The sequence below is a fragment of the Ammospiza nelsoni genome, chromosome 3 (genome assembly GCF_027579445.1).
Source record: "Ammospiza nelsoni isolate bAmmNel1 chromosome 3, bAmmNel1.pri, whole genome shotgun sequence".
Lineage (NCBI taxonomy): Eukaryota > Metazoa > Chordata > Aves > Passeriformes > Passerellidae > Ammospiza > Ammospiza nelsoni.
The window spans coordinates 107846368-107918456 of NC_080635.1; the positions used below are offsets into that span (position 1 = coordinate 107846368).

At 37.4% G+C, this 72089-nt stretch overlaps 1 long non-coding RNA gene across 1 annotated transcript; it reads right to left on the reverse strand.

Annotated features, from left to right (window-relative positions):
• Positions 1-49291: 49291 nt before the first annotated feature.
• Positions 49292-55161, reverse strand: LOC132071838 (uncharacterized). The gene is made up of 3 exons (XR_009418211.1): positions 55101-55161; positions 53404-53505; positions 49292-50057 (listed from the first exon to the last, which is right to left on the reverse strand). It is a non-coding gene; the product is annotated as an uncharacterized LOC132071838 (long non-coding RNA).
• Between the last annotated feature and the right edge of the window lie 16928 nt (positions 55162-72089).

The following is a 72089-nucleotide window of genomic DNA, read 5'->3' on the forward strand; positions in this document are numbered from 1 at the left end:
AGTGAGGTCAGACCCCAGCCATGCTGTTAGCACTGGAAGGTGAGGCACAGCGTACTGGCAGGGCTCAGTAAGACACCTTCATCCTGGAGGAGGATGTACTTCAGTAAACATCTCTAAAAATTCACACCCAGCATGCAAAATGGTGAGGAGATGTGTGCATGTGCACAAGCTGTTGCCATAATCTACCTGTTCTCCTCATTCAATAGGCTGTTTAGGAGTCAGTAGTCATCTCTGGGATACACTGTTCATCTCGGGACTGTGGACTTCAGCTGGCCACACATATGAATTTTAATGGTACCATTTGATACTGCATTAGCTAAGTTATTTTCACATTCTGACAATTTACATTTCTGACTTGCATTAGAGAATCTCGTCGGAAACCTGTCATAAATGCAGAGGGGAGTTTCATGTCCTTCAATCTCAGGTCAGGAGCTTGCCATTGAAATTCCAAGTATCTGGGCATGTGCAAGCTCAGAGTAATGAGCTTTCTCTCTCCTTATTTCTCTGCCAACTTTCAAAGTTAAGAAAACTAGTTTCTCACATGCAGATTTATAGACTAAGCCTTCCATAGTCAAAAAAAAAAAAAAACCCAAACAACCCCCAAAAATATAAAAAGACTGTTTTTTTTTTTTTTAAATGGGTAAACGTTTAAGAAATTTTAAGTTCAAGCAGAATCAAGAATTCATATCCTTTTTCTGTCCTCAAGAAAAAAAATTTCAAGTACTGTGGACAGGTGGGAATTTTCATGTGAATGTAAGTGAAACAAAAATTCAGAAACCAAAGTTCAGTGGTGAAATATTAGCATCATACATGGGAAAACTACCAAAGAGTTCATGTCCTCCTCCAGTTTATATTGTATTCATGTCAGCTGAACATAAAATTTTCACATTTGGGACTGAAAGAAAAGTTTTTTGGTATTATGATGACATTATAATTCTTGATTTACATCCATGGAACCAGTTCTTGGAGCATTTTCAAACAGCAAAATGTCTCAACAGCACATATTTCCAAGCTGTAGTTTTAGCAGATAACAAAAATAGCTCTCACTGGATAGTGTGTGCTAGACAGCAGTCAGCATGTTCCCTGCCAAAACATTCACTGCCATTTGAGCACATCCAGGGTGGAGGGAGGCCAGGGAACAGCCTGTATATAACACAACATGCAAGATAATAGAGAGATATAACTTTCTGCTTCCTTTCGCTGCACACTGGCTGCAGGCTATAATGCTGTCCACTTTCTGGCAGTTGCAATAGCCCATGCATAAAGTGGTGGCCTACATTCTGGAAAGGCAAGTTTTTCCCACTGTCTAGAGGGTTCCTGCACATTTTTGATGATTCTCTTGTGCTCTTGAGCTGGTGAACCTGGTTTATTAGTATGTATGTTTGTTAGTGCAGTTTCTCAAATTGTCAAAACTTTCCTCCCTTAAGTACATAAAATGTGACTTGTACAGTGTATCAGAGTACTTCTCCATGCTACCAGGTGAGATTTATGTTTGCAGTGTTTTTTTTTTCTCTTTTCAAGTGACAGCTTGAGGATTCTTCCCTTCTCTTAAGGGTGGGACCCCACCTGCCCAGACTCCCTGACTAAAGGTCTGTTTTCCAGCTCTGTGGAAAACAAGACAACAAGCAGAGCTGAGACTCTCCAGGAGCCAAAGACTCTGGCTGATTAATGACTCAGAAAATGGATCCTCCAGGACAGAAGGATACCTCTTCACATGGAGAGTATAAAACACACAGCAGAGTGTCAAAACAACAAATTGTTAAAGTGCATGTTTCCTATAAGAACACAGGAACCTTTCCTTGGAATATGTGTGATGCTTTCTCATCATAGCCAGACTAGGAGTTGATCTGATTACAGCAGTTACCCTACATCTCTCTTAAAACAATCCATATGAATTCCAGACTAATCTTCTGCAATTTACTCATATCAATTATTCTGGCATGCCTAATTTAATATTATCTGTAATTCTGCATATTTGGCATGGAAAGACTACATACTAAAAGACCAGCTCTAGAACTGTCAAGTATAAAGTATTCTACAATAGTTCCTCCACTGTTTTTCTGATACTTTCCAGGTGTTTCCATCTTTAAGAACTCCTATCTTCCTCTTAGAATTGTTTTGATTTCACTGTGTATTTCTAGTAGATTATTATTACACAGGCAGTTAGAAAAATCCATTCTATTTATTAAAAGATTATTAAGAATCTTCTTATTCAGTGCCTACCATAATTTGATTCTCGTTGCGAAATTACGCCTCAAAATTTCTCTTCGACCCTCTCTCATCTGCTTTTCCTGACTCTGCCCACTCACCCACAGTGCTTTATCCATCCTTCCTGAGAAATGCCATGTACCATGAGAGTAATCCAGGTGAATCTTTCCTTTCCCAAGTTCTCCCCAGAGCTTCAGTCCCAGCTTTAGTTCCCTCATTGGCTTCTCCACTGTTGGCAGCAGGGGATTAAGGACAAGTCCCTGATGTGGCTGAAGCTGCTTTTTTGGTGGGAGTGCTGGTTTGTACCAGTTAGACATACACAATACCCTTAGATTATGGTAAGAAAAGATATCCAGATCAGCAGTATTGTAATACCCTTAGTTTGTGACTATAACAGTGCAGAAAAGATAAAGACATGAAAAGTGAAGAGTAGACAGCTGCTGTCCTGAATATTTATGAATAGAAACCATTACCAGAAGATTTCATTAATTCCTGCAAAATTTGGACATTATTTGACATTTCCTTTAAACACCAAAATATTATATTTAATTTTCATTAGAGAGATATCTCCCTTTTGTTGTACTCTAATCTGATAAATTTGGGTAAAATCCTTCAGACAAAGAAAGAACATTTTAAAATCTGCTGTTTTTTCTTTTTCCATGCCAAGCAGCAAAGTAAATGGATTTCACTCTAGCTGGAATATAATATGTTTAAACTTCACATTTTATACATGCATTGACTATAAAGATTATTGTGTTTTCAGGGTCATTTGAAAACAAGTGCTCACAAAGATAAAATTTATGAGGACTTTAAAACACACCATGTCCCTTGAGCTGTAGTAGTCTTAATTAATAAGTGGCAGTCTCAAACACATACATACAGCTAAGAAATCCTGTGTTATGAAATCCTGTGTTAAATTCCTAGCTAGCTGAGTTAAGGTGCAGGGATTTGGGAAGCACACTGCTTTCTTCATACTACAGGACAGAGACATGGATTTATACCAGCTGCACATACTAATAATTCTGCACTATAGATTTCAATTTCAAGTGGAATAACTTCATCCCCTTTCTTTATATATCCCTTCTTCAACAAAGGGAAGTGAGGGTAAGAAATCTCATGCAAAAAACCCAGCATGGAGTACTGAAGCTAAAGCAGCAGATACACAAAAAAAAATGTAAAATGCAGAAATTAAAAAAAAAATCACATCTGGCCTATTTATAGCCATATGTAATGAATACAGTGTCCATATCATAATAATGACTTAATTACTAGTACAGTACAAATCTGTTTGATTTCTGCTAATACACCCAGTCCTGCACAGTTACCCCTTACTGTATTTCAGTATTTCAGGGAGAGGAGGAAGCTTCAGTGCTTCCTGCAGCACAGGAGGTGTCTGACAACATTACAGCCCCACTTGTAGATAACAGCCTGCTCTGAAAGCATGGTGAGTATGAGAGTGTGATGTAACAGAGTCAGCCTGGCTGCACAGTTACTGCATTTTATGTTCCTGTCCACATGTTTAGATCCAATCTGCATATCTCTTAACTCTCAACAGCTTTAAAGTAAGAGTATGAATATCTACTTATTTTAGTGCTTATTTTAGTGCTTTCATGCAAATCAATAGAGGGGAGTGGAACAATTCCAAGAAACCAGAAGAAAAATGGCAGATTGAGTACTCTGTCTAGGTTTTCATTGATGAGACCCAGCACTTTCTTCCTTCTTTCCAGTAAGTTTGCCCGAGGGCTGAGCACCTTTGATGGCTCTGTGCTTCAGCAGCTTGAAATTGCTTAGGCAAAACAGAACTCACCAGCTTTCATTGAAAAGGGAAAAATAAATTATGTCTTCCCTAGCAGTGTTTTATCTTAGGAAACTTGAGATCATATTTTATTTATTTGTTTTTATCTTCTTTTTTAACTTTAAGCTTCTTCAAACTGTCCCTACTTTACTGTCTTTTTTTCTGTCTCCCACAATAGAGAAGTGGAGAAACAAAATAAAATACAATTAGTAATAGAGAAGGATAAAGGGTAAGAAACAAATGAAAAACAAATTTGAAATCATATAATTACAAATGGAAACATAAAAATTTTTCACATAGACTTTAGAAGAATCTGAAGTTTGTTTGACTTTCCCTCCAAAAAAAAAAAAATCAGCTCAGTTAAACTGATTTATACTGTCCCCTTTCTGTTATGCAATGTACAGTTGTGTCATATTTGTGGCATAATGAAAGAACATGCTTCAAGTTTCTTATTCAGGGAACCAGAGGCACACAACTTCTGCAAAACTCTTAGACAAGATTTATTTGAGTATTTATTACAAACCACAGAAAACTTTGGAAACATCCTGGAATTCACTTTGCTACAAGCTGTGTGTGTGTTACTGAAAATCAGGGCATTTAGGGGATTTGTTTCTTTCTTATTTAATTGTTAAGAGCAAACTTATTGCTATTTCAAAAATAATTAATTGTTCTTCATTAGAAAAAAAAAATTAGGTCAAAGGTAATGTAAAATAATTTAGCAAAAATGTAGATTCCTGTGAATTTTGTACCAATGGGGTCCAACTCACTGTGAGTAGCTTAATAGCTTTGCTGTCTGTGTACAGCAATTATTGTAAACAGATGTCTGTTTTCTACATCTATGAAGCCAGAATAAATCTAGCATCCAGTGACAAATTAATGTTGGTTTTAGCATCACCACCTGGAAAGCCTAATATGGAGCACCATAAATGTGTTAGTGACCTTGTACAATATTAGATCATTTTGTGTTAGTTCTTTCCGTATTTTTATATGATACAAAATACAATTCTATATAACAATTTGACAAATTCCCACTACAGCCTATTATTTTATTTCGATAGTTATTATCCATCCATAATATTAAGCAAAGGGTTAATATTAGTATTAATATTTTTCTTCCAAAATCCTGTCAACAGTTCTTATCCAAATATAGCATTACATTTGACTAAGACTGAATAGTTTTGAGACTTCTGTAGGCAATATGAGGATTAAACAGCTGTAGAAGCAAATGTGAGATTTTTCAGATAATTCATTCTGATCGTAGGTTAATTCTTTCCCTTCACTAAACCAGCTAACTTTTCTTAGATATTTTTCAATAGTTCTTTTTCCCTCCTCTCCACAAAAAAAGCCAAAGAAATTGCAGTATTTGATTTCATCTCATCACAACCCACACACAGTAGGAGAGGACTGACATTCTCCTGCTAGATATGCCTAAGCAAATTGCCTGTCTCCCTTTTCTCTGGGTGTAAACCTTTCCTTTTTACTGAAGTCACCCTCTTGAGAAGTGTTACAGGTACTGTGCAGTCTTTGCCACAGACCACACAACTCCTGCTGTGTCCAAACCTACCGCCTGCCTGGGGCCTCTCCAACATTCCCTACCTGCACCAACATCTCTCTCTCTTAGAGAGCCTTGGTACAGTGGCATTAAATTAACAATTTTTGATCTCCTACATGTCATATAAGAATCTATCAGATATTGATTCTATGGGGGTGTAATGTGGTACCAGTAATTTTTGAAGGATTTTCCTCAGTCCTGGTGTCTGGGGGGGTTATCTGGTCAGACATTCCCCCTGCCAGCAGCAATGGGCTGGATGGAGACATTAAACAGGTCAGGTGTGATCTTCAGGCTATCATTTTGACCTTATAAGTTAATGTCGCATTGTGAGAAGGCACAGTTATAAAACCTGGATTCAGGTTTTATAATTGCATTTTCTGCTTATGAAGACTCCAAGAGTACCTTTGAGATCATAAACTTTTCCTGCCTATGGTTTGCTTGGACTTTTTCAAATCCTCATAGGGGATTTGTGTGTGTGTTATGAAATACCTAGAGAAAAAGTTTTGAACACTTAACCATGAAACTTTGCTGATGAAGGAAGTACATACAGCAAAAGCAGAGTTCAGTATGCCAGAACACCTTATATAAAGGAACAGGGTGTCTGGAGAATTCCTTGGCCACAGAGGATTCACAAACTAACTGGCTACAGGCAATTCTCACACCTGTTTTTCAACAGTGCTGCTGTGAACACAACCGCAGTTCAAATTGCTTTGGCACCAGAACAACAAGCAGAAATGAACAGACAAGAATAGTAATGATGCAAACTGTTTCACAGAATCCTATCCCAGATTTCCCAGCAGATAAAAATTGCACTTTCTCATTTTCATTGTCCATTGATGGAGTCTAAATTAGCAATGCCAACACTGCAAAGTGAGAGGGAGTAGCACCCTAGTCAATATGGATGAAAAATCATTGTGCTGATTAAGGGACAGAGTATTGGGTGTGAGCACCCATCAAAAACTGTTCTGAGCTGACTGAATTTTCCTATAGTTGAATAGCACAGGTTCAGTCAGCAAGCACTAGGCATGTCCATTTCCAGCTTTGTTGGATGGATTTCCCAAATAGGTCAATGCAGATCATCCTTTGCCTGAATTTCCCAAATATCAGACTCCATACATACTCCATGTTTAGGGGGTGGCACCTTGGGCACTTCCTATGGGTGTTTCTTGGTTGCATTGATACTTCCAGCTTGATACTGAGATTTTATTTGTTTGCTTGGTAACCATGATTGCATTCTTTATAGATCTGTCAAGCCCATTGCTTACAATATCTGCTTTATTCCATTCTTATGTAGAAATAGCTATACAACATTATACAGCCTCTTGCCACCCAGTAAATAAATTCAAACCACAATTTATGATTGATTTTAAGGAGATAAATGGAACAGATCACTTAATATCAAAAATAAAAACAATGAATCAACTAAAAAAACCCTAAAAAGCAGCTTTGAAAAAGATATTATGGACTATACAAATACAGGGACAATACCGGAAAGACATGGGAAAATACTGTCAAGTGCCATGCACAATATTACACAAATCATGAACTTTTAGAGAAATATCAGATACATAGCTGTAGGTATTAAATTATTTTTAAAGCATCTACTTTTTTGGGATTTTTAATAACAGGCTTTACTGATGGAACCTGAAGACAGGGCCCAGAGCTTCCCACGTTACCCTATTAAACAGGGAGGCTCCAGGGGCAACTGCCCTGATATTCTACCACTTTTAACCTTTTAACCATCAGTGCACTGATGGGATGAAGCCAGTGCCACTGCATCTGGTTATCTGATACCAGCCTCAGCCTGCAAGGACTCCCAATGGTTTTATCTCAGTTCCCTGAGTGTATGCTCTTTCAAGTGTTAGAGAGCAACAGTGGTATAATTTAGCCCAAATAAAATCATCAGCCTTCTTGACTGTCATCAACAGCTTAATAGAAAATTTAATTTGCTGAAGTAAATTTTAGAGGGATTTTGTTTTGCTGTCTGTTTTGGTTTTTATTTTCTCCAGAGGAGCCTCACAGACTGGGAAATCATTGATTTGCAGCTCCAGCCACAAACAGAACCTGTTAAGATCAGAGTTACCATAATATTATTAGTTTCAGTTGTGTGAAGTTGGCATGGGATTTACTTTTCTGTAAAGGGACACTAATTATCTCATGTTATCTGGAGTTTTAAAAGCCTTTTCAAATATGATGCTAAATAATTACATATGTCAACAGTCCTACAGCAGATAATATAAGAATTAAAAATATCTATCTACTATCAGTCCATTTTGCTCACTGCAAAAGAGCTGTGTAGCTGTACTCAGCTCATAATTTGATAAACCTAACCCAGAGGAAAGGAAGGAAACAGATGCTTTATTTCATCATGAGAAACATTTTTTTTCTCCCACATTATGTTATTAGTATAGATTCAAAGGCACAGAGATGATAATTCTGGCCTGGAAAATGAAATTCTTCTCCGGGGACCCTTTCCAAACTGTTTTGCTCAATCAGAACTGTCTCCTGCTACCTGATCCTGGCTGTGGTGCTTCAGTGTCTAATCAAGAGATGATTACAGATGATGACATTAAGGAGGTTCAGGTTTAGTGCCATCATGGTGGTCAATCAATAATGTGATTGTGCAACTCAGTACACAGGAGATCTGTGTGTAAATCTTGTTATTTACTAACTCCTCACGTCTTGCTATGAAAACAAAATTGATGTGCTTTACAGCGTAGAAATGCTCATTCTAAGAATATTTTGTCTGGCATAAGCATTAATATTTCCAAGAAAATCCATTCAGTCTCCTTTTGGCTTTATTCAGTTTACAGCTGTTCCCATACTTCTAGTGACTTTTCACTTTATCCGTGATCCATATGTTTCAAACCCAAAATCAAACCTGGCTGTCAGTATCAAGACCTCTAGTAAAAAAACCCTTGACAACATTCCAGATCCCTTTGATACTGGTTTTGGAAAGGGAGTCTTATCAAGGAGATTCAAATTTCTAAAAGTTACTTAAAAATAAAAACTAAAAAGCCTCCAAGAAAGCAAAAAGCTCATTGTGGAATAACAAAGGGTTCCCCTTCTTGCACTGTAAGAGTAAATTGATTTGTTTCTTGTGATCCAAAACTAATAAAGTTATGACTTTGTTCAAACATAATTTTACCTGGAAAATCACAAGGTATGTAAGCATTCTCCTGATTTCTGTATCTATGCATCAGATGTTCCACTTCAACTGAGGAGTAGCAGAACCCAAAATTTCTTTCAAAGTCCTCTTTGACAGAAGGAGCTAGAAAAAATTTATGTTGATTAATTAATGAAGATTCAGACTTATCCAACTTTTTTTTGTCTGCTGTACTGTACATTTTTGTTTTAGAACTAAGTACAGTGTTTTTATAGCTTCCTCAGGATTCATCTGTAAGGAGACAGTTTGCCATCCACATTTCTGGGAGTCTACATTTCTGGTCACAGTCTCTATGCCATCAGTGTAAGTCCGAGGATTTTTATGTTTTGGCCAAAGTGACTCAAGTATGGATGTGGTAGAAGATTTACCAAATTTTGACTGAGATAGTTTGATTTCCATTCTGCAGTGTTCCAGAAAAAAAAAAAAATAGGTAATACTGCAGCCATATAAGAAAATGTCTGTGGCTGACATCAAATTTCTCTTGAGGAATAAGTATACAACTGTGCTGTATACTGACCCTCTCAGCAAGAATCCCCAAACTACTCCACTTCTGAATTCACCAGGGCAGAACAAGATTATGAGGTGCTGTAGGTCAAAGCACTTTAAACAGAAGCACACTGGGCACAATATTTTTATGATTTAATGAGAGAATACATAAATATTCAGTTATTACCTTTGTCTTAGTATCACGGGCAAGGTTTGTTGCCTTGGTCTAGCCTTACTGTTTGCAATTTGATCATCAGGTTAGATCAACTACTTCTTATTCATAGATTTTGCCAAAGGATTTTTTTTACATGAGGAGTCAGACTTAAATATTTATTGATGTATAACATCTATGTGAAAGCCAAAAAAGCTTCAAAAGGTGAAACTAGAAATGAGAGTTGAAATTTTAAGCTACCAGATTTAAGATGCTTCAAAGATTTCAACCTGTTATATGTAATGGTTTGCAAAAGTGCCTTTTGAAAGCAGTTTTCCCTAACACTTTTGAGCTATGAGTGAAATCTCTTCTGTTTATTATTTTCATGATGTTCAGACACTTATCTGATATAGTGTGAAGGATTTGATCCTGAAAAAACACCTGCAAATGTAAATAAAAATCAACTTACTGTGACCAGGGTTAGCTAAGAGGAGCAAGAAAGAAAGTAGTCAGCTCTTAAGTTCTGGACTACAAACATAACATATTCAAGAAATGAATGAAAAGGAAAAAGAGACAGAGAAAAGAAAAAAAAATCAGAGATATGATTTTGAAATTAAGTGTAAATGAAAAGCACACATTTAATATGAAGAACTAAACCATGTTAAAAAAATTATACTACCCTAAAAATAAGAAAGAATTGAGGCAGCAAATCTAGAACTTGATAATAATCCAATTAAATTTTAAAAATAACAGAAGGAAAAGGCAAGAAATAAATAATCCTTTACAACTAGAGACAAATAAGTTGAATAAAAATAAAAGGCACATATTGCTTGGTAAAACCAAAGATGTTTAATTTGTCATAAAAACACAGTATAGTATAATAAAGCTATACTGACAACAAAAAGAATAGTAGAGTTATCTGTGTTTGAAACAAGGACACAAGCCTCAGATGTTTGCAGGAATGGCTGCAACAAGATTTTAAAGGGTTTTCAAACAACTAATAGTTTTATTTTCTTGCTTTACTTATTTTTACACAAGCACTTGCAAAGTGATAAACTACAGGATAAGCACAAAGTGATAATAGAATTTGATAAGACAGAATGTGTCCAGTGCAGTATAATTCATGCCAGATGGTGAAACAAGCAGAAGTTACAAACAAATAAATTATGTTGTTTGTTGAAGTCCAAAGCTGACCTCCCAGAATTCACAGGGGGAATGTCAGATAAAAGAAAATATCTTTGCCCCAAAGCACAATTTGATGGCAGCTACAGTACAAGAAAGCTCGTGGCTAAGCAATTACCTGACTTCTCCCACATTTACTACTTGACCATATTTTGGCCCAACATCAAACCTATTCCAGTTCTAGAACCTCAATACAGTTGCTAAATTCTCTCATTCAAGATATGCATTTCCCCTCTCTTCCACCACTGCTTACGGCTCCTTTTCCTAGCAGGGAGGCATTCCTAGTTCAGTCCTAATCCAAGACTTATTGCCGACTTCTGTTGGGCTCTCAGGGGATGAAAAGGGCAGAAACAGCAAGACCATCAGAAGCATTCATTCTTGACAGTCACAAAGGTTACCCATGCCCCAGGCCTGATTTGTTAAAATGCAAGTAATTCTGTTGCTAAAGGGGAATTTCATGAGACCGACTCCTGCTAACAAATAAATACTTCAAGACTATTGATTGCCATCAGAGAGACCATCATCTGGCACAGTTTTTCCATTTCTAGTCTGAGCAGCCTTCAAACTAGCAGCTAAAAGAAAAGAATCTTTATTATTCCATGTCAGCCACCCACTTCCCTACAGGCAGGATAAGATTTGCCAATACTTCTGTAACACATTCACAGGCACAACAAGAAAGAGTATTGCTATTAACTGGCCACAGCACTGGCTTCACGCTTATTAACTTCTCTGATCTCCTCTTCCTCTGCTCCCAATTAGCAGAGGATGCTGTTTGTAGGCTCCAGGCTGGGACCCCTCACCCTCACATGCAGCTGGATGTGTGGCAGTAATTGCTCCAGCTGCAAAGCCGCCTTTAGGATCAGAGGTCCCTCCAGCCCCAGAGGCTTCCTGCAGCTGGATGCCCTCCTGTCAGCCTGGCTGCTGCAGTGGAGTCTCAGCCTTGCTGGGGTGGCTGCTGTGCTCCCACAACTCCTTGGTAAAGTGTAAGCGCCTGACTCCCCAGTGCCTCGGGCAGCGTGCTGTCATTTACCACTATGCAAACTGGGTGTAACAAACTGCTGGAGCAGGGCATTAGACAGAAGAAAACTACCAAGATCAAGCTAACAACATGAAAAGCTTTCTTCTCAGCACGAGACTTCACTAAGTTTCTTTAAATTTAAGTGGAAAGTTCTCTTTCTTTTTCTGTTCTGTAAGTTCAGCAGGGGCTGATTCTTTCACAAGCAAGCTTCTAAGTCAGTTGTTTGTTTTTTTTACACTTCTTGTTTTTCTCACAGCTCAGCAAACACAATCAAGGCTGCTCTGTAAAGGTATCTTACCAGGCTTACCTGATTCACACAGCAGGTTGCAATGACAGGAACAAGATATCTGATGTGAAAGCAGACTGATCTAGAGGAAAGGAATAGTAATCAAAGATAAAATTGTTAATGGAAAGGAGAAAAAAAATTTAAAGAGCTATGCAAGCAAAAAATGCTGGTAAGGAACAACTGAATTATTAGCCTTAATTACAGAAGAACAAGTAGAAAAAAAAACAAAGGGGGAAAAAACCCCATTACTGTCTCCTAAAGATGAAAGCAACACTTCCCTCTCTCCCTTACACAGTGAAAGGAAATAACTACTTAATGTAGGTGGTGGGATGGATTTGGAAAAAATGCAGGAAAAGAAGGCAGGACCATGAAAGTAGTAAAAATGAATGATGCAATGCAGTACACAACAGTGACCTACAACCTTTAATGGCCCAGAAGAGAGAAGACATTCCTATTTGCTTACTTTGAGGTTTGTTTCTGTGGTTACTAATTGTCCAGTCCATTTCATTTCTTCTTAATTTCACAAAATATACCCTAATTACTATTATTATAACTGAGTGGTTTGGGGTTTGGCTGATTTTGTTTATTGGGGGGGGAGTGCTGTTTGGCTTTTTTTTTTTTTTTTTTGTCAGATGGAGCATCTTGTGGAATAAGAATGAATAGCTTGGAAGAAAGTGTGGCTCTACAGCAGCTTTCTCTCTATAGGGATAGGGGCTGTCATAACAAAATGTTTGGAAAGCCAGTAGTGCCTAAGTAGCTCAAACATCAACAGTGTAATGTATGCAAGCATGTCTGAATTGCAAAGGCAGAACTGCACAAGCAAGCTCTGAATTAGACAGCTTGTGTGCCAACAGCAATGTATCTCACATCACCACAGTGCTTCCTTCACTATTTCAAATTAATTTCCTGATGTGATCTATATGAAGAGAATTATAGAGTCCAGCACATCTGCCACTTCAGCCTGGGTAATATCAGTAACAATAGCATTTCTTTTTTAGTAGAATTACAGTGATGTATAAGGGAAATAGGTTGCATTAAAAAAAAAAAAAAAAAAAAAAAAAAAAAAGAACCAAAAAACTCTTAATTAAGCCTCATGTTTTTGTTTTCATAAGGGAACATCATTTGTCCTTCTCTAAACATCAGAAAAATCTATTCATTGCATTTGAGAAGTACTCCATCCATCCATCCATCCATCCATCCATCCATCCATCCATCCATCCATCCACCTGTAGACAAGAATATCTCACAGTGTGATGCATTTCCATCTCTCTCCATGGAATTCCAATATTTGCAGTCAAATAAAACAAAGAGAGGGTCCAGTCTCTGGGCAAATGGTTTGGCTTAGCTGTGTCCACACTACAAAGCATTTAGTATTCATCTTTCCCTGAACTTCAGTCGCCTTAAGTCATGCTTATCATCTCTATATGTTTGTTTTTTTTCATTTGAACCTGTCTACATTACAGAGAAATCTGTGTTGCGGTCTGACAGTGTTTCACCACCTGATAGTGGGGGATTTTGGGGGGCTCTGGGTGTACCCTGTGTGTGGGCACATGGCAGTGCTTGAGGATGCCAGTCTTGCTGGGTACTGTTGGAGGACTGTACAGGGCAAAATTGCTACACTGCATATTCCACAGGAGAGCTTCCTCACACATCCTATGGCCCAAATTTTTTCCAGAAAATTCTGGTGCCAAAACTGTGGCTAGGAACATGATAACATTTAAATAACAGGCATGATGACAGAGCACATCCTCAAACCCATCCCTGCATCTGGTTATTTAGCACTGTAGATAAAGCTTTTGATGCACACATTCCTAAATAATTTTTCCACTTCTTTTGTATTTTCTTTTCCTAGAATACCCCTAGAATCCCTGACAAAGGGATTGTGCAATGCAATTGAATCACTGAAATCTTTTAACAGGACCTAGCAGACATCAAAGAAAAGAATAAAGTCAGGAAGCAACTGTAAAGGAACAAAAAACTGATTACAGCAGGACATTACATGTAATTAATTATAATCCAAAGGAAAAAGAGGATTGGATAGCCATGTCAGCATTATTTCCATTGATGTGGTGACCTACTCAAACATGTAAAATATTTTGTCCCCCAGGTCACAGATCCCATACAGAAAAGCTAAAAAAGGTGTCTCAGGGTCTGGGGGCTTGGTTTTTCTTATTCCCTTAAAAAAAAAAAAAAAGAAAAAAAACACCAAAAAACGCCTCCAAAAAAAAACCAAGCTCAGAAATCCAAGCGCAGAAAGAGACAATAACAGCTGCCTTTTAGTGACAAGCTGCTCTAACAGTTTAGCTGCTTTTCTTGCTACTTTACAATTAGTTATGAATTTTTGAAGCCTTTTTCTCATTTCAGAGGAGGCACAGTGGAGATGATGAGGGCTAATTGTGGTGTGTGAGCCAACAGTCCCATTAGCAGGAGCTCTGAGGCAGTCACAACTGTGCTAACTGCATCTGAGCACTGACCAGTCTCTGGCACAGAAAACCTGAAGTATGAATCAATGTAGACTGCAATCACATTTATAAAAACACCTACATAGAAAGAGAATGAATATGTGCAAAAAGGATGTGCCCTGTTTTTCCAGGGACATTCACATTACAACTTACTTTGCTGCAGTTAATCTTCAAGTAAATGAAGGCAAAATCATTATCTGCTGACCAGTGTAATTAAAAAAGTGATTACTTTAACAAGTAATTGGCAAAAAAGTGCATAACCAGTAATCAGAAACACAGACCATATGTTCTTAAATATGACCAAATCATTTGAGTAGTGTTTATGTGCAATAAATAAAAACCAGATGAAAAATTTGCTGACAGGGAATAAGTAGCAATAAGGGTAGAGAGATATGTTAAATCCTTCATTCTGGATCATTTGGGTAATGTTCCATTCATTTTAGATTCATGAGTAGAAGCCTTTACAGATTGGGCCTGCATACCATAAATCTCAGGTTATCCATTATTAGGTGGCATTCTGCTGTTTGCAATTGTACATGTTTACTTTGTGCATAATTAACTGCATAATAGCTGTCTGTGTTCTGCATAGAATTTACACTCAGGCTCTCATCAAAACAAATGGCTCTAAAAAGTAGGCCAGTTCCATTAAGCTATCCACAATCTGAATTTTCTAATACTGCTTCTCAGAAAGTGGAGTTGGAGCTCTGATTTTCCAGCTGCAATTAGAGCAAAATCCAGGCATTCAGAAGGCCCAATGTTTGTGTTTTCTGGGTATTTTATTAAGTCTTACAGAAATAGTTGGAACATCAAGGGGTGGAGGCAGAGCAAATCTTGGGTATACATAACAGAAGCTGTGATGATACATTTCCATAAAAATAATAAGTACGGAGCAGATTTGGACAGGCAATTGATCATTGCACAGCTCCATGCTATGGATCAAAAAGTTCAGCCTGCAGTTCTTCCATTTCTGTGCATGATTACCACTACGAGATCAACTACCTCTGCCATCTGGTTTCTTTATTCACTGTATGTCAGCAAAAAGCTTCCAGACTTCTTTCTCCATAATGCAAAATTGGATGGAAAAGAGAAAAAATAAAGTAAAATAAAATCATGCTGACAGAAAGGAGGGAAAGCTACTAATAAAATAAAATAGCCAAAGAAAGAGGGAAAAGCTGCTAATAGGAAGGCCTGCAGCTACAGATTAAAATAAGAGAAAATATAGAGAAGTGGTGAATTTGACTGCCTCATGGAACTGCAAGATGATGTCTCTATATTTTTAAATTATCTAAATGCTACATTAAGAACATTTAGTACACATGAAGAAATGCAGGACTATTATTTTACAGCTTATATTCCACATAAAGAAAGTGTTTTATAACAGGAGTTGTTTGAAAACAGATTACTGAAAATGTGTGGGGAAAAAATCTTATAATCTACCCTTTTGTTTGAACGATGTACTGTGATAAAATGTGGTTATCATGGTGCTGAAGAATAGAAATATTCATATTAAATGAAATCTCTGAGACTGGGCAGCTTTAAGCTAAAAACATGAAGTATGCAAATGGGCCACTAATGCTAATGAGCTTTCTTTTTTCCCATATGAAACGTTGAAGGTATACATGTGAAGAAAACAAATTATATGCAAAATTAATTTCAAAGAGAATAGCATCTGTTTTACATAAATTCTTTTGTTTCTGTTGTCTTACAGCTAAGCCTATGGAAATTTGCATTTTTTTCTTACAAACAACTATACACTACATTCATTTGGAGAGGAGGAGGGGAGGGAATTGTTTTTTATCTGGTTTTCATTTTTTCCTTTAAAAGAAGCTGCAGTTTTCTTTCAGACAGTGCTGAGAGGTAGCTTTTTAAAACTATTTTTCTGATTACTTTCTTTGGAAGGGATACCCCTCAGTCCACACCTTGCATCCTCCAGAGAATTTTGGTATATCTGATTTGTGTAATGTCAAAATGTAAGACTTTTCATTTGAGAAAATTCCTAGACCTCATGAAGCAATAGACAGTGCCCAAATTCCAAAAATTCACATTGAAACAGATATATATTTCTACAGCCTGGCATGGTTTGCTTTATTTTTTTTTCCAAACTCTTCACTATTGAAAATTAAATATCAAAATATATCAAAATCAAAACCAAAACCTGCCACATTCTGCAAGATGATGTCTATATATTTTCAAATTATCTAAATGGTATGTAAACAATAATTAGTACCAGCTCAGGTAGGCAGTGAGTATTATTTTACACTGATCTGCTGCATGAATAAAGTGTTTTAGAACAGGAATTGCACTCAATCCTCATACGGATTATTGGATTATTCCCAATGTATTTTTCTCTTCCCTTTTGTTTTTGAAATACAAGAGATAAGAAGCTAGGGAAAAAAAAAAAAAAAGGTCCCTACTGGAGGACTTTCCAGGCTTGGATTTATTTATTTCTTTGCAACTCAAACATTGTAAAATTGCTGCTTTATACCCTTCTTTTTGCTAAACACCTCATTATAAACAGCTCCTTCTGTAGATTGCAGGTTTGTATTCTTTTTATAGATGATTTACTAACATATGCAGCTACCTAAATTTAAGAAAGCAGGTCAACAAAGGCTCTTCAGAACCCAATGGAAGGCAATAAAACTTTCTGCTTATTTCCCATTTATGCCTTTGAGAATCCCTACCCTCACCCCTGCGAGCACCATTGTTCAAGTTGAAATAAAAGCCTGCATTCATCAAACAGCTACTCTGGTAGAGTCATCCTTTTCATTCACAAGACCTCATCATCCTCCTTACAAAAATAAAAAAAAAAAAATAAAAAAGGAGCAAGAAAAGAGATGGAACTCTTCAAAGAGAAGAAAAATAAAGCTTTGGACATTAAATGTCACCAGAACCCATGCATGTTCAAGGGGTCCATGTTTAAAAACATGCACGGGTGAGTCTTGAGCAAACATTCCATCTTAGCTACAATCAAACTCAGCACTTCACTTTGAACACCTGATGCTCCTGGCTTTCAGGTGGCTTGTTGATTTTTATTAACTGAGCACTTGGTTCTTTTCATTTTGTGCTTTCTCTTGTTATATTTAGGTAGTATAAACATATTATCTATGTAAAAATTCATATATATGTGTACCTTCTCTACACAATTTAGAAACACAAAAATACATACACATGCTATGCTGTGAAAGATTATTCTTCTCATTACTTCAATATATTTTGCAAAAAGAAATATACATAAAAGCAAGAGTTTTGCTCTAAAACCTATCTGTTTGTGATTCTAAGAACCTCTTGGGGATATTTTGTGCTGTAAGAAAGGTAAAAGAATAAGAGAATGAGAAAAAGATACCTCTGGACTTGTATTAGATTTTTAATGCTATTGATTTATAGTACAGTACTGAGAAGCATGCTTGAACAAGATGAGAGTATTTACTAATGAGGTAAATTCTCATTAAATACTAAATATGCATACTAGATATACTTAATTTATATTATAAATATAACATATTTATGTAAACATATTCTATTAATATAATTTTAGAAAATTAATTCAATTATATTAATATATGTCATTATACTTTAAATAGATAAATATATGCAAATATATAAATATAAGTATGATACACATACTAAATGTGCATAGCAAGAACAAAAAAGTGTTCTGTATTTAGCAATCTTCTTTTTAAACAACATCTGAGGATTTTAGAGTAAAAATTGTTCCCTTTCTTAATAATACTCAATGATGCATAAACTGCTCCCTTGTTAGGGCTCCAGAGATCTGGAAGAGTAAAATTGCCCACTTTGGCACTTTCTTCTGCCTGGAAGCAAGCAGTGAACCAGGGATTTGAGTAAAGATGTATGTCTACAGTTTATAATTAGTTGAAATTTAGGTAGATGGAGTGGCCAGAGAGGGGAAAGTTAAGTCTGAGTAGCTTCAAAGAGCTATGTCAGACTTGGGCCATGGTTTGTTTTACTTGCAGCAACTCAGGACAAAGAGGGAGTAAGGACTTCTCTGCTCATTTTCGACTGTTGGGTTACATTCCTCTAGTCTGACCAACCACAGTCATTGACAACAAAGGCCTCTACATATGAACAGGTAATTCTTGCTTTCCCTGCCAGGTGACAGAAAGAATGAGGCGCCTCTGAGCTTCAGTGGCCTATTTCTGATTGTTCCTGTGTGATGCACCCTACAAAGCCTTTCTCTGACAAGGAACAGAACTGACATGCAGTTTGGCAGTGAGCATACCTATTGCAGATGTCTAATTTGGTCAGACAAATCCAGCCTTTTTTGCCTACTCTAGTTTCAGCATCTCTGTTAGTGCTCCTTAACACCTGTCTTGAAGAGTTTAGTTCTCTGACACAAATGTTTAAAAAGATGAGGGTTTTTTTCTGAAAACTTGGGGAGGTAGAAATTCTGAAGCACCAGGATTTAATCTGGTCTGGTGATCTTAATCATTCTAGAAAAAATCTGTGACAAAGCTCAGAATCTGAGTACGCAAGCAGGTAATATCTGAATCCTGGCTCCATTTTTTGATTACACTTCTACCTTGATAACATCTGTCAGATGTGATCTTCACTTTCAACTCTTCCCATTCTGTTGAAAGAACTCTAATTTATTTCTTTCTCCAGAAGTGCTTTGTGGTGGGATAGAAAACTGTCCTACTCTGCCTCACCGGATAGTCTGTATAACTGGGAAAGCCAAGCTCTGGGACAACAGGCTCTACCCGAGCTGCCAGTGGTGAAATATTGTACATTGCCCTATGTGAGGTGTTACTGCAAAGGGTTCCAGTGATTCTTTTACTTCAGCAAGCAGGCAGCAAATTTTAGTCCTGTTGCAAACTTATCCTGACAACTGCATTCACTTCCAGGCTGGTCTTAAAAAATTTGTAGAAGAAATTCTACTAGAAGATTTGGATTCAATAAAAAATAGCTTTAGTCACTTTCATCTATGCAAATTTACATTTTTTAGACAAAAGAAATGAGGTGTGAATCCCTATTCACTGGGTAAGTCCTATTCCCCCTGCAAGCCAGCATATTTTTCAGGAACAAAGAGAATCATCAATGTTTAACATTTAAAAGCACAAAAACATAGGAAAAAATTGAATAAATTTATTTCACCCCAAACATCCATTACAACAGCAGACATTTTTTAATTAACTGATTTTACATCATGCATGTCTGAACCATCCTATTTCTCTCCACTGTCTACACAGGAAGATCCCAGTGAGAAAACAGGGTGAAGATACCTAATCAAAAGCTAAACAAAAAATATGCCAACATTCCTGTTTCTGATCAGGTCTTCCTTCTTGCAAGTTGTATGTGTAAGTTTAGAGCTCAAAGCCAACCTCTCTAGTGAGCTGTAAATATTTGCAGTTATTATCTGGGATATCATCCTGGGTCACTGCTACATTTACCCTGCTGATTTTGCTTATTCGAGGATTTTGATCAAAGACTCTATAAGAAAAGTCATCTTCCAACCTGCTAGTTTCTCTTATTCAAGGCAGCAGAATTTTTCCTAATGGTAAGATGTGTTCTCATCTCTAAACTGTGCTGTGTTCAGAATACAATCCCAAGGCTGGTTTTCTCAACAAGAACAGTAAGCTGACATGCATGAAAGTGATGACTGCTTAGGTCTGCATTCCAGCATGTATATACAGAGGCAAGTAAAACAATGTATATTTAAACTTCATGTTACTGACTTCATTTTTCATATGAAGACGAATTATAATGCCCTGGGAATTTATAACTGTTCTGCAAAGGATTAGATTATTTAAAAATCTACTAGCATTGACAATAGAACCTTTTCACAATCTGTCTTTCCACTGTATTATACAGAATTTACTTAATGTTTGCTGCTTCTATGTGATCTCTCCATACTTTGCAGAAGTAGAAGCCATAGAAAGCCATAGAAAATGAGCACTCTAAAAATTATCTGATACAAAGAACCTATGAATGCTTTTTGCTATTAAGAAAGGTCCCTACTTGAAGTCATGACTGCTTTTTACAGGGCTATACTTGAGCCCATACTTAGATCTGTTAAAGTTGCTTTCAGAACACGGTCATTGTTAATACAAGAGGATGATATTTATAGCATCAGGAACTGTTGCAAAGTGAGCTGGAGCCCCTTCTTCAACTGTTTTCTATAAATACCAAATCATGGAAATGGAAGTGCATACTCAGTTCCGCAGTAAACACAAATGCTTCTCAAATATGCTGCCTCACAGTCAGATTCACTGACGTTGAAAGTGCTTTTCACAGCCACAATCTCCTAATTGTTACACAATGGCAACACTCTGATGTCCAACAAGCATTTTCTCGCACACTTGAAAAATCAGCCAAAACAGACCCTATATTAATCATATAAGTAGTATCAACTGTTTCATTTATTTTCTCATCTAAGTCTCTCAGACGTACTTGAATAAGAAGCATGTTAACCCATAATTCCCGGTTTCTGTTTAGTAATGGGAATGACAAATGTATAGTCTGCAGCAATTTGTGTCAAACAAGTGTCATGTTATTTTTTAACTGTATTTGGTAGGGAGTTTGAAGTGTTGTGAATAGGGCTATCAGTCTCTCTACCACCTACAGCATCTTTGGAGACAATTTTCATCACATTTGAATAATGTTTTGGCACAGGAACACTCTATCTCTAAGATTTGGAAGCACATTCATACACCATTTTCTTACACTTATCATGTCTCATACACTCTGAAAAAAGTAAGAAAGAAATGTGCCATTTTCTTTTCCATCCCACTGGCAATTCTGTCAGTTCTTGTCATCAGTAGGGCATAGAGGCCACCAGAAACAAAGCCAGGCATTCTGCAATGGCTTATCCAAACACTAAATCAGAAATAGCATGATCCCTTCCCTAAAAAAGACTATCACTTTCTAACATTGGTGCCTGCCAGGTCTTTAAGAGTCAGAAAAGGAGGCTAACTTTATGTCCCCCATGGTCTAGTAATGCATGATCAATATTATATACAAGGAAAGATGGACATACTAGAGAGGACATTTAATTAACAAAGGAGAGTTCTTATCAAAGCTCAGTGAAGACATCTCCCTAAATTTTGAGAGACCCTTTTATACACAACAGTGTGAATTATTGTTGCCTGTACTCTGGTCTGCAGAGCAGTCAGGGGCTTAGCTGCAAAGAGTGGCTGATCACCATGACAACTTACATCAGTCTGGATGTTTCTGATTAGCTGTTTGTGGTAGAAGTTTGAATTCTGTTCCTTCCTTAACACAGGAACACTGAACTAAGAGAGTATGCATTTATCTTTATTTTCTGTTTACTATTATTTGTCATTGCTGATAGCTCTTATTGGTGACACTTCCTGTCTCTGTTGCTTGCATTGTCTTAGCTTGCATTAATTCTCTACTAACAATAATGTGAATTAGGCATTGTAAAAGGAACCATGAAAATGAGAACAAAAAAGTTGCCTTTAACACAGAAACTACTATAAGTAGTACTACTTGATAAGACATCAATTATATATATATGGGAGAAACACAGAAAGCATGTTAAGACCAGAGATAACAAATTTGTCCTATAGTAATCACAGTTCGTGTGCTGTTTCCTCCTAATGAAACACAAATGAGCCACCAGTTGCACAAGCCAAACAACAAAAGCTGCAAGTTTGAAAAAAAAGGTGAGAATTATTCTGTTTTAATTGTTGAATAATTTCAATTTCTTTTACTGTGCATCAGTTGGTGTTATACACAAACTATCTTTCTTTCAGATTATGAGGGTTTTTTCGTAATTCATCAGGAGACCTTTCCAATTTTATTCTTTAATACAGAACACAGTCTGTTAGAATTAATGGGATGAGATTGGATCAAAGGAATTCGAGGCTCCTACTGTGCATGCCATTCTTCTCTCCTTACTAGAAGCAGAATTTGTGCTATTTTGAATAAAGAGGATAATGCTTCACCACATTAATCACCATTATTTAACAGAAGAGTCAGATCCCATCCTTCACTTCTGTCCTGAAACATCTCTGAATGCACCTTTGAAATTTGCATGCTCAAAATTAAAATTTAGTAAAGAAATATTTAAAGTAATATTTAAACTAACAGTTACCTGATCAAACATGTTTGTTTTAACTGGAAACAGAAAGGAAACAGGAAATATGTAAAGGCTAAGTACCACAGTGATGTTCCACCACACCCAGGCTCTTTTTGAACAGTCAGTGTTGATGTGAAAGGGAACAAGAGATCCAAAGGTCCCTCTAGATCAGGATACCATCCCTGACTATAATCATAACACGTGGCCAGCAGGACTAGGGAAGTGACAATTTCCTGTTCCTTGGCACTGGTGAGACTGAGTCTGGAGTACTGTGTTCAGTTTTGGGCCCCCCACTACAAGAAGGACATGGGGCATGTCCAGAGAAGGTGAATGATCTGGGGTACAAGTCCTATGAGGACTTACAGAGGGAGCTGGGATTGCTTACCCTGGACAAAAGGAGACTGTGGAGAGACCTTACCACTCTCTACAACTACCTGAAAGGAGGTGGTAGCCAGGTGGGCATTGGCCTCTTGTCCCAAGTAACAGGTGACAGACAAGAGGACATGGCCTGAAGTTGCACCAGAACAAGGTTAGTTCACATATTAGGAAAACATTTCTTCACAAACCATTGGAATAGGCTACCCAGAGAAGTGGTAGAGTGACCATTCCTGGAAGGGCTCAAAAAACATGTGACTTGAGGACATGGTTTAAGGGTGGTGGGGCTAAGGTGATGGTTGGAATTGATGATTTTAAAGGTCGTTTCCAACAGGGGTCATTGATTCTAAGAGTGAAAATGTGGTAAGCACATCTAATGCTTTCCCCTATTTTCAGCTGTTTTCAGTTCAGCTCCTAATTTAAAGATTAGATGTTTTCTGTGATAAATATAGACATTAAGAACTATACAAAAGGCTATAGTATTCTCTAGAGATAACAAATGACCTACCAATAAGCCAATTCAATTATCAAAAGTGATTTAGTCTATGTTTTGCATAGGTTAATTTAGCTTAATTATGACTGAATTATATGTGTTTGGGTCAGTTGGAGAACTAAATGTGGACATTTTGGCACAGAGATATAACATTTTATTCCCAGAAATTTCAGTATTTAATGCAAGGGCAAGCCTAAGAGTTTACCATAAACTCAGTCAAAGATATTGAAATATAAAACATATTGCTGCCATCATACGCAACATCACCTCAAATTTTGACAAACCAAGAACCTAGGAAATTAGTTGTAATATTGCTATCATGAATATTTGCTGCCCCATTACTACAGCTGTGTTAGAAACATAGACACAGGTCATTTCTGTGATAGATCAAGACATTGTCATTGCTAGTATTTAGCCTTTTCAAATCCATTTAAAAGAGATATAATTAGAAATCCCCTCAGCAACCTTTTCTGGTTCATAGCCTGGGCATGGGGCAAGTAATTACTGACTTAATTTTACTGTGTTCTCTGAAACCACTTATTTAAATGAACATAGATAATCTCTTCTCTAAGGACACCAATTTTGTAGATATCGTATGGCTGATCAGGTTCACTAACTTGTTGCTGAAGGTACAAAATTATTTCTGTGAAACCAAACAAGCAAATCAGTAACCATGGTCTTTGGCAAGGTACTGTGCTGTAAGGGTTGTTATCCTTTCAATGAGGTGTTGCAGGGAAGCCACATCTGCTTGCCTTTCTTGACAGATGGAAGTCAAAAGACCCCCAGTAGCACTATATTCATGCTTATCCTGGTGTCCTTGCCAGTGTTTTTAGCCAACAGTCTAAGAAGTCCTGATCCTGGGTCCTGCAAGCTTGAGTCATTGCTGAACGCAATGTATATTGTAATAGTCTACATTGTCATTGTACAACACTTTTATAATGTTATTTAATGAAATATTGTCAATACTGCACATGTGAAATTGACTTTGCAGAAACAAACCTTTCCACTTAGAGGAACTTCTATTTCCACTCTTTACAATAACCTTTCCCGGACCAGTCTTCAGAAACAACTTTCACATAAGTAATTTAGGGAAAATAATAATTTACTTGCTACTTTGTGAAATGGGTGTGAAATGATAAGCAGTGCCCCTGAATCATCTGCCCTTGATAGATGACCCAGAATCCAGTCTCCAGAGAGCTGCATCCTGATCTGAATTCTATGACTGAAGATTGGTTTCTAATGTAAGTCAGACTATGCTGTAACCCAGCATGCATAAAATGAGTAAAGGACTTTATTTACTCTTATCTCTAAGTAAAGCTCCAGCTCTTCCCTCTTTTCTAATATACATTTAAATGACTTCCAGTCCTCTTTACTTTCCTGTCTTAGAATGATACTTGATATATTTCTGTATTGTATGGTTTATGCTCAAGGAGAAAAAAAAGAAGCTTCATTAGATATTCACTTTGACATTCTGGCCCCAGAAGAAATGACATTAGTTTCATACTTATCCATCTGCTTTTCTGTTTCAGCTGGAAAATTTCTGCTTATAATTTTCTAGGGACATGTGGGCGATTTTCCAGTTGTGCCATTAAAATCCTCTACATCCTAAAAACATGCTAATTAGTGTTCTCTGGTGGCTCTGCCTGCAAAACTGCAGTGGAAAATGTGTCCCAAAATGAAAAACTTTGTAATTCACGAGCAAATTTCAAGTGATACATCTTACTTTTTTTGGCTGATACGAAACCTTAGTTTTACATGTCTGCAATCATATTTAAATACAAATAGTTTGAATTTCAGAATAGAATACATAAAGTACTTTTTAAAGCCAGCTCTCACAAGAAAAGGGCTGACCAGTCATATTGCTTAGCAACTCCATTTTGTTACACGGAATCCAATATCCAATTGTAATGATTTGGGGAGTATGAGTTAGAAGTAATAATTTGCACAAGAATGCAAATTCTCTGTTCTCATTAGGAACAGCATCTCTTTTCTGTAACTGGTCACCAGTAGTTTGGAGTCATCTGTCTGCCCAGAGGGCTTTTGTCTGTATGAAATGGCAGGTGAACATTGCACGATCAGCAGCGTATTGATGGAACAACAAAGTGGATCAGAAACAAACAGGAAAAAAAACAGAATCTTGCTTGGTCCTTCACAGTGCTAAGGTAGTAACATACTGCACATTTAATATGTCCTACCAAGGAGTTCAAAGACCTTTGCAAGCATTCAAGTAAGAAGTTATATCAGTCCTCATGGGCAGGTATTCCATTGACGTCTTCCAGCATTTTTGTTTGCCTGCTGTATTTTTTCCTTTTAATCAGTTTTTCATACTCTACTCCCCTACTCTATTTTTTTTTTGTCTACACATTGACATTGAAAAGAGGAAGTTGTATATGCTCCAGCTCTGTGTTCTTCTGAACCAGTCCTGTGATCAGAGACATTTTAGACAACACGCTCAGATATATTGACTAGAAAGAAACAGGCCCTGGTGGATTGCTGTATATTTGGGGTTTTTTACTGGATATTAAGTTTGTTTTCCAATATAGATCTTTAAAAACTCACAAAGACAAAAACTACATCAATGCATCCAAGTTAATTGATTATTTGCATTTGCTGAATTCTGACTTTTGATGTCCAAAAACTTAAAGCAAGTTCTGTTCATGAAGTTTTGTGTTTCTGTCTTTTTTTTCTCTTGAGGAATTGTATTTACCAACTTTTAAACTTGTCCCAGAGTAATCATTACACTCGGATACATTTTTTAAAAAGAGCATCTTATAAGCCTAAAGTTCATGTTTGTGATGAATACAAGCACAGCAGAAATCAATTCCATCCAGACTGTAAGAAGCTGGCTTGGCTTCAGGAATCAGCATTTTCTTCAATCATTAAGCACCAATTAATATGCTTCATTTTAAGCTTGCAGATGCCCCCACTGGAATATGACCTCCCTTGAGTTCTCTATAACTAATTTCTGACAGAGATTAGAAAAGACTGAAAAAATGAATATGCTATTGTACCCCTCCAGTGGTTCTTCTCAGCTAATATCAGTCTATGGCTGAAGAACATACTGAAAGAAAAGTTATACCTGTATCTCCATATTAAATTACCCTTTGTAAAGTCATCTTCTTTTGATCCATTAGCTCACCATTAATTTCTGTAATGACACAACAGCGTTTTTCTTGTTTTATTCCTTTCCTAGCCAAGAATTCTCAAACTCTATTGGCAAGTTGATTGCTGCAGACTACTGAACATAGAGATAAGTACTCACTCATCTGCTGCATGAGACCTTTGCATATTTTCTGAGACTAGGAATAAATAAAAAAATTTTAAAAAAAGTTATGGCTAATTCTGATTTTAAGTGCCAAGTTATAAAGATCACATACTTTATTATTTTGAGATAGTTATATTCTTCTCAATACGTTTAAAATCTAGGCCTGCAAGATTCAGATCATTCCAGGAGATTGTTTGAACTGAAAACCAGACAACAAAACAGAGCATCTAAAATATTAACCCAGAAATTTTTAGCTGGTAGCAACAGAATACATAATCCTGTGCACAGAAATGTCTTCAGGGACATATATTTTAGGGAGTAGATTGAAATTCATCTGTGCATACCTCAGAGATCCAACTAAGGCATTCAGTATTGCAGGCGAGAGGCTTATTGCTGCTCAGTGGGGTACTCCAAGTGTTCTATCACTGGCCAAATGAATAATTAAGAAATAGGATGTGCTGCTGATGGAAGAGATTTTTAATCTCAGGAAAGATAACAATAAGTACCTTACTCTATGGCTTCCACTCACCACACACATTGAAAAACCAGTGTTATAGGCAAAGAAATGCCATCTCTGTCTTTTCCTGTATCAATCCAAGCCAGCTATTAAAATACCAGATCATTATTGTTTCTGTTTTCATCTGCTTGCTTTCTCCAATGACAGCTACATCACGTTTCCCTATTAGTAGTTCTAACCATAACCCTATGGTTCATTATTCTTTCTGATCTGATTTTTTTGTAGGAAACTATTGGTAGCAAAATTAAAATATACACATTCCTTTCGAAATTAACAAACATACAGCTTCTGGCTCTTGATGTAGTGTCCTGATTTCAGTTTCTCTTTCCATCCCAGCACCAGGGAAACATGAAAACTCTTATGTTTACTTCCCCTGATTATTAGAACAGTCATTGCAATATACTTCAGAGTGCATGTATTCAGAGCTTTCTCATAACATGTATATTATAAAAAGCAGACCATTTACCTAAGGGCAAAATTTATGTACAAAAGTACTAGACATTTCCCAAGTTTAAAATGCTGCTGGATAAATGTACATTTGGCTCCACAGAAATTTCTTTTGCATACCTAATTTTTAAAATGCATTACTGATATGTCTTTCCAAACAGCTGTGGCACTAGATGTTAAGAACCCAAAGAATATTAAATTATATCGATGAATGCACTTTATTAAATTCATAATGATATTACAGATTATTCCAAAATATGCAAATGTACATACTTTAATTTAGATTTCAGCTTCCTCCACATGGAAGAACCTCAGAATCCCTTTCCAGGGGAGAAGAAATATTTTCAATATCATCAACAGCTTATTATATATTTCCAGCTGACATATAGGAAAACATTTGCTGATGGAGAAGTCACAAGAATCATAATTTAAGGCCCTTTACATGTTGCTTTTCACATTAAAGTATCCAGCACCATACAGGGCTTTTTTAGGAATCTTACCAAAAACTTCAGGTTTGGTTTTAGTAATTCACATAGCTAATGCCATCGTTTTGAAGGTCTAATTTCTCCAGGGAATCAAACCAAAAAAAACAAAAACAGCCACTCAGAGGACTGGTAAAAGAAGAGATGTAACTAAGACTGTGTTTCGTCAAGTGAGAATAGTTGCTTAAGCATAAGAATTTGATAGGACTTTGTCAGTTTTGGACAGTTCAGAAATGGTAGCCAGTTCAAATTAGACTGGAAGAGTTTTATTTATTTTTTCAGGGAGGGTGGAAGCAGTGACCCAGGCATTGAGCAGATTGTCTATCATCACCTCACTCTAAGGTGAAGACAAAAACTAAGGAACACCTTTTTTTGCAGTCAAAAACCTTCTTCTGATGCCTCACCTTCTGTTGTCGCTTTGTTCTACTTTGAAATCATATCCCTACATTCATGACAGAATGGGTGAAAGCAATCTTGAAGACATTGAGATTCAATAGTTATTTTTACAAACTTTTTGCAAATGTGGGATGAGGAAACATTCATGCAACTTGCAAATATAGCTGGTGTGGGCCATCGTAAGGGGGGAAATAAAGTGCGCGCCTCTACTGTCACCCCTTATCACAGAAATAGATGCACAGTGAGAGCAGCAGGAAGCTGTTAAATGGATAAAAAGAAATCCTGGACTGTGTTTTACTAGTGCTCTCTTCACCAACTGTGTAAAATATTGCCAAGGGTCTAAAATCAGATATACTAAGTGGATGCTCAGCAAGCAAACCACAGAAGGAACAACGCGGTCTCTCTGCTGGTCTGGAGTCTGTCTTGAGCTGGGGAGTGATGCACTACAATGGAAAGTTCTGTTATTCCCAAGCATGACTCCAGAGAAGGTCTGCCCAGCTACAGCTATGTAAACCAGCTAATTAGCTTTCAAAGCAGGCTCTAATTCCCATCATCAAATTGAATATGTTCTGCTTCACAAGTCCTGCACTGTTGTAGTGTGTTTTGTTGGTATGTTCTGTTTCTCCCCCATTTTGTTGTGATGGTTCTGTCCTCCCAGTTTGCCCCGCCTCAGTTTCTGTCTATTATGTAGTTTCCGTGGTTTTCCCTATGTTATATAATTTCCCCTCCCTCCATTTCCAAATATGTATAGTTTTCTCTCCTCCCTGGGCCCAGTCAATCACTCCCCACCCCTCCCAGTTTTCCAGAATGTTCCTCGCAGTAGGGGACATGATTGCCTGTGGTCCCGGGGCCCTTCCTACACAATGTATCCATTAGTTCTCCCTTCAAGTCTGTCATGTTCAGTTCATCCCCCCCAACCTCTCCTGATTGGTTTTCTGTAAACCCCTCCCTTGGTTCCCACCTCCCTTTATAACCTCATGCTCTACCACTTTTCCGAGTCACTGCCTATTGGTCGCCCTGGGGTGTTAAACCTGTTTGGACCCCAGGAAGTGTCCGTCTCTCATTCTCTTCGTCCTGATTCGCAGCTCTCCCCGGAGACCTCGTTCCGCAGGCACAGCCCGAGGCCTCCGCCGCCGAGGGGCGCCTGAAGCTGCCAGCCCTGGGGCCCTGCCACCGGCACCGACACCCCCCGCTGCCGTGGGGCTGTTGGCCGCCCTCATCGCTAGCCGGGTCAAAAGGTCTCAGGCCGCGGTCTACGCTGCACTGCACCAAGGGAAGCATTTTTATTTTCTTTGGAAAACTCCTCTGGAGCTCAGTTGTCCCCGCTCTCACTTTCTCTCCAATGGATTAATTAAGCATTCTCTGTGTTTCTATGCTCTAGCTTGATAAAGTTTATATTTTTCAAGTGGGCATGACTTCCTTCAGGATTAGATGAACAAATCTGAGCCAATCTCTTCTGAAAAGTATCTTTCTTATAAAAACGTTTTTATAAGAAATCATTTGCCTTTTGGCCTTTTTGTGGGCAACTTGTTTTTTTTCTGGTACGCTTTCTAGTTGCTGAGAAAATTATATTTTTTCTTTGGAGATGTAATAGCAAAGTGTTTCTCAGTGAGGCATGAGCCTGGGCCACTGACAAACATATTCCCAAATATTACATTTTCAATGTAAAATCCACACCACTGTTACCAGCAGGTATTGACTCCTTTCTCATATGAACCCTGGAAGAAATGCATTCCTGATTCTCGTCTAACACCTCTGCTCAACAGCAAGTATTGCTTATATTTTCCATGGTTATGGTTTCAGCACATGAAAAGATGTGCTTTTATTTTACTCTTTTTATTTTATGGCTTCTACGTGCAATTCTCCATTTTGTGTTCTGTTCTTTATTTCTCTCTGTTAGAAATTGTATCTGAAATTTTCAGTCACATGGGAGCAAAATACCCAAATCCCATTAATGTTCAATTAGACAGACAGGTCTAATGGACAACCAGTGAAAATTCAACCATTATTTTTGACTCTGTTCTAATTTAACACATTATGGCTCATTCTTTAACCCCAAACTATTACTTCTTTTTTTTTTCTTCCTTTGAATATTAAATATTGGCAGGACTACCTGTTAAAACCTTAACTAGGCATGTCTTTATGCAATTATTTTTTTGTGGTTTTTAGATGTTTTATCTCCTTTTTACAGATACAGACGCTATATTTGTCCAAATCAATACATTTAACTTTTCACAACATTTCTTTCTAGTCATACTGAAATTTTTGCAAGATATCCAAAATTTATTTCATTGGAAATCACACAGCAGAGTTAATATTTTCTCATTTCTTAAGGCAAAGCAGTCTTTAATACAGCCTGATGTCTTTGTGTTGTTTGCTTTAACACACAACAGGGAAGAGGTATAGGAGGAAATGTATCAACTTGAACACAAAGAAATGTTCTTGCAAAACAGTTTTTGATATGTATTTTATTTACTTTACCTACTCACTCCCTAAATGTTTCTTTCTGTTACGGGCTAAAGCATTGTGGTATCGAAATACTGGTGGCTATTTCAGTATCTTTTAAAATTTTGGCTTTTCTCAAATATGTGTCACTATGTATCACCATACTACAAGTCTAAAAATACATAAAAATAATAATTAGCTAAGTAAAATTTATCCTGGTATTTCTTTGACTAAACAGGCCCTTAATTTCTTCATTTTCCTTTCCAAAGTAAAAGATAATTTTCAAAATAATAGAGAATCATCAGTGTTTTCTCAATTCACTTCATTTTAATTAAGAATTCATTTCAGCACTGTCTTTCCCAGCTCGCTAGGAAAAAAAAAAAAGAAAAATCAAAAAGGCATTAAGGTCAAAACAGAAGAATTTAATATTACTCTTATACTTGACACAGAATATTCTTCTTACCTTGCACTCTCTAGGAGGAATTCTTCAACATTTTTTGTGCTTTTTCTAAGTTGCAGCCTAAACTGGAATCTATTCTCTAATTAACATAACCATGAATTCTGCTTCCATCATTTTATTCTCCATTGAAACTCCCCTTTCCTTCTGATATTTTTTGATTGCTACTAAAAAACCACCAAGCACATTTCAGTGCTGAAAATTACAAATGCAATAAGAAATACTTACTTATTTAGACTGCTCTTTTCATCTTGAAAACCACTTGGATGACTCATAGTTCTATTGCTGATGACTCCAAGCAGAGTGGTGCTGTTGGCACACCTGAGGGACAGGATGTCATCCAGAGGGACCTGGACAATCTCAAGAAGTAGGCCCACGGGAATCTTATATGGGTTAATGTCCTAGGCTACAATATTAAGATATATTCTATTCCCATCCTTAGCTGCTGAAATCAGGAGGAGTAATGTTTCTTTGCTATCTCCTGTTAATAGGCCAATCAATGCCTTTCCTCATGACTCTCAGACAACTCCCTCCAGGAGCCATTTCTGTTTAATGGACCCACCACATGACTCATAGGGAGGAGGAGCTAAGCATCCCCACTTGGATATAATCTGGGATTTGGGACAGGACAGTCAGTCTTTCCACTGGATTCCTAGAGGAACAGCTGTCTTTTCCATTGGGTGTTTAGAGGAAGACTGTATCCTTTCTGCAGGATCCCTGCTCCAACAGAACCACATCTGCCACTCCAGGCAGGCTGCAGCTACTAATTCAACTGCACTGCTAACACCCTGACCAACAGGGTGTCAGGTTATGTTCTGCCTTTGTCAGTGGTTTTTTGTGGGTTTTTGTGGGGGTTTGTTTGTTTGTTTTGTATTATTGCATGTATTTTAGTTTTCTTTTCCTAATAAATTGTATTTCTGACTTGGAGTCTCTCACTGGTTTTGCTTCCAAACCAGAATAGTTAACAAGAACAAGGTGCTGCACCTGGGTAGGGGCAACCCTTGTTAACAACACAAACTGAGGGGCAGATCAAGAGCAGCCCTGCTGAGAAGGACTTTGAGGTGCTGGTCAGTGAGGGGCTGGACATGAGCTGTTAAATTGCACTTGGAGCCCAGGGAGCCAACTGTGTCCTGGGCTGCATCCAAAGCAGCATGGCCAGCGGGGTGAGGGAGGGGATTCTGCCCCTCTGCTCTGGTGAAACCCCACCTGCAGTGCTGCATCCAGCTCTGCGGTCCCAGCACAGGAAGGACATGGACTTGTTGGAGCAAGTCCAGAAGAGGGACACCAAGATTATTAGCAGGATGGAGCACTTACATATGAGGAAAGACTGAGAGAATTGGATTTGTTCAGCCGGGCAAAGAGAAGGCTTGGGGGTGACCTGATTGTGACCTTCCAGGACCTGAAGGGAGCCTACAAGTAATATGGGGAGGGAGTTTTTACAACATCATGTAATGATAGGACAAGGGGGAGTGAATTCAACTAAAAGATAGTAGGCTTACATTATGTATTAGGAGGAAGTTCTTTGCTGTGAAGGTGATGAGGTACTGGAACAGGTTACCCAGAGAACTTGTGGATGCCCCATATTTGGAAGTGTTCAAGGCCAGGCTGGATGGGCTCTGAGTAATCTGCTTTAGTGGAAGGTGCTCCTGTCCATGGCAGGAGGGGTGGAACTTGATGATCTTTAAAGTCCCTTCCAACTCAAACCATTCTATGATTTTATGGAAGAATTAATCAATATTTTAGTGCAATTATATCCTAGAAAACCTCCTACTAAGCCCTCTTCCTCTAACCCAGGCATTGGTACATCTGGTAAATGCTGACCCAGATGGCCAATTTGGGTCATAACCAAATGTAATACAGCATTTCCCATTGTCTTTTTCATTCAGCAGGCCACACATGGAGTGCTAGACAATGCAAAATGCAATTTTTAACATGTTCCTTGTGAGAAGAGACAAAGTGTCATTGAGTATGACAAAGTATGATCATATTTTATTTACTTACAAAATTCCTTATTCAGAAGTCTCAATATTAGGCTAATTAGGAGTCTCTTTTAGTCTGAGATAATTTTTGGAGGTGGTCATGTCCAGGTGCTGGCAGCTGATGGGCCGCAGGGATGGCCTCTGTGAGGAAAGTCCAGGGGTTGTCCTGTGTCAGACACTGCCAGCTCCCACAGACGCACCATGGGACACTGCTGAACCCTTCAGCCAGGCAGTGATCTGGGGAAAATACATTTAAGGAAAAGAAGATGCACACCACTGATGAAAATAACTATACAGTGAGCACCAAGCTCAGAGGAGCTGGAGAGAAGATGCTCCAGGACCTGGAGCGGGTTTTTCCACATAGCCCATGAAAATGGCCACACCAGAGGAGGTAGGTATGCAGGAACTGCAGCATGTGGAGGAGAGCCCAAGATAGAGGAGGTCTGTCTGGAAGGACGGCAACCCATAGAGTGGGCCTAGGCTAGAGAGGGGGAAAAAGGGTGAGGAGCAGGAAAAAGTGTGAGGACGAGGGAGTGGCAGACAGGAGCTCAGTTTCTCACTCTCCACCTCCCTGTTCTGTTTGGTAAGGGTGGAGGAGTTAAGGAGTCAGGAATAGATAAGTGAAATTGTACCTAGGAAAAAGTGAGGAAAACCATTGTTTTAATTTGTCTTTATTTCTCGCTTTTCAATAAATTGGCAAAAGATTAAATTAATTTTCCCCAGGCCTATTTTATATCTGACAGTAACTGGTAACTGATCAGTAGTTGATCTCTGCCTTTATCTCAGCCATGGGCTGTTCCATTATATTTTCTTCCTTTGTCCTGTTTAGGAAGGGGAGTGAGAGATGGGTGAGTGTCTGGCAGCCAGCCAGATACCAGCCAAGGTCAACCCACAGCAAGCTGTCACATATCCTTGGTAAGGCAACTTAGAAAGTTAAGGTTCTACTTTAGGAGCAATTATGTGGATTTTTTCCAGATCAACAGATAGTTTGTACTTTAGGACTCAGAACTTTTAGAGTAAGGTACAGACGCACTCTCTCTCCTTCTGATTTGTTGGGGGTTTTTTAACAAGTTGAAAATTTGGTTTGAACTAGTTTAATTAACGATATTTTGAATTATATAATGTGTCTTTTTTGCTGAATAGCATTATATAAGTACATAACAAATATGATTTATTGTATAACAGTGATTGAGCATAGTGTTTTTTAATGAACAGGTTCATTGTATTAGCAAAGGATAATTTTGTACATACTGATGTATTACCAATCTGCAGGATTTTCTGTTTCAAGAAGTGAGATAGTTATGAGCTTCTCCTTTTTACCATTTTATCAAAGTGCATCCACTGAAACGCTGCACACATGTGGAAACCACTTCTACTGGAATGTGGCAGTATGAAATATTGTTCACTAACCATTCCCATTACTCATGTTAGATAGAAGCAGGATGACATCAAAGGAATCCAACTGCAGAGACTCGAGTGGTGAGTAAAACTAATTAGAGTCACATTTAATATCTTTATGTGGTTTATGTCAAACTAACAGTATGTCTGTACTTTCCACGGCAAGTAATAGGCCTCCTAATTTTTCCACAATAAATCACCATAGTTCTCCATCTCGGATAATACTTGAATAATGTGAAATCACAAGAATCTTCAGCCTACCTTGCCAGAAGGAATGTTAATGTATAAAACCAGTTTTGTGTTAATGTTTCAATCTGAGGTGTGAGATAATAATAACTTCTATTTTCAGAACCAATGTAGACTACTCAGTTTGAAATAAAAAGGCCTATGCTACTTCTTAGGAATAGACTAGCTTGAAAAAAAAATCACTGGTAATGAGAGAGGGTTTTCTTCCATTTTCTATTACATATGACTTATCCTATGAAAATAGAAAAATAATAAATAATAATTAATGAAGTCACTGTGTCTATAATGGCTTTAGACTATTAGCTGTCAGAGTAAAACTTGGCTCTTTTAGCATAAATACCAGGAAATAAACCCCAGTATTTTTCTTCATGCAAGTTCAGGTGATCGGAATTATTGACCTGCTGATGAAAATAGTTCTCCTATGTGTAAGTGTACACAAACGCAAAATCAGGAGGATGCAAATATGCTGTTCACCTCTTCTCTGTTAAAATACATGGTACGTAAGATACATGCTAAAGGTCATCCCAGTTTACATCCAAAAATCCAGACCTGTTGAATATCATGAAAGAATTTAATCTACAAAAAATTAGGCATCTTAATATTAAGTATTCATTTGAAAGATAAGCACCTCAAATACATTTTAAAATCATAGAATCTCATGGGTTACATGGGACCCACAGGGATCATCAAAGTCCAGCTCCTCACCCTGCATAGCACAGCCCCAAGAACCACGCCTTGTGCCTGAGAGTGTTGTCCAAATGTTTCTTGAATTCTGTCAGGTTTGTTTGATCACTTTGAAATAGGCACATTGAATCTACCCTAAAACAGAATTCAATACACACTGAAAATAGGTGAAATAAATAGCAATGTCTTTACTTTTTTCCTTCCAGATTTGAAAAAAAGACTGAGGGGTCTCATGAGTAAAGTGAGACCAGTTAAGCCCAGATGATAGAAGTGCTGTCCTGTGTCTTTTTTAAAAAAATAAAACAGAAACTAATGCCACACTTGTTTTTTTATTATGACTTAAGTAACCCACTTTATATAAAAATAAAATGTCAGGCAATGCCCACATAGTTGTGGGTCAAGCACAGAATGTTTACCTCCAAGTGCAATTCTTATCAATGATAACAGAACCTTCATAAGGGCTGTTACAATTTTGTTCCAAAATACATAAATTTCAAGTCAAAATTAGTTCCCATTCATTTAGAAATTATGGAAAAGGCAACAGATATATGGCAACCATGTCTATTATGGATCACTATTTAAAATAATTTCTAATTAGTATTTTTATTTTGCCCTAGTAAGCACTCACTAATATTAATATTTAATACAAGGAAATATTAAATGTGTGCAACAAAGTAGAATAAAATCTACTTACTCTAAATTCTCACAAAATCAGAAAATAACCTGTGTTTATATCTCAGCAATTTTGCTCTGTTTGTAATTACAGTGATGAATGTTGTGGATCAAATCCTCCTCATTTAGAGATAAATTATCATTGTCAGGAGGGAATTTGCTTCTGTTTCCTTCTGTTCACCCACACAAACTCAAATACTTGCTTCTAAAGGGTTTTCTGCTTACAAAACACCACAGTTGTGCATTTCATAAAATAGATAAGCAAGGATCTAACACAGTCACTATGTATATGCTAAAGAACTAACATTATTTTTAGCAACTTTCAACAAGATTCTGTATAGTAATTTGTATGTTAAAATGCCATATTTCAAAATGCTTAACTCCTTATATGTTCCCTAATGAAAGGTATTCCTAGTGTTTTCCCAATACAAAGTTTAAAAATAATCACCTTCAGAATGTCAGTTACACATTGCAGGACAAATATGTGTAGGCCACATGTGTTTGACATTTTCAAATAATGATTAAAATTAATTTCAAGCAGCTAATTAAATATAGCTTAACTATATAAGTAACACTGAGTAATGTCCAATGAGAGGCTTCTAGATAGTTAAGAACTTCCTAGCAATTAGTTAAAATCTGATTCTGGTCCATTTCTTACATGTTTACCTTTTCTTCTAAAATGTGTGAGGCCATTTTTATGAAGTTCTGCTTTTCAGAAAGACACATACATTTCTACCTGTGATGCTGGGAGTTGAAAAAGCTGATTGCATGCACCTGTTGCATTCCACAGCAGCAGATAATCAATGTTTACATTTTTTCCTGAGGCCTCACAGCTTCTCAGGAGGAAAAATCCTAAGGAAAGGATTTTTCATAAAAGTTGTCTGCAACAACCAAACTGGGATTACATACCTAGAAGATGTTCTCACAGACGAGCAAACTGTAAGCATGAAGACAACTCAAGACTTAGAAGAATTTATAGAGAAAAACATGAATTGTAAATTCTGGATGTGTTCCTTAAGTTTTTAATTTTGATTATTTCTCAGAATGCCACATTTTTCTTTTGGTACTGGATATATGTGACTCATAACTGGGAGAAGAAAAGGAGAGAAATAAAAGAATAGGAAGTAAATAGGTTGGTTTGCCACTCAAAGACGAAGTGAATGTCATCAATGAAAAGGTTAATAAACCTTAACACAGTTTGTCTATCAAATATGAGCCTCTAAAATATTAGGTGCCTAATGGCATCACTAACAGCAGACTGCAAAATTGCATTCCATTATAGAAAAAGAGTTTTGCAATCTTTTCACTTGATACCAAAAAAAACTTTGCTGGCACCTGTAATAAAATACCATCTGCAAATAATTCACAATGTGACTCACCACAGTTTGTGCCAGGTGAACAGTAGCACTTCAGAATTACTCTCTAATCAGTTGCTTGAATCCCTGCTAAACAATAAATTGACTTTGTGCTGCTCTTTTATAAATTGTTATTACATTGTACGGATCCTTGTTTTCATTCTAAACTGCTCCATTCTAATCTACACTTTTTAACTACTAAAGATAATAACGTAGGCATCAGTTTCCTTGACATTTACTTTTCCATTAAATATGATTGATAAAAAGCAAATAACCAGTTTAGGCTGGGATTAAAAGTATTCTCATCTTTTTGTCATTTTGATGTTGGTTGGGCTTTATGCACACACATTGCCTTAAAGAAGCACCTCTTGAAATGTCTGGAATTGATCCTGGCAAAACAGAGAAAAGGTAAGTAGATGTATTGCTATCTCATTTTGCAAATAGGAAAACCAGAAAGGTTAACTACTTTGTATGGGCTGTCACACCTCTGACTCATGAGATTCAGTTCCTTTATCACAAAACAAAGCCCCTCTGAAATGCTGTGATTTCGAGCATTTGCTTTTTCTTCACAATGCCAACTCCCATAAACTAATTCCTCACTTGGAAGGAAAGACAAGAAGTTGAGTGGTTTTTTCATTCTTTCCAATGGGAAAGGGGTTGGAGTTTTGGGGATTTTTAGTGTCCTTTTATGGTGAGTCATAACACCCTGAACACACTCTAGAGTAACATAAAGCAAATGTAAAAGTCAGTGTCATGTGTATCATCTTCAGCATCTAAGGTATTACTCATGTTTAGAGTAGTGCTAGAGAATGACAGAACGGCTCCCACAGAATTTTTCACAGGATGGGACTGAAGCTGTGCAAAGTCAATTCATTTTCCTTTTCTCATCCTGTCAATATTGACATAAAGCTTCTTCATAGGGAATATGAGACAGACAAGACCGGCTAATTGGGAGGGGGAGGGAAGAGGAGGTCTTTCATTATCAGCACAAGCTGTGCTGCTTCATAAACAGTGAGTGATAAAATCTATCTGAGATAAACCCCAGAATGCTTGCTGCTCTACTGCAGCAACACGCTGTGAAGGCTTCAGGCACTGGTTTGGGGGAGTCTGAATCCCAGCATATGGAGGGACTGCCAATGGGCATGTAGGAGAAAAACAAAGCTGAACTCCTGCATCTCTGTTTCCTGCCGCCTCTCTCTGCCCTTAGGCTGCAAAACCATTTCACATGCTGATTTTTAACAATACATAAACAGTGAAAAAAAGCCTTAAAAATCAGTCCTGGCATACAAAGCCATTCTCTTTGAAGAAGCCTGAGACTTTAGTATGGGATAAAAATGGAGAAGGAAGTTAAGATAGAGAAAAGTGTAAAGAGAGGGTGATTAACCACCTTTACTCAGCAGAAATTTTCAGATTTAGAATTCAACTGTGGGAATTCCAGTATATATTCAAATCTTATTTCTAATGATGAAAAAGCATTTTTCTGAGAAACTCAGTATTTCTTTACTATTTCTGTAAGGCACAGACTGCATGATACCCTCCAAGACATCACAGGGTTTCTAGAGGTGATATGATTTCAAAATTTAATTTAACCAGTTCTGAGTCCCTAAGCGTAATTGATGAAAGAAAGAAAAAAGTAAGGAATTCAAAGAGGATGGAAGGGGGAAATAATTCAGAATAAATGTATGGCCCTTGCATTTCCATCTGTATTTCAATAGGTGCTTCAACACTATAAGTTGAGTTATTTAAAAAAAAATTAAAAACACTGAAAGATAAGAAGAATGTTTGGTCATGGTTAACTATCTAATTGTATCAAAGTACAGGAAAAAGCTTAGAACCACAAATTTATAATCCAATTTAATTATTTCTATTAATAACACAGCAGCAGTGGAGTAGATTATTTAGTCATTTGAGTGGTTTCTGTCCTGTGAAGATTTTAAGATAAAAAAGAACAAACCTCTGACTGAAATGATACAGGGACAGTTGATCCAGCCTTCAGAAAACTGGTCTGTTTTAAGGTTCACTGCACTCTGATTCACTAAGACACATTCTTTATTAAATGCAAACTTTTCAGAAAAATGTAGTCATATTTAGTGCTTTACCATAATAATGAGTATAGCAGCTAAGCTGCATGATGTGTTTCTGTGCACTCAGTTGCCTTCTGACCTCAGCAGAGAAACAAACAGCAAAACAAACAGGAGTTCTGTTTCTCCTACCTATGTCTTCAGGTCTTATGAGCCATCAGCCTGGTCATGATGTTGTATGAGCAGAAACAACACATGTCAAGTGCTTACTGTTCAGTTTTGTGACTCTAAATACCTCAGTATGAAAAGAAATTATGCTACTGTATTATAAGAGGCTTCTGTCCATGAAGAATTTCACAGATATTAAAAATGGTGAAATGCCACTACTTCAAATATTGTAAGACACTTGATGAGTGTGTCTTTTAAACCATCATTGAAACTAATCACTCACTGTTTTCTGCTAATAAATAAGACCTCACAGCTGACAAAAACTTTTAGAGGTAAAATCTCTTTCTGTTACTCTGAGAGAGAAGAAAAAGGCCTTGAGTTCTGTTTAAGAGAGAAGAAAAAAGCCTTCAGTTCTGTTTGTTAGGGTATTTTCCTATTGGTTTTTTTGTTTTTTTTTCCCACAAAACCAGCAAAGTGTTGCTCTGTTCTCTTTTAAGTTTAGATATGAAGATTTTATTTCCATGTCAAATAAACTCCATCTAATTACATTTAAGGATAAGCAGAAGAGGGAAGTGACATGAGAGAAAAGATAAACTCTTGAATCTCAAAATATCTATATTAAACTGGTTTCACTCATCCCTAAACACTGGTACCTACTTATCAAGTCTCTTTCTAACTAAATACATCAAAGAAACTGGAGCACTGCCAAATCTAGATACACTAAAGGAGTTATACTTGACTGTACTGAAACAAGAGAGAATTTTGTGGGATTTTTGAGAGATTATATCCACTAATGTCACAGAAGAACATCATGATTTACATTACTAGAGAGCAGTGCCAAATGAATTAGCAATCATCAGATATTTTTTCTAAAGTGTCACAAGAAACTCTTTAGCAGTCACCTACTAGAAAAGTACAAGTTTAAAAATTTGTCACATCCAGAAAATGTCATAGTACATAATGAAAAAACATAAGTTATCTGCAATGTAATTACTCCTGAGCTAACCCATCACACTATAAACTTGAGCTCCACTCTACTCGATACCTGTGATGTCCTGGACACCAAAACCTACAACTGAAGCACCAGCCTGTGTAATGTTTGTTCAACAGAGACAAGAAAAGATGTGAATCATCCTGAGCATTTGCTGTTATTTTAGGAAATAAAAATAGATTCTCACCTGACAAAAAACTTGTTAGTTTTCCTGTGGTTTGACGTCTCTTTGTACAATAGGCTGGTACAAATTTTGGATTGGATCACTTCCCATCTTTCATGTTGTCACAGGATTATTAGGAAAGAAAGATTCACTGAGTAAATAGAAAGAACAAGAGCAAAGCAATATAAGCAAGTCCTTTTCTGGGAAAGAGACTGGCCCTGGGAGTGCCAGTGGGCTGCACTGTCCCTTCCCAAGCCCCCAGGACTCCCCCAGAAGCCTAAAGCCCATTACCCACTTTGGCTGCCCTGGTCCTGGCTGTGCTCCATTGCCATGCTAAACCCCATGGGAAACTCCCTGCACTCCCAGTCCTCAGAGAATGCCTGGCCCCTGGAAAAGATGACAGAGATCAGAGTCCAGGTTGCATTTCCTTAACCAGATTGAGATTTCTTTTCCAGTTTCAATTCATTTCAATTTACATGTTCAGGAAAAAAACATGAGAGACAAAGGTTGCATGCTTGACTGCAAGCTTCAACCTCTACCTCACAAAAATGTGTTGTGTTTCCCCTTTTCTCATTTTTCTAACCTCCAATTCTCTGTTGCACAGCGGCGCACAACATATCTAAGAATTAAAGATGAGCCGCTTCCTAAAATTTACTACACATAATTTTATATGTCCTGTTTTTCACCATTTCTTGCAGGTATTCTGTAGGAGAGATGCTTGCTGCCATGGATCCTCACTTTCCCCAGGCTCTGCACAATGCACAGTGCACAGGTATGTGCAGAAACAGTTCAGTCTTTCCTCTAAAACCACATTTGCTAACATGACAATAATATGTTATGTCAAAACATGACCCAGTTCAACATATCAGACCTAGACCAAAAATCATTGTTTCACAGTAGGGGAGCAAATCACTGTGGCCCAGACGTGCAGTTGGTATCAGTTGTTTTAAGGTTGATGCTATAAAATCAAGCAGGATATAATTTTTACCACGCTTCTCTGCTGGTTTTAGATGTTATGTATTCAGTGTCATTATTCTAAAAGACAGTTTCACTGCTGGAGGAACTATGGATACAGCTGTATTCCAAATTTTAGGTGAAGAAACAGATCTGAAAACAGAAATTGAAAGGTATAATCTGCACCATTCTTATATTTGCATTTATTTACTTAGATAATAGGGCCATTGAGTCAAATTGTGGATAAATATTTGGGCTTATGTAGGTTCCTTCTCTGAACAAAAGTATTTATATCTAAAATGCTTTAGCACTGCATTTGTTACTAGTGCAAGGCCCTGAACCTAAATGCCAATACTACTTTATTGTACAATTCAAAAATAGAAAATCTGACATAAACATGTTGTTAGGTATTTTAATTTTATATTAAATTCAGATTCAACTCTTTCTTGGTTAAAAACAATGGATTTAAAATAGATTTTTAATTTAATTTATGAAGTCATTATTAAACTTGTATAAATTAGAAAATGTGATAGTTTAAGACATATACATAAAATGCCTTGCTTATAATCCTACATCATTATGGCCAAAGTCTTTTTAAGATGAACCTCATTTTAGTCTTTATGTTTTCAACATATTAATGAAAGCAAGATGCCAAGTAACAGGTGTTTTATCTGGAAGTATTATTTATATTAGAAACAGTTGTCTAAAAGCCCTCAATGAAGCCCATACACCACCCTCAGGGAAAAGACCAGTGCTGCAAGTTTTACAGCTCCAAAACAGAATTTGATGTTGCTATTCCCACTAGCTCAGACTGTAGTACCAGAGAAAGTAACACCAAAGCACTAAAGTTCAGATTTAAGGAATAACAATTTCTTTTCAGATCAGATACCTGCTGCTTCTAATTTAGATACTGGATAACCCATCTCAAATGAAAGCAGCAGACTGAAATCAAGCATTTTCTAACCTCTTCTAATTAGAATCAGCTATTTCAGTCCATCTTTAGCCAGAATCACCTTTCCTTGCCTGATCAGGTTGACCTGCCAAATGGGAGGGGGGAGTGTTGTCAAGGAACATCACAGACTTCAGATAAGGAATGAAGGTTTTGAAGAAACTCTGAAAATCTTCTGTGAAAGAAATTAGGCCATTTGGAGGGGGGAAAAGTATGCAAATGGTTTAAATAAGAATTTAAGACACAGATCAACAGGGATGTTTCTGAATGGAAATCACCTGCTGGAGAAGAAACCAGTTTTGAACACCAAACACAAATAAATGGAGTAGGTAGGGAACATTTTAAATTGTCAGGAAATCCTGCTTTCTATCTTCTGTTCCCCCTCTATTCAAAATTAATCACTGGAAAAGTATAATCTGGGATGAACTGCAGTCTAATACCAAGGAACATAAATTCAAGAGCAGAGAAGGAAACAACTGAGCAAAGGTGCATGTAGCCTTTATCCCATTTCTGAAAGGAGCCTGTACACAATGTATGCTGAGAGAGCTTAGGAATACCAAAAAAAAAAAAAAAAGATACTGCTACTTTCTCTCCCTATTTCTTTGGTTTCCAGCAGTCTGCCATTTGGGGATTTTTTTTTCCCCTGGTAAAAGCCATGTCTGCATCCTATTTTATAGCCCTTTATGGATTTTTCTTCCATAAATTTGCCTAAGACTTTTTCAAACCTATTTACAGAGCAAGCCTCCACAGGAGCACTGGTGATGAGCTCCAGACTTTTCCTGCATGCTGTGTGTAAAAGCTCTTCCTTTTCTTTGATTTATACCTGCAGCCTGACCATTTCATCTGATGTTCCAGTGAACTGTTGTTGTGAGAAAAGGGGAATACTTGTACCCTGTTACATTTCTGAATGCTCCTCTATCAAATTCTCCCTCAGCTGTTTTAAAACCTCTTCATCTCTTGAAACTCTATTCATATTTTACTGGGTCTTGCTGGGATGAGTTAATTTTCTTCATAGCAACCCATATGTTTCTGTGTTTTGGATCTGTGACTAAAGAGTTGACAGTCACACTACATTATTGTTGTGGGTTCTTTCCCACTGAAATATTCTATTCCATTCTTAAAGCAATATTGATAACACAATAATGTTTTAGCCAGGGCTGAACATTATTTGCACAGTTCCAAGACTCTTTTTCTCACTCTGTCCCCACATCTATATTGGAGATGGGCAAGAGACTGGAAGAGAATCAAGTAGAATTGACTCAATGTCTCTCCTGAGAAGCGAGGTATTCCACATCATAAAACATCATGCTAGCAATAAAACTTTGGGAATTTTTTCCCAAGTAACCACTGCTCAGAGGCTGGCATTGGTTGACTGGTGGTAAGTTAAATTTTCACCACTCGGGTTTTTTTTCTTTTTTTTCCCCTCTACACATAGAAAACTGTCTTTAGTTCACTCCTTGAGTTTTCTCACTTTTTCCTTTTAAATTCCCCACCTCATTCCATAAGAGCAGAGCAAATAAAGATTCATTGGGGGCTTACCTGCCAGCTGAAGTAAACTCCACAAACATATGTAAAATGCTTCATACTTTTATTCATCTCAAGAACCGCATGCATTTTCTCACTTTGTATTTTCCATTCCTTTATGTTGATGATGATTTAAGTGAGTAGTACATTTAATTTTGCAGAAAACTATTTAATCAAAGCAATGGATTTTCTAAGACCAGAAACATTACCAAATGCTAACCTGAAAATTGCAAACTTGAGAAAAATTGTTATGTTCATGACTGTCATGGTTTGATAGTGGCCAAATGCCAGGCACCCATGACAGCCACTCACTCATCCTCCCCTACTGCAGTTGGGCAGAGGAGAGAAAAAAAATTAAACAAAGGGTTCATGAGTTAAGGACCAGGAGAAAACATTCCAAAGGCAAAAGAAGCTCATCTTAGAGTGTGAGTTTATTACTAACAAAATCAGAGGAGGATAATGAGAAGTAAAATAAGTCCTTAAAAAACCCTTTTTCTCTCACAACTCCTCCCTCCTTCTCACCAACAGCGTGGGGGACAGGGCATGGGGGTTTTGGTCAGTTCATCAGCTGAGGTTGTCTTCTGCTGCCCCAGGAATGGAGTCCTTCCCCTGCTGCACCATGGGGAACATTCCCCATTAACTTCCCTGATGTGAATCCACATCTCTTGAGCAGCAGTCCTCCCAAAACTGCTTCAGTGTGAGTCCCTCCCACGGGCACACAGTCCTCCCATAACTGCTGCAGCTTGAGTCGCTCTTCCACGGGGTGCACTCCTCCAAGGACAGGCTGCTCCAGCCTGGGAGCAAGGGCCCTCCCTCCATCCACTGGGTCTCCCACTGGATCAGAGCCTCCTCCAGCAGGAGCACCTCCCCCATGGGCTGCTGGTGGATCTCTGGATCTCCTGTGGATCCCCAAGGGCTGCGGGGGCACAGCTGCCTCACCATGGTCTCACCACGGCCGTAGGGGAATCTCGTCTCCACTGCCTGGAACGCTCCTGCCCTTCCTCCCTTCCTCATTGACCTTGGCGTCACCATGTCGTTTCCCGCACATGTTCTCCCCTCCTTCTCTTCTCTGGCTGGGAAAAAATTCTGTCCCACTTTGTTTTGATTTTCTTCTTAAATATGTTATCACAGAGGCGTTACCAGCCTCTCTAATTGACCCAGATTTGGCCAGCAACAAGTTCATCTTCATTGCCACCAGGGATTGGTTCGGCCAAACATGGTGGAAGCTTCCAGCAGTTTCCCACAAAAGCCACCTCAAAAACCCAGGCCATGCAAAACCAACAAAATTACAAAGGAGAAGCAACCAAGCAGAAAAAAACTTGTCTGATTTTCAGGATAACACACCTGTCCAATGTGGGAAAGTAGCAGCAGCAATGCACAATATTAAGTGAGAGGAATAGAAGGTGGAAAACAAAAGTTTTAAAAAACTGCCTAGAAACCAAAACACAGTCTGTAAAAGAATGGGAATTCTCATAAGAGAACATCCTGAGAACTCATGAAGAGATCATCCAAACTGCCAGTGCTCTGCATACTTTTCCTGCCTGCTCTTCCTGCCTGCTCCAGTCTCCCCTGATCCCATCCCACTGCTCTCAGTGCCTGATTTCTCAAGACCCTTTTGTCCAGACAAAAAAGTTACCCAGAACAGGATACAAGGAGATTAGAGACTGTTTGTTTCTTTGTGTGTGCGTATGTGTATTTCTGTGTGTGTGAGAGAAAGTGTCCATGTGCTGAAGGCTTACAGAAGAACAGGGAATTTCCTCACTCAAAGTGCCCACAAAGTAAACTACAACCTAGGCCACAGAGGAAGGCAGCAAAAAATCTCTCTAATGTGAAGACCTAAATCCTTCTTAACAAACCCACGTCTCGGTTTAACTAAGCATACAAGCAGGACACCTGCTATTAGGCAGCCATGGCAATGTCCCAAATCTATTGAATCCCAAAATCTATTGAAACAGTAATGTACCTGCAAATCATCTCCTGTCCAGCTATGGCCATCTGCAAGGCACTTAGAATGGCTTGCAAAACACCAGGATGCTCAGATTCAAAATTAGTCATCCACTGGAGGGAAAGTAAAAGGAACTATACCAGCATCCTACAGATGTGCTAAACCATGGAGGAGTCAAATTTATTTGGGATGATTTTGGGGAATTAAAGAGAGAAGACTTACCTTTTTTCTTAAAACAAAAAGAATAATAAGTGCAATTGCTCAGTCAGGTAGTCTCAGAGTGCTCCATCAAGTGTGTGAGTGAGGATTCTCTCTCACTGAAGCTAAATGAGTCTTTCCCAACATCTCTTGCTTTGCCATGTGCTCAATAGTCTTATCCTTTAGATATGTTTACCTTGCCAAGGTGGAAATCAGCCTTTCTGGTCTGTCATTACCAGGTTGCCCTCTGTGGTTCTCAGACTTCTTTTTGTAATGGGATTTACTCTTCTAGCACAGTAGAAATTGCATTGCGCTGTTTACAGTTACAGTTTACAAGGCTTTGCCATATGCTTCGCAGTTCCACGTCTGAGTTACTCCAAAGATTTCTTCCAAATGTCACCCAGCTCTGGAGACTTATCTAAATTTTGTTTGGTCTGATTCCTCCTGCATATTCACAACAAATTTCTCTACCTCCTCCAATCCCTCTGCTGCAAAGGATGGTGAGGAAGTGAGAATTATCAAAAACTTAAGCAGTAACTAATACAAAAATCTGTTACACTACTCTGCTGTGTTCTGTTCATCTGTGAGTACCCTACAACACCCTGGTCATCAAATTTTCTGTTTATCTTCCTATATCTGATGAAGAAGCAATCTCTTACTAGTAGCTTAAGCATTGCAAGCCACTCCTCAAATATTGTTCTACTTTTAGCTCAAGCTGTCATGTTTCGTGGGCTTTCTTTTTCTTCTCATTTAGACAATTTCTGTTTTCTGTAATGCAGACCTTTCCTTGTGAGAGTGTCTTTAAGTTTTATATTATGACAGAAAAAATTGGACCCTTTTTTTGTTTGTTTTACTTTGTACCTTTCATATGACTATTACTAATAGTACACATTGGTATGCTACTTTTCCTCAGCAGAAGTCAGAGTGATGTAGGAAAGAGATAATCAGCACTAGCTTCTGAGAAAAGGAAACATAAGTGGTGAAATATCTGTCCCTAAGCCCTTCAACAGACCACTAGCAAACCAGGAGTAAAACCCATGATTTATTGGACACTAACAACAATGCAGACAAACAGAAAAGGATATCTTGAATAGAATAAAAAAAACTATTTTGACTTTTAAAATTAAAAAATATCTATATATTGTAAGACCAACTGAAAAATGAAGAGTTTCTTCAAACTTCTTTGTTACTAAGAAACAATGAACTGCAATGGCTAAGCTTGAGCCTAGTAAAAACTGAATTTTCTTTTCAGTACTGTGACAAGACAGTTTTCAGACTGGAAGGGTTTCACACTGGGATCTGTTATATGCAGATTTGCAGTGTTCTTTGGCCCATAAAAAAAAAATATTTGAAATATATACAAAGTTCAACCTTTAATTAAAAATAGCCATAAGAGGCACCAAAAAGGAAAAAGGATGTAACAGGGATTTGTGCTAAATGACAGGCACTGATAACAGACTGACCAAGGTATGCTGAGATGTGCTGGAATTCAATTTTAAAACAATTCATTGGCCTCATTCTCTATTGCATGAAGGCTCCTTCACACTGCTTGGCTAGAGAAACAGTCATAAGGTAAATAAGAATAAAAGTTATTGGCATTAGATAATTCTTGTCACTATCACTTAGTCAAAATAGTGCAGGGAATCACTTCAGTGTGAGATCTACTATAGCATGACCCCCACTTGAATTAACCCAACTTCAGAGATAAAGGAGTCAGACTAAGAATGAAGGAGAAACTGATGCAGCAGGGGAGAAATTCACACTTAATATTAAAAAAAAAAAAAAAAAGAAACCATTAATAAAGGCTGGAAACCAAAAGAAACTGAAGCACTACAGTAGTTCAAGGAGATATAGTAAAAAGATATTTTCAGTATGTTTTCATACATTTTTATTTTTTTCATTCATACATATATGTCTTCATTCATATATATTTTCATACTTGATTTCAGTATGTTACTTGATATCTCTGTATAAAATTTTGTGCAATAAACAAAGGTTTTGTCTTTATTTCCTGAAATTATATTCTGTAGAGTCACAAGGATATATATGCAAGCTGAATGTTAGAATAAAAGGGAAATTTCTACAAAATTCTTATTTAAGAAACTGTGCAGTTAGGTTTTTTCCTTTTATTTTGGTATTTTTCGGGGGGGGGGGGGGGGGAAACCATGCTCAGCTAAAGAATTTCAATCATTACAACAGGCCAGGTCTTTTTAGTATGCCAGCAACTAATGCAGAAATTGTATTTCTAGGAGACTTCAGCTTGTATGCTTTTGAGACCATTGAGATCATTAGTTCATTACAGTTTTATTCTCACTGCTAAGAAATGCGTATGTTCTTAGAATACTCATTGTCACACAATAAATAGGTTGAACTTAAATTCTTTTGAAGGCACTTTTCCATGATTTTACCACCATTTACCATCACACCCACAAAAGGCTTGACTCTATGAACTCTCTCAGGTGCTCTTAAAGCACCTGTAACCACACCACCCTGTCCCACTTCTACCTACATACAGATTTCCTGCTTGAACTATTCCTAAATAATTATGAAATAGCACATACAGAATTCCCATTATGTCATAGACATCACTATGTTGTCTGTCTTTATGACACATTTTTAACCTACAGTACAGGAGAGGAAAGTTATGTTTTGGTAGCCATTAACAGCATAATCTCTGTAAGCTGTACAAAGATGAGAACTAAATGTTATTCTTGCTGCATCAGTCATGTTGTCATAAACCAGAGCTGTGATAACAAAGTTTACTGTTAGCTTAGCAGTTTTACACTGCTAAAAGTATGCATAGTCATCATTTTTGCTTCTTCCTAAAATGAATTTTCCTTCCATGAGGCCATTTGCAATTGCCATTTTAAATTCCATTGCTCCTGTGAACTCCTGTTCCTGAGAAACATAAACATGTAGCTCATTGCAACAAGAAGTGATGAACTGCAGCACGATTTTTAAAGTTTTGTATTTTAAAAAAATATTTGGCATAAATCCAGTTTTGGAGTTTAAATCCATTTCAGAATATGTGTTATTGACTTTGAGACTTCTGAGCAATGAAAATGCTTGACTGATGCATCACAAGAATTATTCCTTTCTGTTCATGTTCGTGGCACCTGTGCTGAGAGAAAACACCATGGCTGATGGGGCCCATGAGAGAAAGCTGTTACACTGTTCTGTATTCATTACTGAGCCTAATTACTCTCAGATTACAATGCAAAGTGCATCTGTTTTGAATGACATTCTACTAATAGACATGCAGAGTGAACCAAATAGCTCGTCCTAATGTCATGCAAGTGATTTCTTCTTTAAGAGGGTGAATGGCATCGATAGGCACATATATTTTATTCACAAAAATTTAACAATTTAACCCTAATTATTTACAACAGTTGGATGGGATTTTTTTTTCATGCATTCAATAAAACCTCCACATTATAAGAGACATCTATAGAACTGTATCCAGGAGCACATCCGTGTTGTCTGGTCCAGGCACTCTCACCACAATGTGCTTGCAACCCAGCCTCAAGGGCTGGTGGTGGCCCAGGCTTCCATTCCATCTCTGCAGCTCCTGATTTCCACACAAATAAAATACAAGCATGTAGGTTAGATGGGAGTACCAGAGCCCTCCAATGAATTACCAGTTCAGGGCAATGGGGAGATTGTGTTTCTTGCACCTGCCTGCATGAGTTTTGCAACAAGCAGAAGGGATTCATTTGGAGGATCCGGTAAAAGAGTTAGCTAATTCCCACTTATCAAGTTTGCTTCTACTATTGGACTTGCTTAGTTGGTTGGGAGTTTGAAGCTTAATTCCTTTTTTTTTTTTTTCCTTTTTAGCTACTGCAGTTTGCCTAAAATAACAATAAATTTAATATTCCACTTTTAGAGGAATTTAGAATATCCTCTAGAACACTCAAGGGACAGCTATCCTACACTCCACCAGCTAAGAGAGAACACAGATGTGATGTTTTTTGAAGGAAGTTTCTTTGTCTTTTTCTGTTCTTGGTTGTTGGCTGGTTTTGGGTTTTTAATATAAAAATATTATGTCCTAAAGAAAGAACAGAAGCCAGCAGCATCAGTGTCCACATTAAAAACAAAACAACTGGTGTGTGTCCTGTGACTTGACAAAAGCAATCTACTAGAAGAAATATTTTCTGTGGATTGGAAAGTTGTATGCTGTTATTTAGCCTGCATTGAATTTGTACTAATGAGTTATAAACCACTGAAAATGATAGCACAAGCAACTGTAATGAAAATCCTGATTTCCGAAGTTTAGTGGCATATGATACAGTGCCACTTTAATAAGGCTTCTACACTTGCATAGCTCTTCAATATTTTATTTAAAAAAAAAAAGAGACATGCTCTAAAAAAACTTAGCCACTCTTACTACAAATTTATTGTGTTCGCTTTTTTTTTTCAGAAATAATTCTGCTTTGATTAAAATTACCTAGGTAATTTCACTACAACTATGCTATAAATTGCATCTCACTGCATACTTCTCACAGGACTTCTTTCCACCAAAACTATTATCTATTGCTCCTAACCTTCTATAAACTCTAGTGCAGACTTTCCATGATTAACTGAAAGTGGACCTTGAGAAAGAATATTTTTGGGGGGCTAACTGTAGAACCCCTGTGTTCAGCACAAGAGGTTGGCCTTTTTTCCTGTTCCTGGCATCCAATCACTTCCATTTCCCTCTGTAATTCTGGATTCCAAAATATGGGAATTAGTTCTCTCTAATTGCATCAATGAACATGACAGTAGTAAAAGAGGAGAGGAAGAAAACTGCTTGTAAGACTTAAAAAAGAGTGGGTAATGTTCAAATGTGTGTATGCGAAAATGGTCTATAGGACAGTACACATTCCTTCCAAAGATGACTCTCTTGTCATGCCTTGGAAGTAAAGAGAGTGAAGACAACAGAATGAAACCACCAGAATGAAAACAATGTTGCAAATTCCCAAAATTAAAACTAGATCTAGAAAAGCAAACTTGAGACCAAATGATTTTCCAGTTCAACATTTACTGTCATTTAACTTGTCTGGAAATGCTGAAAAATTGACCCATAAACAGAAACAGGTGTTTTTGCAGAAGACAGAGTACTGAAAAACCCAGATAAATAACAGTTTCCATCATTCACAGATTTTGATATTATATTTTACTGGTGTCCCAGAAAGGAAATGAAAAAGAAGGTGTACATCTGAAGTGCAATTTTCAGCATTATTGTTTGGCAGCAGAAAGTAGACAGAAAGTGATCTGACTGACAATAAAACCTCCTCAAGCAGTGCAGTGTGGGGAGAGAACTGTGTGGGGCTTACGGGGTTCCGCAACAGAGAGGATTGTAAAAGGCAGTCTGTGATAAAACAATCCTAGTGGAACACATTTCTAAATGTACACAACAGCTGACAGTGAAGCAAGAGTACCAGTTCTAGGGATGAAAATTGCATTGGAGCTGAACAGGTTCATAGAGGATTAGAATGTTTTGGAGAATCTTTCCCATGAGAAACAAAACGGTGGCTTTCTTACATATAATTTATCATCCCACCTGGATATTTATACCTATCACAAATATCTGGCAAGCTAAACATTCTGGAATGATTGTTGACTATGAAGCATGATTGCTGCATAAAATGTCACATATTGCTTCATTGTTCTCCTGATTAAGAGCACTTTTTTATTTAGTATTTTTAAAGAACACTCAAATCAGTACAATTGGAAGAAAACAGAAAAAATACTTTTAGTGTTTGCCTCTGACAAACTCCTATAAATCAGGAGAATGCACTTACTTATATCACTAATTTTTTTTCAGTTATTTTTCAGGAATATAATTAAAGAGATTTTATATGTTAAAAACACACCAAGGAAGAAAAATGAACAAAAACCTAAACAAAAAACCCCAAACCTGTAGAGGAGAAAAAACCATGGAAGTGTGAGAGAATCTATTTTTTTCCTCTCTTGCTCTCATTCTCCAACTAGATTCTCTCTCAAATCCTTCATAACAATTAAAAGCGGAATGATGACATGTCAGGTTTGGCAGATATATGAGTGGATACATGCATATATAAAATACAATAACAATGTGCTACTGAAGAGGCTAGCAGATAATGAACCATCATTATGATGTTTTAATGTGTCTTAGCATCACTGCTCCTATTGACTTGAAAGTAAACAGCATCTTCAAGAAGCAAAACCCAACCTGAGGTCTTGTTGGAGGCACATATTTACCACTGTATGGAAAAAACTGTGGGCAATACAGGTGTTCAGGTTTATCAATAAATGGGCAGTAGCCAAATAATATTTGCATTTAGGGAGCAAAATTTCCTTGAAACAGAGAGCAGAAACATCAGTTTTACCACTACAAACAGGTCTTAAAAGTACTGTTATCTCTCCTCAGATCCCAGTTCTTGCTATAGTTTAAATTTACTTTTGTGGTCCTCACAGATTAGGTCCCAGTTCTATGTCTTCATTAGATACTTACTAAATTTGCAGATGACAGGAGACAGACTGTCAGCAGGCCAAAGGAAAAAAAAATGTTTAAGTGTATTACACTTCCTGCTGATTACAGATTTGGGCCAGATCTTGGTTATGCTAACCTAAACTCGTGTCTCAGCCACTGATAGAGAGAAAAAAGAAATTTACTGATTTTGAAGTATGGAATGAAATAATAAGATTTTATATTTTTGATTTGCCTGAGTTTAGTAATCAGCTTGTTACAGTTAGTAGTTATGCTTAATCATATATTTAGTTAAATTAGGAAAGAAAAATGGAAATTAGGCATTCAAAAAGAATCTCTGCATGCATCTTGCTATCCAGAAGGAACTATTATTAGAAAAATCACATACTGAATTATACTTGGATTAGCCTGAACAGCCTGCAATAAAGGACCCTGAGAGAAAAGCACCCCACAATTCTTGCATTACCAAGGAGAGAGAAGACATTCACTGGAGGCAATTGCTGATTGACAGGTTGATTTTTTGGGAGATTTGGGGGTTTTTCTCCTGAAATCCAGAGCAGCTATTTCCCTAGAGGAGAAATCAAATCTGTTAGTGAGCCACACATGAACACAAATTCAGAAATGTCATAAGGATCCATGATTTATTGTATCATCTCAGCAGAGAGAAAATGTTTAATTGTTCTTCTGATATCTGTTTGAAAAGACTTCACTAACTGATTCAAGGCTGCTGTCCTTTACTCCCTATGACATGGCAATACCTTTTTTTTTTTGTTGTTGTTACATTTAAATAATTCCCCACAGCTTGTCTCTTTTCCTGTGAGGCTAGGCTAGACCTGATCCCAGCCTGAGATGTGAGCTGTAGATAAAATCTTGCTGAAGAACACAGTTCTGACACAAGCTCAGCAGTGGAAGGGAGCTGCAGGGAGAAATTTGTCCCTTGAGATTGCAGCCACAAAAGCCTGAGGGGCCTTTGCTACCCTGCAGGGAGAATACAATCAATACCCACATAGTGATAATCAATACCCATACAGGGATCTATCAGGGGTGCCTTGACTGAGATTTTGGGGTAACCAAGAAATTGCACATTGTGAATGAGGGGTTCACCCCTAAGTCTGCTTCTCACTGTGTCTCAGTGTCACTACAAGAGTAAAAGGATTGACTTAGGCATCAAAATCATGGGTTTCAGTAGAAAGAGGGAAACTTGTTTTCTCTTCAATCACTTCTATGGTTAGTGAATACATTTATATAATGAACTTGTTGACACAAGTGCAATTTGTCAGCAAAGTAGCCTGTGATGGCCCCTGCTTTTACAGCTTTCCTGGAGTGAAAGAAAAATTGCATTCACTACTAAGATTCACAAAAATCCCTAAACATTACTGCCATCATAGCAAATCACTGAATTTAATACTTCATTTATTCGGAAACTTTACTGGCCAAATTTGCGTAGTCATGGTTTTATTTTCCTCTCAGCTTTCTATTAGTTTGTTACAAATCAAAGAAAACACACTTCACAGAGAGCTGGCCTTGTATTATTGTCTATAAAAAGAAGGGCTGAGGTAGAGTTACTATTTCTTTGCCTCTAAGAGAATGCAATATTAAAAATTCAACAAAGTTTTCAATACTGCCTCATAAAAACAAGCTTGGTGAAATACTTAATATTGCTAGGCTCTAAAACAAATTCTGTCCTTTTTTGATATTCATGTAATTTCTATAGTATTTTCATGAAATCTAAATTAAAAGAGACAGTGCGAAACTTTACTATCTTCTCTAAAATTTAGTTGATATATTTCTTATGGAGATACCAGAAAATCTTACTAAAAGTTGCAAAGCATGAGCAAAAACTGTCCAAGCTTCCAAGTACTGAGAAACATAAATACTTAAAAACCAATCTACTGTTTCAGCTGTTGGTAGCTTTTACTGAAGAAAGCTAAATTCCACAGCTAAGTGATATTTCTGTTCAAACAGATCATGCTAAAAACAGATCCTGTTTGATACAAGAGTAATGAGATACTCCTGCCATGAGGAGTAGGAACTGCTGTGCCCCCGCGGTAGCTTAGAAAGAGGCTTGCTTTCCTAAGAACAACATAGGAAGGCGTTGTCTTACACATCAAGAGTTATATTATTATTGTAGTGCAAGGATTCCATATCACCAGAGTTTTATACCTCAATGTTTTCTCAAAGGCACCTCCTCTAAGCACTAGCAGTTCCTGGTCCTTGCAATAGCCATCTGACTTCAGATCCCACCAATTCACTCTTTTATGCCACTTGTTCTTATTAGCTACAGGTGTGGCCTGTTAAGATCAGTCCTGCTCCTAATCTTTAGTAATTGGTCCAGCTGCAACTCATTGGAGGATAAGTATACATTCTATACCACCTTCATTTACCCATACTGTATTCTCCTACAGGAAGGTGGCTAGAAGATGGACCAAAATTGTGTAAAGAAAACAGAGGTCTGGAAACCAGTCCCAGGCCCTAAGCTGCGGCCTGGGTTTACACAACAAAGGAGCAGATTGATATTCTCTGTAGGATGCCACGTGGAACAAAATTGGGCATTAACATGGTTGGCTCAAACCCCCAGTGTGGCTCCTGAAGGAGCTGATGGTGCTGTATCAATCTGCAGGATTGGTGCTGGCTTGCTGCATTCTGCACTCTGGGGCCACACACAGCACCAAAGCTGACAGTAGGGGTAGCTCATTTCCATCTCACTGACAGTTTATTTTTATTTTTTTTTCAAGTAATGCCCTGACCCTTTAAAAACTGTCGTTAATTTTTGTAAAGTTAAAGCATTTTGAATACATGAGTATGTGTAAAGCAAATACCAACAAATGTAATGTTATTCAGCATAAGGGAAAGAAACTGTTCATTTATCACAATAGCTGGTCTTATGAGCAATAACAAATCTCATTTCTCTTCTTTGTCAGTTGAAACTTTTTTTGACACTGTTTTGTCTCTGTAACTTTGAGAACTTAACCTAAAAATAACTTTACGACAGCTGTGACTGAGCTCATAAAATGCTACTTTTGATTTTCCTTCATTTGAGATTCAGGGCTGATCTAGATAGACCCTGAAAATTAAATTTATGAAAGCTGCTTCAAAAATGCTTTAACTTCCAGAGGGTCGCCCCTTCCACGCCCAAACTTTGACAAGAAAGACCTCCTCCTGGAAGTCTCCTCCAGACCATTTCTATAATTCTTTTTTCCGCTCAGCAAGGAGGTGAAGTGTGGCTGGGCCCCACAGGCACAGCCCACAGGACAGACTGTGTATCAGAGCTCTGCTCCCTGTCTTCTCTGCCAAAGCTCTGCAAAGGTTAGGGAGCGGGGAGATTAAGCCAGGCTGCTCAGACCCTGATTTAGTTCTTCATTTATACAGGTCTCCTACCAGTAATTTATATGATAAAATGTTTATGCTTCAGTATTTATGTGCATTATGTCAGCTAAATTAAGGGGTCCAAGAGTTCTAGCATAAAATAAGTAAGCACAACACAGCATAATGAAATAAGGTCCTGTTTTAAAGTGCCTGATGTCAGCTTGATGTGCTACCTTTCATAAATAAAGTAATTACTTAATCTTTTGCTGTATGAGAGTTCTGACCTCTGACTTGAGTGTAAGCCTTGTATATCTTTTGAAAACCACTATACCTTTATACACATAAAGCAAGCAAAGACACTCAAAATGACACAGAAGAGCTTGAAGAAAAATATTTTCAAAAGATAAGGTCAAAAGGCAGACATGATTGTAGTCCTATGTGCTAAAAAAGGTAAATGAGTATTAACATTCTATTTTATTCCCGTGAAAAATTTGTGTCTAAAGCATCTGCACTGGGCTGACACACAACTTCATATTTGCTCCTTGCCAGATGAAGAACTGGATACCAGACTATTCCTAAGAGGACTACAGAAAGCTATATCTAAGTATCTTTGCTACACTGAAGTTAAACTTGCTTCCTCTGTGTTCCAAATTTGTATTCCAGAGGCAACAGCTAGCTAAAACAAAGTAAAATAACAATAGCTAAACAAACAAAGCAGTAACGATTCTCCCAGGAAGGTAAAAAAAAAATTATTAAAATATTTAAAATACCAAACCCAAAAAGTAAAAACAAACAGATAGTCCAAAACCAGAAACAATTTTTTACATAGCTTAAGACTGGAATAAGAACCAGCTCATCCAGCTGCTCTCACGGTAGTGTGTAACACACAGAAGGACTTGCCCTGCATTCCTTGGGGTTCTGGAGAGGACTGCTGTGATTGCTGAGCCATCCACAACAGATACATTTTAGAACCCCACTTAGTTCCTTTTTTTTGCACTAGAAAACTTTTTAAATAAAAGACAATGAAGTAGAACACATGAATACTAAAATGCTGACAGAATATTTGTATGCATATTATTGTGAGCTAGACAGAACAACTGGTTTGTGTATAAAAGTATTTATGCACAACACTCAGTTCCCCCACAAGCCTCTTGTTGCCTGAGGAAGCCCAGCTTCCTCAGTATCTCCTGAGGTAAGAGATCCCTCAATTCCTTAATTATCTTAATGGCCCATCACTGGACTCAGTCCAGTGAGTTTACATCTTGTCCTGAGGAGCCCAGAGCTTGACCCAGCACACCAGATAAGTCTCACTGGAGCTGAATAGAGTGGGTAGATCACCAGCTCCAACCTGCAAACAGCACTCATCCTAAAGCATCCCAGGATGGTGCTGGCAGTCAGTATTTAAACATTATTTTTATTTTCTAGGTATGTATTTTTACTATTGGAACATTGCCATCTTTTAAATCTTCTGGTATATTTAAAAGATAATTGGCATAAAGGGGAAACAAAAATGCAGTAATTCAAAGGCTTCAACCCATAGAAGATGACCACATTATTATTAGTAAGGAGTAAATGGAATAAAAGAAAATATAACTATATCTGGTCTTGATTGTATAAACCCTAGCTTGATATCCCTATCTACTCCATCTTTTATCCTCATAGTATAAATTTATATTCCAGCCACATAGTCATAACATCATTTTTGGAGAAGGAGAAACTTCTTTAATTTTTGAGTTGTCTTTCTGTTTCAAGAAAACATGAAGCATATAAGCATATAAGCAAAATGTGTCTCTTCCTCATTTTTTGAAAAACATTAAATATTGCATAATCCATTGTAACAATGTAGTCACACATTTACTACTCTATCAGGTTTATTGCAACAGTTTTTTAAGACATAGAACATATTTCTTCTTAATTTTAAGAAGTCAGCTAACCCGCAATTATAGCAAAGCATTAAGAAAATTTCTTTTAGTATAGGATTTGGAGGATAGGTGTTTTCCTTCATATTTTGCTGTTCATATTTGGGGGTTTTTTCCCTTAATGGCTATTCATCATTAATTTTGTTTTGCTTGAAGGTAATTTTACCCACCTGTTTCATCAAATTGGAGAAAAAAGGGGAATGGATAAGTGAACAGAAGGGGGGATATGCAAGGCAACACACAAAAACGTCCCATACAAATCTTTCTGACTTGTCAGCAGCAGGGATATAGAAGTTGGATGTACTGTAAGGCATCACGGTCACTGGATCTGTAATGATCCTTTCCATGGATCAGACTGCTGTCCTCTTCCATGGTGCCAAAGGAACTGCTGCTGCTCCCTGGATGGAACAGAAATCACCCAGGTCATTTTTTCCGTGCTTTTTTTCTTCTTCTTCTTTCTTCTCTTGGGGATGACTGAGTTAAGAACAAGTACTGTGTTTCTGACACTTCCACAACCTCTCACATACAGGCAGGTCCAAGAAGGGCTGGGCCAAGGCTCTCAAACTGAGAACTTGTGGAAATGTTTCACATTTCCAGTTTGCAGCTGGTAGACAGTGGGGAAAAAAAGAAAAGGAAAAAAAAAAAAAAAAAATTGCACTGAAAGATTCAAAATATTTCTAGTGGATGTGTCTACAAAAAAAAGGGAGACCTAATATCTTTAGAAAATAATTTCCCCCTATATTGCCTCTAATCCCCTCATCTGTTTGTGAGGATCAAAACCTGAGAGGAATTAGAAAAACTGATCCATATCAGAGAGCCTGAATAAAATTCACTGAGCTCTATGTGATAGAATAAACAGCCTACAAGCTCCACCTTTTTTTTACTGTAAACCATGTATGTATTGTTTCACTGTAAACCATTCTTACTGTAAACCAAAAATAATTTGCACCAATTTCTGCTTTATACCAGAAGATTCTGCAGTATAATGTCTTCTCTTTTATTCTGTCCCCTTACTTCTTTTCCCAGAAGGTTCTAATTCCCAGTCAATTAATAATGAATACAAGAATTAACCTAATAGCAGGATAATTTGTAAAGTTCTTTGAAATTCAGTGTAAAGCATTTAATAAGGCTATTGTTCTTATAAAATAAAAAAAAACCCCAAAACATATTTCTGAATTGGGCTTTATATTATTACTCTTTGTAGTGGTTACACCACAACATTGTTCTTACTTCTGTGACAAGACCAATTCTTTCTTCTCTAGTGTCCTTTCAATTGTTTTTGTGGAAATTATACATCTTGAAGATATTTACGAGCTACTGAAGAAAATGAGAACAAAACAAAATAAAGCCTTTCCCAAGACTGTATCAATGATTCCATTATCATTCTGTTTTTTCCTCAGAAGAAGTAAATAATTCATTTAACATTGATCATGCACACAAATGGCTTTACTTATAAAACTCCTTCTATGGCTTCAGCCTCTTGGCACACAGTGGCACGAGTCAGATTGCAGCTGCATGTGCACATTTTTGTTGAAAACCCTGCTCTGGGCTTCCCTCTACAAATTCTATGAATCTCTGTAGAACCTTCTATAGGTTCTGTGTTCCTTGCAGCAGTACTAAGTTTCTGCATCACCTCTGGGTCCCTAAGATATATTTTTAGCTTGGCAGTCTCACAGGGTTTCCCAACTAAAACATAGTCCAGATATTACTGAAATATAAATTTAATTATACATTTAAAAGCTGATTTAAAAGCTGATTAGACTTGGCTTTTGTGACAATAAACATTAGTGCTTAATGTTTCTTGATTATCACTTTAGCAAGTGACAATGCATTTATCTTTTTATTACCAATTTTAAAAGGCTTTCCAACTCCTGCTTAAGCTGCAGTCTCTATGAGAAGTTTTTCCCTCTCTGTCAGGAGGTACAAACACACAGAGACATTGTCAGTCTGCAAAGGTGGAGCAACAGGCAAATCTCACTGAGGAAAAAGGAGTGAATGGCTGAGTAGAGAGCAAGAAACCCTCTCAGTTTTGTTTTGCTTTCTGTGTGTATGCAGGCAAGGTGCATTTTCTTGTTTGTAAGTGGCTCACTTGCACAGCCATGGAGGTCCCAGTTCTCAGTTCTGCCTTGAGTTTTTCTACCAGTGAATATCAAAACTACCCAGTGAACCTTAAATCCAATCCTCTTGTAACATGAGGAGGGTGGTGATGTTATGATATATTTTAGCCAACTAACAAAATCAGTGGGAAGATCTGGTGAGCAGATGGAAATTCTGCCCAGAGCGTCCATGAATAATGGTCATTCTTTACCAATAAATTTTGTGGGTAACAGTGGAAAATAAACATGATGGAACCTGAAAAACATGGAGCTGGGAAACCTGTTTTATTTTAAAGTACTTTATTTTTCTTCATGTTTCCATTACAGCAGAACCTGTAGAGTCTTTATGTAGAATTTTGATCTGCCAGACTCTGGAAAGAAGCAAACAAAAGACAATCTGTGTGTGGAACTGTGGCATTAAGGGTGGACATCCCAGGATGTGCCTCTAAAGCCTTAGACTTAATTTGTTCACCTTTTCAGATGAAAAGATTTACTTGCAATCTCCAAAGGATTATTAAAGGATAGCTCTTGCTTTTTCAAAGCATAGCTACTGGGAAATTTTATCTGGACAATCTCAACAAGACTGTTCAACAAGACGAATTCAAAAATCTAGCAGAAAGTACTCAGGGAGGATAATAGCACAACTCAACTGAATGCATCATTCCCAGTGGTGAAAAGTCTGTCAGGCAGAAAATACATTAAGGGCATACAAAGATCAGAGGTGCACTATAAATTCATAAGGGACTGCTGTTGTAAAGACAGGTCTCACTTCAGGATGTGTCCTAGGAGGTGCTATGGAGAACATCAGAGGCAGCTTTCTTTTCCCTCTTTACTGGTAGAATGGAGTCCCTGAAGGGTTCGGGCTCATTTTGGACGTCTTAAGAATGATACTGGCAAACTGCAGATTCCAGCAGGGAAAATTGAAGAAAATGTGAACATGCAAAGAGTTTTATAAAGCATGACTCAGGAGAAAATTAGGGGATTTGTTCAGTCCAAAAAAGAATGGTTGGGCTGGTAGAAAACATTATCTTAAAAGCAGTTAGAAAAAAGGAAGATGGTTTGTTCTTCATACACATCAGGGGAAGGACAAGTAGAATTCAGCAAAGGCTTCAGGTCTGGAGCAGTAAAAGCATTCTAATGAAGAGTAATGAGCCACTTCACCAGCCTACCCAAGGATGTGATGAACTATTCTTCACTGTTTTCCAGAACAGATTAGACAACCATATGGTAGTTTTACATGACCCAGCTTCAGTGCAATAGATGGAATGAAATGTCTTGAACTCTGGAGATTCCTTCTGACAATATTCTTTCCTTCATATGAATGATCCTTCTTTTCTTGTTACCCTGAAATGTACTTTCAAAACATCAGTGATTACACTTTTTTGTAAAAGGATTATTATCAGTAATACTTAGCATAAAATGCCAGATTAATTTTGAAAATAACACAATCTAAAGTATGCCTCTCAATAATATGCTAAATGATTCCTTCATTTGAAGTATAGGAAAGGAAGGAAAATTTTCAATGCCATATATTCACCTAAAGCATATCTCCGCTGCAATGCCCTTTTTCCTCTTAACTGCAACAAGAAAGGATTTTAATCAAATATCCTTAAAAGGAGATCTGATGAGTAAACTGAATATATTTAAATATAGCAGAAGCAGGCATGATTAAGTGTATAACAAATTGAGGTTAAAAGTGGCTGCAATAAAAGATTGAGTAAAAATTAATTTTAGCATGTGCTTTGTATAATACTGCATAAGGTACTCTTTTGTTTCTTTGGCTTTTTTTTGGGACCTTAATTTTCAGTTAGTCACTGGCTTACATCTTATCTCACACCATAATGGCTGAAATTAATGGGATAAAAGTACTCCATTCAAAGACAAATTATCATTTCACTGATCTACTTCACTGAGTACAAATTCCCTCTGCTCCCAATAAAAGCTTTAGAGCAGTAGAAAAATGCTAGTTAACTAAAATTGTGTTTCTTTTCTTAGACCGTAAAATTTTCATTTATTCTGTCAGTAATACCCTTGTGTAAATACAGTAATTTTGAAGCCTTTCCGTACAGTGCGATACATATTTTGGCATTGTTGCATGTCTGGATTTCTTCCATGGTACTTCAATTTTGTGGCTCAGTGAGCAAAAGTAAGAGTTCTCCTGAAGGGCTTGTGCTTAAAACAGTCAGGGGTGTGTTGCCTGCTGAAACAGTCAATCCTTCCCCTTGATGAGAGTGTCCATCCACTGTTTTCATGACCTGCATCTTTGTTTAAATTTGCATCAGTGCTTAACAGCAACTTCTTTCAGGACAATGAAATAGACAGCTAAACAAGAAAAAGCATTTTCAAAATATGATAAAAATATGTAATGTCTGTCGGAATACAAAGGACAGGAAGCTTGAATTTAAAAAAAAAAAACCTGAGAAACTTCTTCCGACATTTGAGGTTTCAGCTCCTCTAAAATGACAAAAGAGATAATCTTTGTGTGTGGATTAAGCTTGAAGATCAAGATCAAGATCTCCTTTGAAGGAATAGAGCATAGATTAGCTATAATTTCCCAAATACAGGAATTACAATTCCTTCTTCTGTTAGGGGAAAAAAATGGTCCCCATTGTGATTAGAAGAGATGAGATCTTTGATAATGTTAATCCTTCATATCAATCCATAAAATGAAGTATTACGTGATAAAGGTCTTACCATGCTCTGGAGAGAACTTAAAGCTATGCACACTCCTCATGTGACACAGAACCAGAGCTAAGCAAGGCTGTAGCTGGAGCAATGGAGGATGCAGAAATGGTCAAGTCTGGCAGAGCAAAAGCAGGGACCAAGCCTTGACATTTTCTATGCAACTCATCTCAACCAAGGTGCATTGGAAAGCCACCAAGCAAAATGCTAGGTCAGTAAAGGCAAACACAATTTTAGCCCAGAAAAAAAAGGGGGATGTTTTCAGTCACTCTTGACAGCCCTGGAAGTTTAGCCACTTGTCATAAACAAAAGTTTATGTTAGGGAATTCAGTAGTAACAGGGGAAAACTCAATATCCTGACATAGACAGTGTCTCAGCTGTTGCAGGCCAAGCAGCAAAACAAAAAACCCAGTGGACTAAGTCCAGTTGAAATTCAGTTCTTTCATTTCAATGCTACAAGTGGCATAGGACATTCTGCAATTAACTTGATTAAATTAATACAGCACACCTAAAACTATAAACACAAAATTGTTTTTTGACAAACAGATAGAGGAAAAGTAGAAACTTTTGCTGAATCCTTGAGCAAGTTTTAGGTACACAGAACAGTTAAGGCGGTGACACATAATAAAAGCATATTTCTGTACATGCAAGCTTGGAGGAATCCAGTCTTCTCCAAATAATGACCTTCTACCTCCCTGGTCTAAGTAGAAGTGGATCAGAAAAGATGAAACACTGTATACTTGCTAAGGAAAGGCCTTCAGGCTGTTCTTCACTGAAACAGTATTTCCAAAAAATAATGCAGATGGATAATATAAACTGTATTTCCAAAAATAACATAAATTCTGTCTTTATAAACTATTAATCAAGTCTGATGTAATGGGATCATTATATCTGGCATTCTGCATGTGCTAATAGCATCTAATGCACAGATGCTTTTTTTGACTGTTGAATGAATAATGATCTGGGATTCAGGTTTCCTTAATGGTTCCTTAATATCAACCACTTTGCTAGAGCTGCAAATAAAAATACATGACATTTATTTTATATTAGCAGTATGGAAAATATGTACATTTGTAATCAAGGTAAGATTTGACAATGTAGACTTAATGACTTTTACTGAAGAGGGAATGATTATGAAGAGCACTGCTTCCAGCATGTATATGGAGCGCTGTCATATTGAAAAGTGATGAGAGAATAAGCAAAATGCTGATAAGATACCATGAATTTGCACAGCAAAATGAACTGCTTCTTTCTGAAACTGCTTCTAGAAACAAAGCAGAAAAAGGACAGAAAGCAAGGACAGAATCAGAATTTCATCTGTTTTCTGCTATGCAGCGCAGTAGGTAGAGGAAAAACAAAAGAAAAAGGCAGAAAAATAATCAGACTGTACACCTGTTTAACTCTTATTGATTGATGAAGTTAGAATTATTAAGTCTGTTAACCAAAATTCATGTCTGTGAAATTTCTGTCTGTCCTCTGTATAACACATAACTTTTTCAGTCTTTTATTAGCTTTACTGCCACGGAGAGAAATATGTAAACAACCCCACCAAAATCACAAGCAGAAAAGAATGCAGATCTTTTCTGTGTGGCCATTAGAAGTTTGACTTCAGCATGCACAGGCATATAAAAGAGCATGGATATAGCTAGGCAAGTATGAATGGGCTATCTGTGAATGAGACAAGAGTTCAGTTTGTATAAGCCTAAACCTAAACCTCAGTCCTCAAGAGTTCATTACTATCTTAAATAAAGATAATACAGGGTATGACCACTTACAGTACAAGCACAAATTGTGTTATTGTACACAGGCATTGATACAGTCTTAGCAAATGTTCCTAAATTCCTCAGTTACACTGATTTCTTGTGGATGCATGTATCATAATGAGATAAGGTGAGCCTGTCAAGATCAGACCTTGTCAAGATCAGTCTTAATGGTGCAGCCCAACTGGTTGAACTCAATGGTGCAACTGGTCTGCCTTTGCTTGTTTGTGTCAGCAACTCACTACAAGGAAGGAGGGAAATTTAACCTCCTTTGAAAACCATTTTAGAGAGAACTTAATTCTGAATATACTCTCATACTCAGTAGTGAGGGTGTCCACACAATGAAATGACTGAGTCATTCAGAGAGTAGGTGACAAGGCCATTCCACTTGTCTTCAAAGCTTCTCCACACAAGAACTGAAGTTGTCAATACTGGGATGGGACTTTATTTACACTCTGTGTTTCTTACAGATTGGTTTAGGTTTACCACAAGCAAATACAAGACCTTGGTTATGTTGCTACCTGTGATACTAGAGATATAATCAGAATAAAAAGAATCATTAAAAAAACCCTTAGTTTTGTCACTTACAAGTAGTTGTGACAGTATATCCAAGTAAAAGATCAAGTATGAAGTAAGAGCAGTGACAGCTGTATTTTTGAAAACAAAGCATGAATAAAACTGAAAACAGCAAATTTACATTTTGAAAGCAGAAAGGAGTCAGATTTGGAAAGTTACAGTGGCAGTCTAAAAGCAAACTTTTTGAGAAGTTAAGAAATGTTCTTACCTTGGGGCTTGATTTCATGCACACATATATACACACTCATCTCAAGAAAATGTGTCTTAATGTTAATTAATTTTGTCAGACTGAAAGATTGTTCAATCTGGGTTCTGTTAAATTTATGGATCATTAGTCTCTTATCTTTTCATTATGGTCTCCTGAGAGGAGCCATCATAAAGTTAAATGAACACAGTAGGAAATTATTACAAGACTCCTTTCCCCTTCACCACACCTCCCTCACTGGAGGAGACAGGGCATCAATGTGTTCATTCTATATAACAAATGATAAATATCTGATATGATTTAAAGTCTCTAAGGATCTGATTTTTTGTCATTTTTTAAGTGTTTTAATTAATGAGAGAGATGTAATATATGGATTTTCCCAATCCAATAAATGAGAGTTAACAACCCTACAGCTCAATTTCACAGCTAAATCTAAAGATTGCTACACACAACCAAAATGTTTGTGCCTAAAAAATATATGTTTCACTCTTTAGCCCCAAGCTTATTTTTATTACTAACTGAACGACTATTCACTACTTCAGAGAAGTGCACAAGTATACCAGTAATAAAGTAACCACAAAATTTGTTTCTTGTACCTCATGCTGCCAGGGAATAAACTCCAGGAAACCGTGATCATTCATAGACTAAAATAAGCCCACAACGTTTCTTGTAAATGTTATAATACACAACTTGTAGTCACTCTAGGAAAAGTAGCTTTTTAAAATGCATAGTTCAATTTTCTTTGGAATCACATTTTCACTCACTAGACTTTTCAGCTGTATTCATCAGAAATGTTTCAGGGTTTTCTTTGTTTTCTTGTTTTATTTATTGTTTCCATTTTTGTTTGTCTTGCCTGCTTTAAAATACATTAAAAAAATCTAAAAATACGACAAAGAAGCATTTCATGCACAAAAAGTTCAGCAGCCTGAATGTTTGTGGCTCTGCATTTTATCTCCTGCAAACAGTTGCCTTCTTGACAAGAGGCATAATTCACTGTATTAAAAGGGTACAAAGTGCAACTGCTAGGAACATGGAGAAGAAAGCAATTAAGTGTTCACAAATGCAATTTGAAAGGTCCATGGTGCACAAAGGTGATATATAGGTAATACTGAGCCAAACAAACACCCTTGGCTGTTGGATAAAAGTAATTATATTTTCTAGTCATAATTTTTTTCTGCTTACCAGATGGGATGGGAGAAAATTCAATTCCACTAATTGCCCCAGAGATTTTAACACTGAGATCAGCAAGAGTCATGCAGCACCTGAAAAGCTGGCCAGTATCATTTCATGATCATTGGGTGCAGCTTGTGGCAAGATACTGCAATCAGAAGTCATTGCTAAAACAAAAGTTGGCAGTCAGAGTAATCAGACATTTTCTAAGTCAGCACCAAGTGTGTTAAGTGGATATATTATTTTTAAAATCTGTCACTGGGGTCTCAGTAATGTTCTTGAAGGGAAATGACAATCAATGATCACAGAATCAAGTCCTTTGGCTGGATGTTGCACTTGATTGTGTAAAGACAGTGGTCTTATCTTCTACAAATGCTGCTGTGGTTAATGAGTCCCATGATGTGCAGATAAAGTACCTCCTGACCTTGAGCCATAAAGAGAATGCACAGTTTAAATAATGGCATGTAATTCTGAACCTCCTTGTTTTCATGCCTAGGTAGCCTTACCAATGTAATTTATTTCAGACTTCCTGTATAGAATTGAAGACAGAAAGATTTCAGAGAAACTGAATTTTTTCAGTCTCTTTAAGGTAGTGTCTTCCTTCACCATATGACAATTCTTTTCACTCCTAGGAGTTGTTTGATACATTCTTTAATTTTATTTTTTTTTAATAGAAGAAAAGAAACAAAGATTCTTCAGATATTTAACTGGTAAAGTTATATTTTGTCCCACAACTTAGGTTTAAATTTTAATTTATTCAGATAAATAAGAATTGAAATCTGGTGAATCTTGCTGTATAGTTTTCGATGGTACTGTGCCTGTGATCTGGTGATTTGCAGAACATGCATGTAGCTATGTACTTCCATGCCTCAAGTCCAGACTTCTACTTTAACTACCTTCTACAAAAGTCCACATGAAACTGCAAGACATGTCACTAAAATGACAGAGCAACAGTCATACAAACTAAATAAAACTTCAACGATACCTTGGTCACACTGAGTTGAATAATGTCAGGAACTGGCTGAAAAGACCTTTGCAGATGGGAGATTTAGTCTTAGTATCCCCATTTTATAGTTTTACTTTAGTACCCAACTCTTTAGAGCTTGTAAGCATGGTGTAGAAATACTGAAGTATCTAACGTCTCATGTACTTGAGTCTTTCACAAAACTACAAAGCAGCAAAGACTGATGAATCCAGGAAAGGAGAACATCCTCATGATCCAGGAAATCTCTGTAAATATGAAAGTGATGTGACTAACTCCTGATGCAGCTTATCTGCTGCTCCAGCTGCAGGGACATGAAAGGCAGAAGTATCTTCCTTCCCTCCTCTCTTGAGCTGGTAGCTGGTTTATTTAGTTCATATCTGCTTCACCTAACCTAGGGGTGGGATTGAGCAGAAAGCAAGCAAAAGTTTAAAGGGACATAAATCATCTACAGAAATGTCTACCTAACTTCAATCATCTACACCAAATATCCATCTTAGTTCCTTCCCTAGAGCTCTCACTTGGGATGACTGGGCTCTTACTTTTGATTACTTCAGAAAGATGATAGAACCCTTAGTCCTTTGGCACAAAGACTTGAAACATTTTTGTTTTAGAGACATCAAACAAAAACATTAATTGAAGGAATATACTTGGGTAAGTATCAAGATCTCTATCTTCACAGGTCCACAGTTTTGTGAAGGATACTCATCGGCCAAGGAAAACCTGCCAATGTAGAGAAGGTCCAAACGTCCTACTCAAATTATTTCAAATTATCAGACTGCAAGGCACTTCTACATGCTCACTATATCCTTCCTTCATAAAGACAAAACAACTCTTTAGTGGTCTATATTTTATTATATTTAATTTTTAATTAATGTAGGAATTCTTCTCTCTGTGAAGAGAGGCATTGGCTGGCCATGCTGTAACTAACCCACCATGGGGAACAACTGAGCCCTGCAGCCAAGGAGCTGGCACCTCTGGGAAAGCATATTTAAGAAAAGGCAGAAAAAACCCTCAACCAAACTCTTTCAGAGAAAGGAAAAAGGGACCAAAAAAGTGGGAAAAAAAACCGGCTGCAAGGTCAGAAGAGAAAGAGTATGAGGAGGAGGCAGCACACTACAGGTCTATGGTGGAGTGGGGTAACTGTGAGAGGCAATAAGCAGCAGCAGCAAGAACCTGCACTGATGCCAGCCCTCCCCATTCTCCCTGTGCCGCCTCTACTGGGAGTGCAGGAGCCTGAGTTCAGCAAGGCTGAGAGGTAGGAAAGCCCATGAGATTGCTCATCCTGGGGATTCCATCCCCTGTCCCTCAGAGGAGGAGAAGGAGTGTTGATATCCTGGTGGGCATTTGGCTGATGGTCAGGGAATAACCACCACAGAACAGGTGGACCAACAGAAGAGGTGGAAACTGGCAAAGAGTACAAAACACCCATGTGGTAGTCAGAAATATCTAACTGTGTGCCTTGGGACAAATCTTAGCTGCACTTCCCAAGAGATGGAAAACATTTAAGTCAGGTTTGTATATTTGTAAAAGCATGATAATCATACCTGCTCGTCTTTTACATTTTGTTGGTAGCATAACATCAGAAAGCAAGGTGAGAAAATCCACTGAAAAAATTCATTCTTTGAAAACTTAACGCAGTTTGAAGAGAGCAACAACACCTCATATGCAAGTCAACAGCTAAAAACAGTCACAGAAATATTATCTTGGGCACCTGGTTGTACTGAAGCAACTCCTTGCACACATTGGAGGGTAAATGAACAGGGTCATATACACCTATTGTTAGAATGATAAATGCTAGGAGTGTACAGAGCAGAAGGTATTAAATTTCCTTGGAGGACAGAGTGCAGCTTTAGACTAAGGTTGTCAAATTATGATTACATATGAATTATAGTGACAACAAGGGAAGGACTAAGTCTGCTGAGCTGAGATTAGCAAAAAAAAAATCCTATTAAATGTGTGCATAGAATGAGAATTTAATGACTGCATAAGTCTTCTAAAGTTTCTAAGATATTCCTTACAAATAGCCAGATGATTTTCAGGGTTAGGTTCAGGCAGATTATAAATCTAAGATCAATTCACACCACTTATGATTGCCTAACATTGGTTAGGTACATTTATACTGAAAATGAAACTTTCATTTGAGTCTCTGGGGAAAAAACTGTGTTATGAATCAAGTCTAAAGTTACATTAAGAGAGACAAGATGTTACAGCTATATAGTCATGAATTTCTTAGCATGCTGTTCATTCCAGTGATGCTAAGAACCAGTTTAATTTAAAAAAAAAAAAAAAGCAACACAGAGCCATGTTAACCTATGCCTAACTCACATAAACACTGACGTGTTGGATTTTAAACCATAGCACGTTCAAAAGAAATACTTCTAGATGTAGTTTCAAATGAAAAGTTCTGTCCAAATTTCTTTTAGAAGGTGACTACTCACATTATAAGAATCATAAATCAACGCACTATTACCAATGCAAAGGGCACTTTCAACTGACTGACAGGTTGTTCTACCCAGGGACAGTGACAAAGAGCCACAGAACAGTATTAGGCAGGAGGCAAAAATGGATCCTGATCTAAGAAGTCAAGACATGAACTTTTGCTGTACAGTAGAACTGTACTGTACTTGAAGAAAGCTTTTGACCCTTCTTCTGTACTTGATAATTTTTATCATTAAAAAGAGAAAAATACTGGTGCCAGGAAACGTGAGCAGGACTCCTAGAAGCAGAGCCACTCACCTTATTGAAATCAGTGAGTGAGCCATGCTTTTTACTATTTACCTGATTTTGACTTTTTATATATTCATTTCCTGGGAAAGGATTGACTTGGAAAAGGGACCCCAGGGCAATAAGGTCTGGAATAGCAACACAAGATTCATCAGAAATACAAGTCTTTATGGCTTGGGAGATGTCTATATCTACAATATATGTATTTAAAAATAAATCCTTCTAATAAGAAAATTACCTACTAACCTAAAATACATCTTACCATCTTTCAACGTGTGTAAACTAACTACAAGTCTGTAAAACAAAAAAATTTTAAAATAGGTATATGACCTCTGTTTTAATACTTTTAACAAATATTTACTTCTAGTATATTAAATTATCATGTGTCCTGGGTTCCAGCACAGACAGGGCTAATTTTTGCAGTAGTCAGTAGCACAGTGGCTGGGACCCAGACATTATTCTGTACCACCTGACATCACTGCTGGTGGTGAGGGCAGGAGCCCTTTCTGGTCAAGTAGCAGGAAGCGAACGATCTGGTGTTTTCAGGCTCCACGTGGTGAGCATTCATTTGTGAATTGTTCGCCTCCCTTGTACACTGTTTTATTAATATTGTTGCTTGTTACTGTTTGTTTTCTTATCTCATTGCTGTTTCCAGTGAATTGTTTTTGTCTCAACCCCTGTTTTTCACCTTTTGTGACTTTGATTCTCCTCACCATCCCATGGAGGAGAAGAGGGAAAAGGATGGGAGAGTGAGTGAGCAGCACATCATTTGGAGTGCTGCAGTGGGAACACTAAGTTGGAGAATACTTAAACCACCTCTGGATAAGATAATTCACTGTAATAAACCAGTAAAATCTCTCTTTTCCCCCCTTAATGCAATTTTCTGCGATCTTAGAAAGAATAACTATTAATTCTGTGCAGTTGTGTCCCCTTGATAAATATGTTATCATTTTTCATCTCATTTAACTTTCTTCTTACTAATTCCACCAATCAAAAAGATTGAAATTACTGAAGTTATAGCCCATCTCCCAGAAATCATTAGCAAGAGAACCACTGACTTATTGTTGTACTTTCTGTTCAAAATGAAACAAAACTTGAATAAAAGGAGGAACTTATTACAGAACAAATTTCAGCCTAGGCACAAACCCTGCAAACCATAAAACAAATATATGCCTTTGAAATTCTGGAAGAAGGGCATTAGTATTTTAAGCAGGGTATGTGCTCAAATATTCCAAGACAGTATCCCATCATATATTAAAAACCATTATATAAATATTTTTAAAATTACAAAAAAAAAGAGCTTTTCACTTAAGAAAAATCAAGGACTGGATAAAGTTCTAGTTCAAGTATCCTCAATTATTATTATAATCCTCAAATCTCAATTATTACAATTTATTCTGTAGGACTGGTTTGGTTTTTTTTTTCATTTTCTAGTTTTGTATTTTCTAGTGTATTTCTATGTATTCTTCATCTCATGATATCCTTTAAAATGGATGTCAAGATGAATCTTTTTACCATCCTTTTCTCTCTCACAAACATCATTATTACCAGCATTCACTGAAATGACACCTATTATGAATTCTGCCTAGTTATATACACAACTCCAAATTTAGCCTTATGCTTTGCCAATTGAAAATCCTCAATAGACAAAGTATTTTGAATCACTGTAAAAGTGCTCTCTCATTTGTGCTCTGAAAACCTCCTACCTCTCCTTTTTCCTTCAGATTGA